The 72,089-nt window shown below is 42.7% G+C and overlaps 1 long non-coding RNA gene across 1 annotated transcript; it reads right to left on the bottom strand.

Moving 5' to 3' along the window:
- Positions 1–22,297: 22,297 nt before the first annotated feature.
- On the bottom strand, positions 22,298–64,814 carry LOC149869027 (uncharacterized). The gene is made up of 3 exons (XR_016441052.1): positions 64,701–64,814; positions 59,395–59,486; positions 22,298–22,379 (listed from the first exon to the last, which is right to left on the bottom strand). It is a non-coding gene; the product is annotated as an uncharacterized LOC149869027 (long non-coding RNA).
- Positions 64,815–72,089: the final 7,275 nt, after the last annotated feature.

Here is a 72,089-nt window from a genome sequence, read left to right as displayed (position 1 = left end):
CTTGGCATGCTAAGGTAGGAACAACAGTATGGCAGTTACTTATTATGGGTTCTTGCCTCTATTCACTCCTTCTCTTTTTATTTCTGCATTTTTGTTCTAGAGGTTTTTCCACTGTTTGTTTTCTGCAGGTTTCTTAAACTAATAAGAAAATCTTCCTCTCACATTAAGGCACGCCTGCATTGTAACCGTATAACTTGATGACACAGTAGTTAACCACATCTTTCAAGGTTTGTGTCAATCTCTAATTATCAAAGATTAAGCTATGATTTAGCAGGGGAGAAATGATCCCACATCTCCCACTACTGGACTCTTACACCTTTCTCTCAAGGCCACTGCTGAAGACCACATAAGATACAAGAGGAAATGGGCCCAGAGTCTGAGCCAATGTAGTATCCCCCTAGAAGAACAGCTTTGAAGAGAGGAAGGCTGGCAGCTTAGTAAATGATAATGAAAGAGCATTCCATGCACAGGCATGGAGCATCCCATAGCTAGATAAAAGGCAAACAGGAGATGGAAAAAGAAGTAGGTGGAGCAGAGGGGCATTGAAATTCATGTTCTTGACAGAGTGGAGTTGACAAAGTGGCACCAAGAGACAAGATCATGATAGACTGGATAGAGTGGAACTGTATATTTTTAGAAGCAAAACAAGAAGCCCAATTCAACTGTTGACTTGCAAAGGAAAGCTCAATAATAGAAAGAGGAAACCAACAAAGAAAGAGACTTGTTGCAACAAATATGGTGGTTATGTGCAATGCACAGTTAATTCTGTACGTTAGTCTGGTTTCGGCATTACTTTTTCCTGTGAATATTTTTGAGTCCTTTTGACCAGGGAAAATATGGGCAAGAAAAAGGGAATGGCTTAGAAAAGCCAGCTATTCTCTCTCAATTATCTTCTTCCATTGCCAAGGCCAGAACTCTGACTTGGACGGCCTACAAACTGACTTGACAAGTGAGGGCCCAAAGAGTTGAAGACGACTTCTGGGGAATAAAGCCTTTCAGAGTTTAATAGGATACTATCTCGTGAACGTATAGAGGAAGCAGGTTGTAAGAAGGCACAGAACATGCCCATCTGAAGAAGCAGTCTTCCTCAAACCATAAGATAATTGGCAATAGGTTGTTTGTTATTTTAAAAGCCTTGCTTCTTTATCTTAGTCCTTTAGTTCAACTGCTGAATCAATACTGTGACTTATGAAGACTCCTACTGATAGGAGTGGCTACAGAATCAGCTAAAGCATAAGTGCTTCAATGGGGAACAAATAAGCACCAGATATAATCAACCCTTCCCCCAGCAGACCTCAGAAGACAAACCCTCCAGGCCTAGGTGACACATTTTGAGCAAACCAGGGCCCAAGTGGAAAATCTCCTGCCTGCCAATCTACCATTTGGCTTTGGGAAAATATTGCAGATGGGAACTAGTCAAAGACTTCAGCCACCTGGAGCCACTAAGGCAGCAGTCAACACCAAGACTTCTTGACATTCGGAGAGTTTCTAATTGTTTTGCATGGATGACTTCTGGTCTGGCCCCCAATGGCTATTTGTTGTACCTCTTTTCCTCACTTCCCCAATCTTTACCTTAGTTTCCCTTTATATCCTGCTCCTCCTACCTTCCTCTTTTCTGTCCAGTCTCCAACACTTCCTCTCCCTTCACTTTGTTTCATTTAAGCTTATGCATCCTAAACACTACAAAAAAAAGTGAAACTAATATGAAATGTCATGCCTTTACAAAGCTTACTCTGACTGTGTTAAATCCCCTTCTCCAACCTGTGAGTGTATCTGTTTGGACTTCATGCTTTCTGGAGTAGAACCACCTACTCCTCTCTCTCTATCCAGCACCCCATTCTCAGTTGGCTGTTAGACACCAACATGAATAAGAAAAATGTGTCAATTATTGGTCATTATTTATGTTCACACATTTCCAAAGGCAAAAACAAGTATATTAGAGCAGCTGGGTGATGAGCAATAAGAACACACAAGAAATTTGATCTGCACACTGATTTAAGAGCGAGAACAGAGACGTTCTTTTACAAGCTTTTTCTGAACTATGGGCTCAAGAACTAAATTGGGTGAATCTGGAGTGCCAGAAATGAAACAGCAGTGCCCACAGTCCTGCAATTAGAGAATGGCTGGGTGGGAAAAACAAAAACAAAAATAGAGCTGTTCAGAAATGATCAAAACTCTGCTGCATCAGAAAATGCCTATGTATTTGTAAGCATTTCCATCTAAAATGTGTCATATTCACTTAACTTTTGATAGGCAGAAGGTTTGGCATCAGATGAAGCAGCTGACGAACAAGGTTGTTACCTACTAAGCCTCTGAGCCAGCTCATTTCCAAAAGGTATCAGGCTCCTTACCTTTTGCCGGACTTCAGACTAGCATGACTAATTACCTCTTAACTTTTAAACAATCCAAGGTAATGTCCAACATATTGCTATGTTTTAGCAATGTCCAACTACTGCCTGGACTGCTAGTAGTCTGCCCCAGGGCTGAGGACCTAGTGCTTGCAGTTCCAGTGTAAACCAACCTGGTGGGCTGCCACAGAATGAGAGGTCCAGAGTTTCTGGAGACTGGCTCCAGGGTAGCCAGGCATGTCAGAGGCTCCACGCCCTCTGCCATAAAACCACCAGCAACCCTCCCACCCCTCCCGGCCAAGCTCTAACTGAAACCACATACCCTTGGATCCCAGGCAGCTGCAACATGACAATAATTTCACTGTGCCACTACTGTAAAGCTCTGGGGAGCCCTATTTTGTTTTGGAAATATCTTATCAAGACTCCTAAAAACAAAGTTCTCAGAATATCTAGTTGCTTGCAAGTTAAGAAAAAAAAAATAGTTTGGACCCAATTCAGATCTAAATCAGATTTCAAATAAATGAAACCAGATTTCTTACTTTTTGATCAGCTCTGTCATCAAGGCTTACATAAAGACATGGAACAAACACAGTAAGGCTTAATTAACAAGAAGCAATGGCTTTTTTTTTCCAGAAGAGCCACATATTTGATTGAGATTCTTGGAATGATGATGCATTGTTTGTGTAATGGACTGGATCACTGGTGGTCCGGTAAAGTGATTCTGGTCCTCCTCTGGGAGCCTAAATTAGGGCAGAGTCCAAAACACAAAACAAATCTGGGTGCAGAAAACAAGTACTTAGGTATCATATCATAGGGGAAGTCAACGGGCAAGGTTTGAATCATGAGCCATGTTGAAGTTCAGGAGTCAGAGGCTGAATTACCAGATCTGAGGGAAAATCCAGAAGCTACAGTCCAGCAAAAGGGTGAACAGGATCAGTGAAACCTGAAGCACTCTCTCAGAAGCTTGTGAGAGCAAACATTCAGCAAGAACTGTTGGCTAACCTAGAATCTGATGCCTTACCTGGAGCAAAGTGGTGAAGCCGATTTCCCAGCAGCCAATTGGGAGGCTCAGACAGTGGCCAGCTGGAGTCCTTAGCTGGGTCAGGGCTGTCAGTCAAAGCCCCAGGCAGGTTGGCCCACTAAGCAATTAACTCAACCTGAACAGCTTTTAGAGCCCCTGGCAGTATATAGCTGAAGACATGGTTGCAGGTAGTATCCATCCATTTGCACTTTGTTAAAACACTGACAATATAATTGTCCCTGTGATTTATGTCTAGAAAGTGTTTTCTTATAGGGAGTCAGAACAACATGATAATAAGGAGAAAATAAACAAAATTTGAGGTTTTTACGACTTAGTTTGAAAAAAAGAAAAAAAAGAGAAAGAGTAAGCTGCTATGAATCTATTCTCATTTATGACGGCACTTTACAAAAAGCTTGGTTCTCAAGAGAACCGGTCTGTGTACAGAGACAAACACAAATAAAAGAAAACCATTAAATGGAATAACAACTAAGACCTGTAAAATGATTTCTGTTGAAAGTTATCATATACACCATTTCTGTATTTTCTCTCTTTGCTTATCTAAAGCCTAAGCTTGACTATTTTTGTCAGCACAGTGATTTCTTTAGATTGCTTTGCGCCATCAAACATTGTACATTATCTTCCCTCAACTCATTAGTCTTGTCTCCAAAAATACATAATAAAATTATAAGCCAAAAAATACCAACCTATTGATACCACAGCTTTCATTGTAACCATTCTATTTAGAAACAAGTTTATGGCATGGCAATAATTTTTATTGGACTAACTTAGAATCATAGGAAGTTAGGGACCTCAGGAGGTCACTAGTCCAACCCCCTGGTCAAAGCAAGACCATCCCCAATTAGTTCATCCCAGTCAAGGCTTTGTCTAACCAGGTATTCGAAACCTCCCATGATGGAGTTTCCACCACCTTTCTAGGTAACCTGTTCCAGTGCTTTACTACCTGCCTAGTGAGAAAGTATTTCATAATATCTGACCTAAACTTCCCCTGTGGGACCTTGAAACCATTGTTCCTTGTTCTGTCATCTGTCACCACTGAGAACAGTCCAGCTCCATCCTCTCTGGAACCGTCCTTCAGAGAGTTGAAGGCTGCTATTAAACTCCCTTTCAGTCTTCTCTTCTCCAGACTAATTAAGCACAGTTCCCTTAGCCTCTCCTCATAAGCCATGTACCCCAAACCCCTAACCATTTTCATTGCCCTCTCCAATTTTTCCACCTTTCTGTAGTGGGAGGCCCAAAACTGGATACAGTACTCCAGATGTGGCCTCACCAGTGTTGACTAGAGGGGAAGAATCACTTTCCTTGATCTGCTGGCAGCCGTTCTACTAATGCAGTCCAATATGCTGTTAAGCCTTCTTTACTACAAGGGCACACTGTTGGTTCATATTCAGTATATTGTTCACTGTAACCCCCCAGGTCCTTTTCTGCAGAGATGCTGCTTAGCCAGGTGCTCCCCATCCTGTACCAGTGCATAGGATTGCTTCGTCTTAGGTACAGTACTTGGCACTTCTCCTTATTGTACCTCATGAGATTTCTTTTCACACAATCCTCCAATTTGTTGTGGTCTTTCTGAATCCTAGCCCTACCCTCCAGTGTATCCATTACTATCCATTGGTGTCATCTGCAAACTTGCTGAGGGCGCACTCTGCCATCTTCCAGTCTGTTGATAAAGCTATTGAACAAAACTGGCTCCGGGACCAAACCCTGGGGCACTCCACTTGATACCAGCTCCAACTAGACAAAGAGCCATTGACTACTATTCTCTGAGCCTGATGATCCAGCCACTTTCCTATCCACCTTACAAACCATTCATCCAGCCTGCACTTCCTTACCTTCCTTATGAAAATGTTGTGGGAGACCATATCAACAGCTTTGCTGAAGTCAATGTTTATCACATCCACTGCAGCCCTTGTATCCACAAATCCAGTAATCTCATCATAGAAGACAATCAGGTTGGTCAGACACAACTTGCCCTTGGTGAATCCATGCTGACTGTTCCTAATCACATTCTTCTCCTCCAAGTGCTTAGAACAGGATTCCTGAGGACTTGCTCTATGATTTTTCCAGGGGCTGATTGAACTGCAGTTCCTTGGATCATCCTCCTTCCCTTTCTTAAAGATGAGCACTACATTTGCCTTTTTCCAGTCATCCTGGACTTCTCCCAAGTGCCACAAGTTTTCAAAGATAATGGCCAGTGGCTCTGCAATCGCATCGGCCAACTCCCTTATCACCCTCGCGTGTATCACTTTTGACCCCATGGACATGTATGTGTTCATCTTTTCTAAATAGTCCCATACCTGTTCTTTTGCCACTGTTGGCTGCTTACCTCCTCCCCAAACTGTGCTGCCAGGTACAGTGGTCTGGGAGCTGGTCTTGCCTGTGAAGACAGGTGAAAAAGGCATTGTGTACTTCAACCTTTTCCACATCTGTCACTAGGTTGCCTCCCCCATTCAGTAAGGGGCCCTCACTTGCCCTTCCTTTTCCTCTAATTCCTGACATACTTGTAGAAACCTTTCTTGTTACCTTTCACATTCCTTGCTAGCTGCAACTCCAGTTGTGCTTTGGCCTTCCTGATTTCATCCCTGCATGCCCAAGCAATACTCTTATACTCCTCCCTAGTTGTTTGTTCAAGCCTCCTCTTCTTGTAAGTTTCCTATTTGTGTTTGAGTTCACTGAAACTGCAAAGCCAACCTGGTCTTCTACCATACTTTCTAGTCTTCCTGTGCATTGGGATGGTTTGGTCCTGTGTCCTCCTGGGTTTCTTTAAAATACAACCAGCTCTCCTGGACTCCTTTCCCCTTCAGACTGGCCTCCCAAGAGATCCAGTCCAACAGTTCCCTGAGGGAGTCTCAGTCTGAATTTCTGAAGTCCAAGGCCCTTACTCTACTTTTCTCCTTCCTTCCTTTCCTCAGGATCATGAATGTCATTTTGTGGTTGCTACCACCCAAGTTGCCATCCTACATTCCCCATCAATTTTTCCCTGTCTGTAAGAAGCAGGTCAAGCAGGGCCCCTAGTTGGCCTTTCCAACACTTGTACCAGGAAGCTGTCCCTAACACTCTCCAAAAACTTTCTGGATTGCCTGTGCACTGCTCTACTGTCCTCCCAGCAGATAGCAGGGTGATTGAAATTTCCCATGCAAACAAGTGACTATGATTGGGAAACTTCCACTAACTGGTTGAAGAAAGCCTCATCTACCTCATCCTCCTAGTCTGGTGGTCTCTAACACACACCCACCACAACATCAACCTTATTGCTCTCCTCTCCAATGCTAAACCCACCGACTTTCAACAAACCTATCTACGCTCTCATAGTGAAGCTTTGAGCAATCATACAGCTCTTTTACATAAAGTGCTATCTATGCCTTTTCCTTTTCTCCCCTGCTTTTCCTTCCTGAACAATTTATACCCATGCATGATAGTACTCCAATTACGTGAACTATCCCACCAAGTCTCTGTCATATTTCCAGGACTATGTGAAGACTTCCAATTCTTCCTTCTCATTTCCTAGGCTCCACGCATCATGTACCAACACCTGAGGTAACTGGCCAATTACCATACTTTCGCCGGAAGAATGAGAAGGCCTCCCCTGCTGCCCTCTCCTGCTTGCAGTTCCTCCAGGTCACCCACTTCCCCAACTCAAGGCTTCAATCTCCATCCCCCAATGAACCTAGCTGAAAGCCCTTCTCACCAGGTTATCAAGTGTGTCTGCAAAGATACTTTTCCCTTGAACTTATTGTTTGAGGCTACAGCACAAAATGCCCTTCCTCAGCTCTGTTTAATCTTTATTTTGCTAACATTCAAAAACCAGCCAAACTAATTAGTATAGTTTGTATACTAAAGCATAAGAAGGCTTGTGGGGTGGTCCCTTGTATTTTTTGATACCTCAGATCATTGTTCCACCTCACAATCATTCCTAACCATTGCTGATTACCACAGCACTTCCAAAAAATTAGGTTTAGGCATTTTTTGTCATCTGTTATCCACAGCTGCTTTGGACATGTGTTTGGTAAGGCTTTTCCAAACCTGACTTTTTACAAATGTAAATTACATTGATAAATAATTTAACCCAGTAGGTGAGATGGATACCAAATTTAATTTTGCGATAAGCATGTTATTTATAGTAGGAGGAACTCCCACTTGTCAAATCCTGCTAATTCAGGTTGTATTCACACTTATAAAGGTAAATAGACTTTTGTTTGTTCTATCTGATTTGTTTGACTGAGTCCACTCATATCTCCAAAATACCTATAGGCCAAGAAGAAAAACAACACACTCACATACAGGAACACCACTCTAAAGTCTGACCTTCTCTGAAATTGCAGTGATGACACCAATATTCAGGTGTCACTAAACCTCAGCTGAAGTGGAGAAGAGACTGAAAATGCATGGAAGATTCATTTACTAAACCAAGGGTGACCAACCCATAAGTGTCAGGGTTCACAAATATGTCAGCTCTGGCAGGAGGAGCTGGGAGTGAAAACCAGGTGGTTGCAGGGATGAACCATGTGTTGGAAGCAATCAAGGACAACTCCCAGGTCCAGGGGATCTGAAGCTAAGCTGAAACTGAGCTGGAGGACTAACCAGAATCAAGGGGTCAGATAGCAAGCCAAGGTCAAGCTGAAGTCCAAACACCAAACCAGAAGGTTAACTGGAATCAGAGGTTAGGAAGCCAGAAGAGCTACAGGGACAGGAGCCACTCAAGGACTGGAGACCAGAAAGTTGTGCAGCAGGGCTCAAATGCCAGATGAGTTCCAAAAAGCAGCCCCATTAAAAATCAGAGGAAGGGGCTAGGATCAACTGGTCCTGATTAGCGCATTAAGTGCAGCTGGCCTAGTTACATAGGCTGCACGGCAGAAGCCTTACACACAACACATGTGCCACAAGGGGCACAGGCAACTTGTGTGTGTGCTATACGGCAGATAGGGAGGAGGCAGGCAGCAAAGTGTCAGGTAAAGAAGGAAATAAAAAGCAGAGCAGTAAATCAGGTAGGCAGCACATGGCAAGAAGTAGAAAACAGAGCAGAGGATTGGGTAGGGGAAGGGGATCAGAGCTACAGTACTTGGCAGCCTGTGAAAAACATCAGCCCCCAGTGTATTAGATACAGCTTATAGAAAATACATAGCTTCTTACAATCTGTACCTATGAAAGGAGAAGAAATATTATGAGCTGCTACCCTATGTGGCTGCACATGTTCTAAAAGGAAATGAGTTATTAACTTTGCTCATATAGGCCAAGTACAGACATTCAAAAAGCCCGTGGTGGGGACTGTCAGCACCTGCTGGGGGAGGAGAAGAGGAACAGAGTCCCCACACCCATCCCTGCAGTTTGTGGGTTGGGGTCTCAGAGTCTCAGGAGAAAGGGCCAGGCCAGTTCCATATGGCAGGAGGACTCCCTCCGCACCCCTCCTCCCAGGCTTTTGACAGCTATAGCCAGGAGCTACAACACAGGGCAGTTTGGCTGGTTTTTTGCTGCACTGGGAACTGGGCCTGGTGGGAACAGAGGGAAATGGAAACCATCTGCCATGCAGACCTAGCCCAGCCCCCACCAAGACTAGAGCCCACAAGCTTGCAGAGAAGGGTGGGGGGTGGCGAATGGCAAAGAGGCTCCATTCCCCCATCCCACCATAGGGCTACAGAGGGATGACAGAGCCTTTTCTATCTCCTCTCTCTGACAGCCCAGGGCTAGGGCTGGGCTAGTGCTTCCCCAGAGCAGACAAGCACAAGCCAAGGCTAGCAAGTCACCCAGCAAAAGGCCCCAGAATGGTAGCAGAAACCAACCTACGTTGAAGCACGATGAATATGGTACAGGCATGCAAAAAAGCACTCTAATATAATGGTACATCTGCCAAGGGTTAAATTAGAGCAGGATCCACCATTTTTTTAAGCTCTTTAAGTGCCATTAACATCTATTGTGTTATGGCTTTAAAGCACTTTCTGTGGGCTTAACACGCAGTAAGTGTAATGTCTGTACCTAGCCATAGAGATCAAGATTCATTCCATAACCATCTCTACATGGACTGAACTTTCCCCTGAGTAACTGACAGACATTATAGAGAAGCTTTAAATCCAGCAATTAATATTGAATATTATTCAATAATATTCCTTGTAGAGGAAAAGAAGAGCTAAACCATCACCAGTGAGTCAGAGGAACACCCTTTATTGAATAAATTATTTCTGCCAGGAGTTTCACAGCAATAAAAATGCTTCCATCTTGAAATACTTGACAATCTATACCAACAAGGAGCATATAAAAATTGTGTGGTTGACTGGTGGATAGCAAGGATATATTTAGCCGACAGTGTAATTAGGAATAGGTGACAACACACAAGCCCTGGGTGCTGACTAGGAGGAGTGCCAGAATGGAGCTGGGGAGTATCTGAGTGGCAGGGAGCCTGTGCTCAGTATGAGTTCAACCAGTGACTGGAGGTTGAAACTGAGGCTGAAGCTGTGCAGACCTAGAAGCAGATGTCCCCTTATCAGCCTCCCCTACTGCTTCCACAGCCCTTCCCCTGCTGTAAGAAGTTAGAGCAGCTGTGAGAAGTGGTGAGAGCCTCCAGTCCCATGGTGAACCTGTGCCCTAGCAGGTAAGACTGTGCCAACTACCTCCATGTAATATTCAGCAAACCCCGTGTCCATTGTGCCCAGGATGCAGAAATAGCTGGCTACACCTCTGTATTTACTCTCTTTGAAAATCAGAATTAGGAATTTTATGGACCTTTTGCATTCTGATAACTTATATAAATAAGTTGAAAAGTCATTTCACACATGCATAATATATTGAACTAGGCACCCTCTTCAAGTTCTTTTACTGCCTTGTTAGAAGCAGAATTTAGAGTGAGCAGAACTAGTTTAACAGAATTATACTGAACATTGTAAATTCAAATGCTTTCTTATGAAAATAGTTACATACATTCAACACAGTTTGTTGTGCTATTTATTGTACACCTGGGGACTGACTTTCATTATCTGGCTACCCTGGTTAGAAGCTTACAAAAACGAGCATAAATTACTACATAATATTTATGTGAAATATCCATTTTATTTGTGCCTCAGCTGGTAGGATCCAAGGAGTTTAAACACAAAAACAAATGGAATTAGCATATTCCAAAACAGATGATATTGACTGAAGCAATGCTGAATTGTAATCAGGTATATCCCACAGAAAAAGCTGGAACAAAAGCAAATCTCTTAGAATAAGACTACGGCCTTCCATTTTGCTAGAAGCTCAACATACAAAACGCAAGATTTAGATATCACCTATTGCTCCTCATCAGATCATTTCCATTGGGCTCAGAAACACAAGCACAGGCTCCTATCGCCCATGTTAAAAAAATGGTTATAAGTCCTCATGATCCTATCATCAATACCATTTACTCCATCTGCGATTTTGGACCACTCTCTGACCCCACAAGCAGCAACAGTAGCGTACAGTTCATCTAAAATCTCCAAAACCAGTTATTACAGTCTGTATAGTTCTGGCATCATGTAAGGGAGTTACAAACCCTTGTCCAACACCAAACTACCAAGCAGGTTGCTAGGACAGGTAACATCTTAGTATCCACTCTAGGATGGGTCAGAAAGCTGACAATCTTGCTTCTTTTTTTTTTTTTTGAACGAATGAACAAACGAACAAATGAATCTGGCAGTCACGCCCCCAGTCATGAGATTAACTAAAAAAACAGGAGATTTAAGCACAACACCATAACATACAACACAACACAAAATAATACAAACAAAATACAGAGTCTTCATTGCTTTCTGCATTTGAGCTTTTAGAAGTACAACACTTTTTATTTTCTTCACAACCTTGAGGGCTGGAAATATTGGTTTTGAAAACTAAGGTTCACAGATAATCACAGGAGTCCAGGCACTCGAGTCCTGATCTTAAACCCCTCATGGAACACAAGGCTTCTAACAAAGAAACAAACATTAGTAAATGCAGATAGTGAGAAACAAAAATTCTGAAATACTGAAATCTGATCCCATCTGTAATCAGGATGGAGAGGGGAAATTTTGGATATTTTGCGCAAAAAAAAAAAAATTGTGAAAAATATTTAAATTTGGCCTTCTTGGGTGTCAAAGTGGATATCACAGGCCCAAGAAGGTTCTATTTTACACACCAAATTAAAATTCTCCATAATTATAAATCAGGTCACAGGGATTTTTGCATTTACTCCATCCACCCTGAAGCTGGATTTCAATGTGAAAGTAATAAAGTCACCATTTTATGTAGAATATAGATTGCCCGTCATGGCAATCATCATGGTAAGTTTCTATAAGCACATCTTCCTGCTACGTGGGTTTTTCCACTGATTTCCAGCACACTTCTGTTGCCAACACAAGGCCCTAGTCCTCGTGTTCAAGTTTAGAACCAGCTAGGTATCAGTAATTATAGATCCATTCATGAGAAGCAGAAAGAAAGAAAACCACTTTACCTGTTCTCCACTGGTACAAGGCAGTTCACAAAATCCAGGATTAGATGCCCAGTGGAAGGATATTGAGCATTCTCTCTCAAGAATATCCAACTAGCACTGACACTGAATTTCTGAAGGGAAGACTGACACTCACCTCCTTGAGAAAACTTTCCCCAAAATGATTAGAATCCAGGAAGAAAGACAACTAAGGGTATGAACTAAAGAAAAATAGGGTGCGAACAGGAATTCATTTCAAGCGGTAGAAATTTCTTATTGCTAGAAATCTTTCCAGGAGATGGAACAGTACAGGAGTTCATCCTGCACCCACCCCCCATCCTTACCTTCACCAGACTGGAGTCATCCCAGTCTGGGGAAGGCATGGGGAACAGAGGCTGCTTCACTTCTCCAGGTCCCACAGGGCAATGGAGTAGCAGGGAAAGATTACCTATATCATTCCCAGACCAGGGACTCCCTGTCTAGGGAATGGGAGTGGAGCAACATGCTGCTGCTCCTCTGCTTTGCTTGCTGTCTCAGGGAGCATAGTAAAGGGAGCAGTAAAGCCCCCGACCCATTCCCTAGGTTAGTCAATCCCTTGTCTGGTGAAGAGGTGGGAAACAGCATCAGCTGCTCCCCTCGCTCCCAGATCAGTCCAGAAGGGGAGTAACAGCTGGGCAAAGCCCCCCTGCCCAGTCTGGGGAATGACTGGGAGCATTACCTTGCTACTCTACTCTTCTCCTGGACTGGACCAGGATGGGAGTGGAGCAGTAGGAAAAAGCTCCATTACCTGTTTCCCAAACCAGACAATCCCACGTTTGGATAGAAAGGGGAGCAGGGCAGCATACAGGCATTTCTTCTTGTGAGAAACCCTCTTCCAATTGTCACCTTGGAAGATCTTTCTCCTAAAAGGGGACAAGTTTCCTCCAAGAAAAAAAAATAACACTTGTATGCTCCTAGTTTCTACCAAGAGCAGCAGTTCTCCCAATAAAGACACAATACCTTTCCATGGCCCTATTTCCTAACCCTTCCTTTCCCCATTCCCACCTCCACCCCCATTAATACAGGGAGATATGAAACCTTGTCCTGCAGATTCAATTTATGTAGGAAGGACTTAATATTATCATACCAGCTTCTATGGAAAAGCTACAGGTAGTGCCCCAAACGCAGCCTAGCCTATATATTTTTGTATTGGTGTTTGTACATTGTTTATCACATGATAAATACAATTATATTTAGCAATAATTTCACAGACAGAGACGTTTCTTACAGCATATGAAATAGAATGGAAAATATGAGATGTTTAATTAATGTAATGGAGCAAAACATTAATCAGCACTGTTTGTATCAGGATTAACAAGGAATCATGTGATGTGTAGAAGTTGCTAACAAAGGCAATTCCACTTTCTAGTACAGCATGATGAGCTAAGGGAAAAAATGTGGTCTTGACTAAGATGAAAAAGAAAACAAATCTATTTAGAAAAGTGTAATATTAGTTCCATAAATAAATTGTCTAAACAATTTTTAGCTATTTATGTAATCATGGCAACTGTTAGTGCTCAATGTGCAAAAGTGCCCTCACACTAGTAGTTCGCACTGAAGTCAAGTTTTGCATAATTTGAAATTAATTGGGAGCACAGACATGCATTAAGGACTTGTGCCGCACCTGACAACTATGTGTGTAACTGTTTAAATCCAAAATTATCAAACATAAACATGTGCTAAGGTCCCATTGACGCGACTCCACATTCATTCTTTTGATAAGCATTAAAGTGCATTTGAAAACTATTTTCCAAATAAAGTTCTTATACCTCCAGATGTCTACTGCCTAGTAGGGATGGAATATTATCTTGGGATTCCCCACCCACTTCCCCCACCACTACAAATGTATTATGTTATTCAATGAAATTCACTCTGCAGAACAGAAAATTCCTGGAAGCTAGGACAACAACAAATTCCAAGGTAATAGTACTGAAAGTTGATTTGCACTTGCAGTAAAAGGCAGGAATCACCATCAGGCAAGTTAAATTCCAGAATAGACTATAAATCACTTCCTTTCTCAAATTGTTTAGATTATTTATGAACAGAAGTAATATCATGCCTTTCCAGATAGATTTGTTCTCTTTTTCATCTTAGTCAAGACCACAGGATATTCCTTAAAACCAACCAAACCAAGGGTATTGAGTCTGTTTCTAGCTCGTAATATATATAAAGCTTCATCCACTACAAAGAAAACTTGTCAAGTAGTCCCATGGAAATGCTTTTGTCCATCAGGAATGTTTACACCACTTACTGTGACAAAGGAGGGTCCTATTCAAAGATGCATTCAAAGTCAGCCATTTTATAAGCTTTCCCACCATCCCCACCAATTCCAGGTAAGATGGGGGGTTTTGTCCCCAGATTTCAACTCAAACTTACTCTCTTTTTCCCTTTTTAAAGGAAAAATGAGCTTGGATGACTTTTCTCTGAAATCATGGTTCATGCTCTCCCAAGAAAAAGCCCAAATTCACCAAATGTTTTCTGAATCTCAGCAATTTATGACTAGACAACATATGCCTAATCTCCAGCACAAGGGGAGTTTGAACACTAGCTCGGGGCTTGGGCATTCTGATATGATTGGGAAAGGCACCTTCAAAGTACCTTTGCATTTAAGAAGCTTAAGTCTTGAAGGCTGTCTACATTAGTAGTTATGTTCAAACTTCTAAGGTTATGTTACAGTCAATGCCACCCAGACATCTACATTGTAAACCGCTTATTTGACCTCTGGCTGCAGTCCAGTCTGGCCATGGAAGTTCTGCTGAACATCTGGTATGTATTTGACCATTTCCAAGTCACTTCCTAGCCCACCATTTTCTGCAAGGTGTTTTTAATTTACAAGGCTAAGCATGGCCCTAAACCTAGGAAGGCTGACAGCCACAATTCCACAATGCCCTGTTCCTAACTTCCAGTCCTTCTGAAAGTCTCCCTGTAACAGTGAGGCAAAAGCTCCTGTTACTTCAAGGGTGTAGGAGCAGGAGCAGCAGGGAGAGCCTCAGGAGGCTGCCCATTATGAGCTGCAAGGGAACAGGTACCTGGGAATTTACTTGCTACGAGTACTTACTGCTGAACCAGTTAGTGCTCTGCGTGGGAGGCGAGCTGTTATCACAACAGCAGCCAGGCAGCAATAAGACTCCCTGGAGCTGAGCTGGCTGTTCAACCTCTGGCTCCCAATGCTATAAACACCTGGTGCATGCAGCTTCCCCCCCAACCCCTGGTGCCAAATTTCCTTGGGGAGACCTGGGCCCTGAATGCTGGATCAGAAGCCCATACTCTATATACAGGGACACAGTGCTGATCCCCAGGGCTCGATCCCAGTTGACAGGGCCCAGTCCTGGCATATGGGGGCCAGCCAAGGCCATGTGGTGCCATATCTGAGCACACAGAGCTGAGCAGAGACAGCGTGGGGCCTGATCCTGATACACAGGGATCTATCTGGCCCGTGGACCAGCCCTGCACCACTTATTTGGTCCACGGGACCAGAAAGCTTGAGCACCACCGTCGGTCTATGCAAAGCTCTTCAGCCCTACCCTGTCAACAACCCCTAGACAAAATTCTCCTTCCACAAACATAAGCTTCAACATTAAAAAGATAGCACTTGCCTCTTCACGGTATGAGGTGGTTACTGTGTCATAACTATTTAGCTACTAATGGCCACCACAGAGCAAGTCTTTTAAACAGTCTTCAGTAAAGCCACGTCTGTGATAACAAAATTACAATCTGAAAAAGAGGGTTAAATAAAGAATTTTAGGATGCAGAAAAACTTGATCGAAGTACTATTTAATCTTGTTCTTGAATCCTTAACTCTGGATGCTCTCCACGTGCAGTAGGCAAGCTAGCAGTTTATAAAAAAGTGGTAACTAATCTGAATAATGATGAGTGAGTTTATGTCAATAACAGGCCATGCAAACTCATTTATAGCCTCATAAGTGAGACAATAATTGAACCTTCCTGAGAATGAACACTTCGTATTAAAAAATAAGATTAGATTTTCCCCTACTTGAAAAGCAACAACTCATATTTATGACCCATTCAATTTGATAAATAATTACATAGTCAAATGAAAATATCTACCCACTTTATTGGGCATAAAAGGCATTTAATTTTGTCCTGGATATAGGAGAAAATATAAACACTTTAAAAGGTGAACAATCTTTCATTCTGAATAAAGAAAAGTATCAAGTCATTATATGCACTGTAAAGCCGGCATGAAAGGTTTTTTATTTTTATAAAAGAAATCTAACAACCCCCTATACCGCCTTGACAATTTCTTTTTCCATTTCATAGTACCATACATACCAGGCATCATTGTTAATTCACCACATTTTTCACTATCAAACACTTTATTTGTACTTTTCCCCTTGGCAATCCCAGAACTTTACCATTTCAATGCACCCACTTTTAAAATGACCTACAGAAAAAGACAACAGAATACACAACATGATGGTATGCAGGCTACTTGGTCGAAATCCTCAGCTAAAGAGATTAATTGAGAAGTAGTATTGAATTGAATGGGTTTTGGCTGCTAGCCTGATTCTTTTATTACCAGTCACATACACCTGGCATAGGAGGAGGCTAACTCTTTAAAGCTGTTTTCAAAATTACAGCAACAGATAATAAATCTAAAAGAACACATCTGGGGGAGGGGGGCCAGGGGGAGAGGAAGAGTGAGAAATGCATGGGCCTTGATTTTCAAATCCATGCATGAAAGTTGTATAGACACCCAGAATTGTGTGCTGACACAGATTTTAATTTTTCCAACCACTTTAGTATTGTGGGCATGTACAAATCAAAAATAAATAAAGTGTATATCCAGACTTAAAAACCTGGGTCATAAGTAATATTATTAGCTAAACTTTTTTGCAGAAACTAGAATTGGTATCAGCTTTTTCCAGTTGACCATAACAAGCTAGTTCCTCAACAGCATTTAATACGAAAATGAAGAGCACAGCAAATCATATAGGTTTGTTTCAGAAAATAAGTTTAGAGAAGTTTAACACAAGAAAACTGCACCTCGTCTTGGCACTCTGGAGACAAGTCACCCAAGCCTAGCTCTTCCAGCCTGAAATATCAGTAGGAACCTCAGCAAAGATGTGTGCCAGGTTCTCCATTCATTTACAGCAACTGAGAAACACATTTGTATCTTTGTTCTACTTCTGCCTACATGTTGCCTTTCTATTACCCTTTTTGTGCTATGCAAGCATGGGAAATGCCTATGCTAGAATGTGATTTATGAAGATAAATTATAAAAACACATTGTCCTCATTGATTTTAGCAAACCAACAGTAATTTACATTATCTATAGGTCCAGTTCATCCCAGGAATTAAGTGAGGCTACTCAGAAGAAAAGTGAAAAACTGCAGGATGGCAGAATTGGGCTTTGGCTTGTCTTGAATGGTATGGGCCTGTTTCTCCAATATTTTGCATTATTATTAGAGTCATAAAGATGTGGATAGGTTACATTCAGATTAGGTGGGATTTTACATCTATTTTACAAAAGTATCAAAGGATGGGAAGTTGTAAGGCAATGAAGAATCAGATGCCATATCATAACCTCTACTGTGTAGTTCAATGCAATGACTTCCACAGGTTTACTTGGTGTTGAGACCAGGCCTGTTTTTGAATTTATATAATTAAAATAGCCCAAAAAACCTACACAGAATAAGCAACATTCCATAACCTTACAAATAATAGATATCCTTTTTCCCCCCCAACATCTATGAAGACTCTTCTGTACATGCCTTAAACCAAAGCTATAAATGTGTGGTTAGTAATGGAATTAAACTAAAACTGAACACAGAAAAAACACCATTTAATTTGCACATTCAGAAATATGAGACAAATAATGCAACAGTTAATTCCTACAGCAAGTTAACTTGATCATATTGCTCATTCACAGTACCTTCTATTCCTATTTTCCTGGTTGTGTATTGCACTTATTCCTATTTATGTTGTAAGATATAGATACGTTGTAAGTGGCTGTCCAACTGGTGGTCACTCTTGAAGCACAAATGGAATTAATTCATGGCCCTCAAGCTCCTAGTCCAGGCACTGCTTTCCCCATTTCTCTTCTGCTGCTGCAGCCAAGTCTCCAGATTCCCCCTCCAACTTCCAGTTTCTGCTTCTTGACTCAAACTCAGGGGCAAGGCAGCACGGCACATGAGGCCTAAGGACCCTATGGCTGGGAAGTCTCAGGAGGCACAAAAGTGACTGTGCAGCATGGCACAATGGGAAGATCCACACTAAACAGCAAGCATCTTAGTCACTCAAAAGTTGGACAAGCCCTGATATAAATGATACCGCATGTGGTACATTTTAAAGTTAGGGTGATTAGTATTATTTTGTCATTTTCTGGGATAAAAAGTTGCACAGCCTCAAGAGGCAAGCCTGAACTTCAGCTGACTAGTCTCATGAGGCAAGGTCCTATTCCACCTGTTAGCTGGCAAAGTGATTCTATTCTACCCTTGTCAAGTCCTGAAAATCCATTAGTGCATCTTCTTTTGTAACACATGCTCACCTTATCTTTACAACTGAGTCACAAAAAAGCAGCAAGGAGGACGAGGAGGACCCACTTACCCTCTGTATCAAGCATTTTTCAGAAAGGTGAGCAGACTAGAATAGAATTATGCTTGGGTGCTAGTAACTTCAGTCTGCTCCTCAAAAATAAAATGAGCAATTTGAAGCCCTCCAGCATCTCAGGATGGCCAATTCCCAGTCCCCCACCCCACAACAGGGCTAGAGCCCAGGTGCCCTGGCTCCTACCACGCCCCTACTTGCCAGACCTCTAGTGGCAAGCCAGAGCTATGAGGCATTAACCTTAACATGCAACTGCTCACAACAAAATCTAACTTTAACATTAACATTTCACAGATCTAGCATGGTATAAGGCGATGTGTAACTTTACCCTAAGTCCACCTAACAGGACGAAAAGAATCTAGTCCACGGTGAATGCTTCCGCCTCAAATGCCATTGAAAAAGATCATTAAAAAATAACTTAAGATGCACCAACGTCTAATTGCTTAGGCATTTAGGGCATTTTTACTCATGCTCCAGGGGTTAGGGGAGCACTTCAATTACAGCGATTTCAAGAGCCACTCTAATTAAAGCACTCAGTGTATCTCGTGTATCTGTGCCTCAATGCTTCATCCAAGGCTCAAATGAGCTTAAAAAAAGAGCCCCACCACCATTATGAAATGCAGGGATGCTGATACACAAGATGCAGAGGCTGGCTGGAATGCAGTAGTTACCACACTCTAGCAGACTCGATGACTTGAGTCTGCTCTGCCACGCTGCAATTACAGCGTGTCAGAGCAACCTCCTGGCTCATGTACAGGAAGCTTTAAGCACTTTTTTGTGGATTCCACAAGAAGGTAATGGATATGGCAAAAGGGAAGCGGGGAACCACATCATCCTGACTGCAAAGGAGTACTCTATCTATGTTAGGGTCTACATTTCAAACAAGTCTGAGAACAGCTGAAGTAAGCATTTAATATCTCTAACTAGGCACTGAAGATCACTCGTCACTGACAACAAGGTGGTCAGAATCTGAGAGAATTCTTTTTTTATTCAACTGCTGTTTCAACCCAAAGGTAAGTCTGAATAACTGCTTTCCATGGTCATTACATTTCATCATTCTTGACCTAGCCTTGGCCATGCTCTTCTACAATAAAACAGTAAAGGTCAGGCAGGCAAGAGCTTTTTAATACTGTGGAAAACTGGCTGAGCTGTGGGAGCTCTTTGACAGCAAGAACAGCAGGTGAACATATTACAGTCAGGCTGTGTATTGCAAGCAACTCGTATCACAGCGGGGATAAATTACTCTCCAGAGCAAACTTCATTGCCTATCATTAATACAATCACCAACTTGAAGCTTTGTTGTGCTTTTGAAGTCACGCTACAAAGACAAGGTTTTTACAGTTCAGCCAAGCAGAAAAAAGGGTATATTCTAGAACATTATAGAAGCCAGCTCGCTCTATATTAAAAAAAAAAAAATCATGAACATGGAGGAAAAAAATTGGATGCTTACTGTAAGTAACGCTATCAATACTCAATGTCAAAAATAGCTCACATTTCTCAAGATGCTGTTAATGTTTTCATATTATTATTGCTATTTCAGTAGTGGCTAGAAGCCCAAGTCAAACATTGAAGAGACAGTGCCTACCCCAGAGTTTATACAAGTAGCCCTTATCTCTAAGCCCAAGCTCAAGAAGCTGGTTTAACATTTGTTTCATTTTCTTCCCTAGAGAAAAACCAGAGGTTCAGGAAAATATGATGGCTATTGATCACATATGGAAAGGGCATTTTTCAAAAAGGTTTCGACAATTTCTCACGTTGAAACAAAAGTAAAAGGAAAGAGACCTTGCAGTCAAACAGAGGGGGTGGTGGGGGAAAAAGATAGACAGACATGCAATACAGTAGAGTGTTTTGGCATTTCAGCAGTTTGAACTAGGGAAAAAAAAATCACAAACTTGAAGTACCCCCACATGTCAGTGCCAAGGTGCCAACAATGCCACGTTATGTGAGCAATTTAAAATACCTCCCAGTGTAACAACTTTTTAAGCAGTTCAAAGGCTTGTCAGTCTACTGTATGCACCATGCATTCTTCCCAACAACAGCCTTGATGCTCCTGCTGGTAACAAAAAAAAGGGACTTCGGTGGTAAGGAAGGTGTTTGAGGTTGCGCTGGTTAGGGAGGGGTACTTCTCCACAAGGTTCCAGAAAACTGTTTTGAGTTTTCCTGCCCCACCTCACTGAAAGTAGTAATTGGGACACTGCTGGCAACTCACTTCCATTCACATTTTCCAGCTTATAAATTAAAAGGAATTTTGAAGTGAAAACCCTTAACAAACACTATATTAATGTGTACATGGCTCAGACACATTTGGTTATATACAGCTGGCCTGAGAAACAAGGCAAGGAAAAGCTTAGCCCTCTGCTACCCCTTAGGAATAACCTTACTATGCTAAGCTATTACCATCCTCACCCTGCCTCAGGCACAAAGAAATGTAGGGAGCAAATTAAAGATAACCAAGGTGTGACAGGGTGGTTGAAACACCCTGCCACAGGAACATGAAAAAGAATACAAGGAGAAGAAACTTACCCGAAACGCCAAAGAAACTGTGCCGAGCTGAAGTAGGAAAGATGCCGTGGCCTGACTAATTAAGGAAAACAGCTGGGGCTGCAGCAGTTCAAAGGCTGCCGAGGCAAGCCCAACTGCCCGAGTTCAAGCCTGGGACAGGGAGAGCAGCACAACAGAAGGAAAAAGCCACGCTGAAAAAGAAAAGGAAGAACAACGGAGTCAAGAAGGCAGCAAATCACACGCTGCTATGGGGGACACAGGTGGGAAGAGAGGGAATTTAAAGGGATGCCAAGGGAGTGTCTGAGGTTGGTTGAGAGAGAGAGAGAGGGCAAGACAAAGAGAGGACATCAAGAGATGACAGGGGAAGGAACCGACCCCAGGGTTTAGAGGAAAACCCCGGTCCCCGGACTTACCTGGAGAGAGCTGAAAGAGATCGCTCTGTCAGTGAGTTCGGTCCTGAGGGGTGGAGATAACCTCTCCAGGATCCTAGAAGAGGAAAGCGACATGGATGAGATTACACCCCAAGGAGGGGTAAGTCTGTCCCGACCCTGAAGGTATGGGCAGGGTTAGAATTAAGAGGTGGCTGTCTTGGGACCCATGCAGGGAAAAACGAGGCAAGCAGCCAACCTAGAAGGACCCCTCGACAAAGGAGTCCATAAGACTAGGACTGGATTAGGACTGGACCCAGCAGGCAAGGAACAACAAGCCCAGAACATCTGGTGTGGTTAGGGCAGGGTACGGGGATGGTGCAGCCCTGCTAAGATAAGCTGATCTCCTGAGCCTTTAACCGATCCTTTTGTCTTCCAAAAGTGTTTCCTACCTCTCTCTCTAACATCAGGGCATGGCAGATGATTTCTGAAGGACAGAACATTACAATTCCAGTAGAAAGACAGCTCAGCTCCAGGAGGCACATCACCGGCCGCTGACACAAGGCCTTAAGATTCACAGTCATGGTGACTATTCACTGTCCAGTAAATACACACACATTACAAGTTTGGCCTTGCCTTAATCCGCACCAGGATGGAGGGCATTAATTCCAAGAAGAGGATGAACAAGGATACAAACTTCTACCTCCCAATCCAATTCCTGAACCAAGAAATAAATGAATGAAAAAAGAACTGTAATGTGAGTATAATGTATGTAACAGCAAGTGGAACCACGGGACAGTCTTCAGAGCTGGGATGTCTGTTCATTTGGACTAAAATTCCCAGAAACACCCAGGGGCAAAGGAAGAATAAGAGGACAATTCACCAACTGTGAACTCTCTTGAGGCTGGAGTAAGTCAAAGAGACAGTGGCGTGCGCGCAGAAGGAATCTGGTCTTCCCTACACAAAGGAGTGTGCAGTGGAGCTAGAGATCTCACTGGCCCCGTCAGCCAGGACTGTGGACTGAAGGAACTGGACTCAGACTTGGGGACAGTTGCAAGCTGCCGTTTGAGTACTGTAGAGACTGAAGCCTTGTTTGGAGACACCTGTGAAGGTAGAGGAGGGGAGAATTAAGGTGTTGAGTGTATGCTAATGGGTTTTTTGGTTGTAGCTGTGTTAGTCTAAGGAGAAAGGTAGGCAAGGTTCTTTGAGTAGATGTGATATCTTTTTATTAGACTAACTGAGGAGTTGGAAAAAAGTTCTTAGCAAGCTTTTGGGTGCAGTCTCCCTTCTTCAGGCATAGGGAGTCTCTGGGACATGTTTAATGAAATAGGTAGGACTCCCTATGCCTGAAAAAAGGTGACTGCACCCAAAAGCTTGCTAAGAACTTTTTTCCAACTCCTCAGTTGGTCTAATAAAAAGATATCACATCTACTCAAAGAACCAAGTGTATGTAACCACAGTGTTGCTGTTTCTTTACCTTTTATCAGTTTCATAGATTTCATAGACATTAGGGCTGGAAGGGACCTCGGGAGATCATCGAGTCCAGCCCCCTGCCCAAAGGGCAGGAAGTCAGCTGGGGTCATAGGATCCCAGCAAGATAAGCAACCAATTTACTCTTGAAGGTGTTCAATGTAGGTGCTTGAACCACCTCCGCTGGCAAACTGTTCCAGCCCTTGGGGGCTCGGACAGTAAAGAAATTCTCCCTTATGTCCAGCCTAAAACGGTCTTGCAGGAGTTTGTGACTGTTCGACCTCGTCATCCCTTGGGGCGCTCTGGTGAACAAACGTTCCCCCAGATCCTGGTGATCACCCCTGATAAACTTATAGGAGGCTATCAGATCACCCCTGAGCCTGCGCTTTTCCAGGCTAAAGAGTCCCGTGGCTCTCAGCCTGTCATCATAAGATCTGTTTTCCTGACCTCTGATCATGCGCGTGGCTCTCCTCTGGACTCTCTCAAGCTTCTCCACATCCTTTTTGAATTGTGGAGACCAATACTGGACGCAGTACTCCAGCTGCGGCCTCACCAAGGCTGAGTACAAGGGGAGAATGACGTCCTGGGATTTGCTCGAGAAACATCTATGGATGCAAGCCAGCGTTTTGATCGCTTTATTAGCTGCAGCATCGCATTGGAGGCTCATGTTCATCTTGTGGCCAATGATGACCCCCAAGTCTCTTTCTTCTGTAGTGCTAACCAACGTAGCACTGCCGAGCCTATAAGGGTGCTGCAGGTTTTTCCTCCCAAGGTGGAGATCCTTGCATTTTTCGGTGTTAAACACCATCAGGTTCTCGTCTGCCCATTTGCTGAGCTTGTCCAGGTCAGCCTGGATCACCCGCCTATCTTCTGGCTTGGATGCTTTGCCCCAAAGTTTGGTGACATCGGCGAACTTGGCCAGTCCACTCCTGACTCCAATGTCCACATCGTTAATGAAGATGTTGAACAGGATGGGTCCCTGGACAGAGCCTTGAGGGACCCCACTGGTCACAGGGCACCACGATGAGTGACTGCCATCAATCACAACCCTCTGGGTCCAACCACAGAGCCAATTTCCCAGCCAGCGGATCGTGGTGGAGCCAAGGCCACAACTGGCCAATCTGGCCAAGAGGTGATCATGGGCTACCAGATCAAAAGCTTTTTTGAAGTCAAGATATATGACATCAATCTCTTCTCCCTTGTCCAGGTGATAGGTCACCTGGTCATAGAAGGAAATGAGATTGGTCAAACAAGATGTACCCACAACAAACCCGGGCTGGCTGTCCCTTAGAATGTTAGCCTGGGCCAGTCCATCAAGGATGGCCTCCTTAATAAACTTTTCTAAGATCTTCCCCAGGATAGAAGTCAGGCTAATGGGCCTGTAGTTAGCCGGATCCACTCCCTTTGACCCACTGACTTATGACCCTAACCCCTCTGATTTTCTATATAAAGTGGCAAGTCCCCCTTGCTGCTTGTGCCAGTTTCTGGGGCAGCAGGATTGGCACAGTACCTAGTAGAAAGGGCACAATTAACAACACTTCAGCTATTTCATTAAACCTGTATAAACAAAGTACTAAGAGATGTTTTAGAGTTGCCTTAAATTCTCTGGCACAACCCATTTATAATTATCTTAGTGCTCACTGAAGCCTAGAATCCTATTTTGTTCGCCAACTGTAAATTGTCTATGCAGTTCTGTAACCTGCATTTCAGCCAACTGAGTATTCTTTGGAAAGAGCTATTCTGCTGAGTCCAGTAATTTTAGAAGTTGCATTAGAGAGTCACATACTGTGTACTTGCTTCATGCTCCTGACCTTTAGGGAGGGAGAGGAAGGTTGTTTTGTTTTTGAAGTCTTTTACTTGCATCTCTTTAAGTCCATGTTAACAGCGAAAAAAAAAGGTATTTCCACACAGTGGCCACTTAATGACTTGTGCAAAGGAAGCTGGTGTTCCCAATAAATTTTCTTTTATAATCACAAAAATTGTCACCAACCTGGCAAAATTGGCATCTTTCTGTTATTCCCAGCACAGAAACTAAGAATGGAAGGATAAAGAAATAACTACTCTCTTTCTGGAGATGGTAAGAATAAATACATTGGTAGATCAGAATGAGAGAATGATGCACTGTCACTACTAGTGATGGTGAGATTGGCAAATAAATAGAAGACTTCACTTTTCAGAGCTGTCGCCCTTTCCGGTACAACTAAAGGCATACCAAATAGACACAAGTTGGCATTATAAATACCACTTAACAGTATTTGTAGGCACAGAAATAAAATACATATCTTTAAATGTGTTTTGGTTGTATAAGAAGCGGAGGTAGGTGAGCGACAAACTTTTCAGATCAGGTACTGAACTAGATAAATTTGTTTCAGGTCAAAAGAAATATGTTGATTTGAAGAGCGCAACCACGTTGTGAAAATAACATGTCATTTCAGACCAGGCAGTCCAGGCTTTCCTTAAAAACAAAAACAAAAAAATCCTCCATCCATTTTTAACCAAAACTATTCACAAATTAGGTTTCTTTTATTACCTAATACTGTTTTTTTTAATTAGGTTATTTGTTCAAAATGATCTCCCAGCTTTGGTAATAAGTTAAATGAAATGGAGTTTGAAGTACATGTTTCAAGGTGGATCATTCATTTTTTACATTGTGTTTTTGAGCAGATATTAAGAAAATATAGATGAAATCCATTATAACTAATAAAGCTTTTCAGCATAACAAGCATTCATATACTGCAGATAGAAAACCTAGCATCCTATAGATACAGTCTCTATCCCACACCAGTTAAAAGACAGAGACAGGTAGCATTCTAACACACCATTAACGATTAGGTGGCAGGAAGAAGTCAATTAAGCCTAATCTAAACCGAGACCAAACAGATTTATCTATTGTTGTCAAAATAGATCAGTACCTTAATTTTCAGTTGAAACCAGCTGTAATAAGTTCAATGATGGGTCAGAAAAAGACAGAGCCATATTGTACATGCTATTATTTGATTTGGCAATGCAATGGTTGCAGATAGAAGGGTTTCCAAAGGAAGCCACCTTTACCAACTGGGGAAAATTCTTTTCCTTACATCCTTATTAGTTTAGGAATAACTGGAATTAGACTTTTAGGCCCAGAAAGTCAGTAAGTGCAGAATCGTTCTTAAAATAAGGAGCACAAGCTACCCACAGTTGTCCTCCAGTCTTTGGGTGAAGATGCACATTCCTTCAGGGTAAGATACTCCAGATTTCCAGTGTAAGGAGGAGTAAAATGGCTCTCCCAGGCAAAGCATTTACAGCTGCTGAATGGGTAATGATTTACATTGAACAGACAGCAACCCTGTAGATGAAATGAACTAAGAGAGCAGGCAGTACCAAATAACTTTACCCCTTGAAAAATGCATAGCAACTTTATTCTGAATTTGAGTAATTTACTGTATAATGGGACTAGGTGTCACATTTCTCCTTCATTGTTACTGCAAAAGAAATATATTTTGTATCCACAGCCTTTAAGACTTGGCTGGTGTGGTTTATAGTTATAGTTTCACAGTTTCTCGGGTCAGAAGGGACCTGAGCAGATCATCGAGTCTGACCCGCTGCCATGGCAGAAAAGAGTACTGGGGTCAAACGACCCCAGCAATGTGTAAGAAGATTTGCTTCTTGTTATCTCACTCACCCCAGCTAGGGCTTGAACCTAGATGTCCCACATAGTGGGCAGGAACTCTGCCATACAGCCACTACTGGCTTAGTCAGGGATGAGCCTGCCTTGAGCAGGGGGCTGGACTAGTTGACTTTGCAAGGTCTCTTCCAGCCCTATTTTCCTATGATTCCTAAAAATTGGAAAGCCCAAGGCTGCACACTTTAAAGTATGAAGAAATGCAAGCTAATGTAACTGGTTTGGTGGGTTGAAGCAGGACTGCCATCAAGGATGTTCTGGATCCTTTTCAAGTTCTCTTTCTTTCTATTAATGAGAGAAAGAGTGTTAGAGAGTGGCAGTTATACATGGGCTTCACCTCTCTTGCTCTGCAGAGATGCCAGATGGCAGAATGCAGATGCCCCTCTGTCCCCATAACACTTAATTGGTTCCACCATGTAGAATAACTTAGGCGATGGGCCAGCAAAGCACTTAAATGCACGCATAACTTTAAGCAATACACAGAGCTACTGAACTTCAGCTTTAAGCTTGCAACTAGTCCTGTTAAGCATATGCACATCTGCAGATCAGAGCACAAGTCACTCACTGACATGCTAAAAATCGTAATAAAAACCGAGAAAATCAAACCTGCATTACTGAACATATTAATGGTACATGTTACAAAGCAACAGAGTCAAATTTAAATTCATCACTGTCAAAATAAATGCATTTATATTCCCAAACCCCAAAATAAATTACCTCTGTAATGAAGGCCTATTTAGTAGAATTATTGAAATATTCAAAAATAATGAGAGACAGGAAAGAGGGACCAACCCTCCCCTCTTTGAGATCTGTGATATTTCATTTCATGGAAAATCTCTGCTGAATAATTCAACACAGGATTCATCCTCTCTGTGATAATTTACTATGTGCATGCCATATATATGTCATCCTTACCCCACTTATAAATATGCACACTTTTAGATACTGCACTAGGAATTAAAGAGCATTAACAGGGTACTTGAAAGCACTATATCACACACACAGAATAAGTTATTACTTTATAGTTAATTGATTGAAAGCAAGTTTGTAGAGCACGTTTACTATTGCATTTCCCTCCCCTCCATTTATTATAGTAGTCTTGCCCCTGTCAGAGGACTCAAAAGAGAGCCTTCCAATGCTGGAAGAAAGTATGTCAGTGATTTTTTCCTCAAAGAGCCCTAAAACTTTATTTTTTTTTGCTGTTCAGGCAACTATTCCCAAATTTCATTGCCTTGAAGATTGAAATAAACCCACAAAAATAAAATGAGATAGATTCTGACAAGAGACGATCAATTACCTTCTAATACCTGCAATTTCTCTTTTCTCAGATTTTTCATAGCTCACTACTGACAAGGGAGCATAGCCCTCACCTGGTGTAAATTGTAATATCTCCACTGACCTCAGTGGATTTCAGGGCTATGACCATTCATACCAACTCAGGAGCTGCCCCTGAAAATGCTGGCTTAATACTAATTTGGGCTGTATTCATACATCACAAAGAAATCAGTAAAAATTAATGCACAGTGATTATTTCTTGCAACTAGCACATGGCATTGCTAGGCTCAGAAATCAGCGCTGTGCACCAAGTTAGATTCTGCCTTCAATTGTTCCTTTGCAAACCAGTCATAAACAGCATGGCACACATTTAACTGAGGGGAAAAGTTTTTCTCGAAGTGACTTGACCAATAGAGTTTAATGAACATTTCAGGCTAAGATTACATTATCACCTCTCACTGATCAGTTTTATGAAACCCCAAGACAGAAGAGGTACATACTAAATAACAGTATAATGCATATGCCACAGCTGCTTAAGGGTGGAACTTCAGCTAGTTTTAGCTCCAGCTACTCATCGTTATGGAGAGTTTGATTTCCTTGAAGGGGGCAGTAACCTACAAGTAGACAATGAAGCTAACCCAACCCAGAAAAAGGCCAGCAACAAAAAAAATTGCTTTCAGGGTAAGAATCAAGGCCAAGAATTAGCCCAAGGCAACATTCTGCAGCCAAGTTCTAAGCCTTGAAAGAAGAGGTGTTATTAGTGGAAGTTGCTGACAGTCTTAACTACAGCTTTACAAATGGCATTTTGTCATTATCTCCCACCTTTCAAGGAAGGCCTACTGCAGTGGTGCACAAACTTTTATCGTTCTCCCTCTGGATCTATCCAAATCCCCATTTCTAAAACAGCTCTACCCAAGTACCTGTGGCACCACTATGGTAGAAAGTGTGTTAAGGGTTTCGGTAGGCAATAGTGAAGAATAATTCTTTAGTCCCTATATTGAATAGTTTACATTTATTCCAGCTGCATGTCATGTCAAGGAAATAACTGTTTAAATAAATGTTTTGATATTTTGGAAACCACTGAGGGGTTTTTCTATCCTATATTTAAAGTAACAACATACTTAACACTGAAAGATTTTTCTTCTCAAAAATTTTACTTCCAACTGTGAGAATTTGCAGAAAGGGTAATTTCACTGGCACACTTTGTACAGTATGCAATGGGCATTCTCTCCATTTTCTTTTCATTCCTGTTTTAAAATTTAGATTAGCAAGCACTGACAAGGAACATAATGCCTCCCACTCCACCTCCTCCTTCCTCATTCCCTACTATTCAAGTCATTAAATAAGCTTAGTCAAACAGATCCGTTTTCTACTGGCAGTGAAAATTTACCATAGTTCAACTCACAAATGTAACGTTTTATTCACAGTTCAACAAATGCTCACCAGAGTTGATCAACAAACTTCTGAAGGAAGTTTTCTGCTGGAAAAAGGCAATTTAAATCTTGAGGGAAGCTATCAATCACACCAAAATGTTCACAGGAAATCACCCCAACATTGCATTTAAACAATCATTTTGACTTGTGCTGCACATTATGCCTTATAACTTGGAGTCAAAGCAAAAACTTTTCATATTGTCAAAAAACATTTTGTTTTAAGAATATTTTATTTCACAAAAGATCCCAAATTTCAACCTGTGTCCCAAATCGGGGATGAAATAAAGCTTTGGAACTTTAGAAGTTACAGATGGATGGACGCTGTGAGTTTCAACCAACTCTAACATTTCATAGTGGTAGCGAGCACCAAATGGCAGTGAGAATTCTACCATTTACTTTTCTCAAGTTGAATAATACAATCTGATGTATAGTTTATGATCTTTGATCCAAAGCCAACTGAAGTCAACTGATAAAATGCCATGGAGTGAAGCAGTAAGGTGCCCATGAGCAAGCATCATTATTCCTGTGTTATATCAGTTTGCCTAAACATGCATAGAAGGATTTGCCAGCTTCTCCAGTACCTTTGTCAGGAATAGCAGATTCTGAAGTACATCTGTGGCTGACCAAAAGGAGAGAGCACTGACACATATAGTGAAAAAGCAGAGCTATACCTAACAGGATTTATGGCCTGTGCCAGCAGGAAGTAGCAGTGGAAGAAGATCTCCATCAGCACAAACAGCAGCTACAGGGTAATACAATAACCACCACAGATTCCTTTGCTGAGCAATGATGTGAAGCACTTAATTCAGTGGCGAAATGCACTTTCAGAGGCAGGCAAAGCTGACACCTCAGCCCACAGCAGTGGCATTTCAACTGGGGTAAGCGAGGCTGACAAGGGAAGTCCTGTCCCCACTCCTTAGGGCCAGGTCCCTGAATACCCCCTGCCTCCATTCTAGTACCCCACCTTACTTGGCCCCTAGGGCTCATGTTTGGGTCATCTACCCTGAGTTATGCTTATGAATGCCTGCACTGCTCTGCAAGTTTATCAAGCCAGTGTTATAGGTTTATAAAAATCACAAGACCATTTTATTAAAGGTCAATACTTAAAATAGGGAAGCCCTCCAAGCATAATACTTGGTTTCAGTACAAATGAAGGATGCCAAGCTTCACAGAATTAGGGAAACATTTGTTGTACCTGATCTTGGATGCATTAACAAGGTTACAGTGAGATCTGTTCATGTTAGTCAAAGCAATTCCCCTGCCCCCGCCTTCCAATGACCAAGCTAGCTGAAAAAAAATTATAATATGGCTTCATGTCGATTCAGATAAAAACAAAAGTTACTTAAAAGGGTTCAGTAAAACTAGAATTTCTTTTTAAAAAGAAACTAAACTAAAAAAGAAACTACAGATATGCCATCTTTGTAAACTTTTAGCATTTGTCTAGAATGAACAGGAAAGAGACATTATTTAAAGACCTCCCAGCTTGCAGTCGACTGACAGGATGTGCTACCTGGGGGCAAAATGATTTGAGGCTTTCCACCCAGCAGTGCTTCCTGCTAGTACATTGTCACTTTTCAGGGCATCACTACACTAGTATTTACACAGTTGGTGACCCAGGTGTCAGAAAAGAAACCATCAACAGCCTCGTGACTAGAACCTAACATCATTGGGACACATTTCGTTCACTAGGACACCTTGAAGGATGGCAGTGAGAGCTATGTTGCATATGCTTTTAAATGTTATAAATGTTAATAAATATAAGTGCACCAGTGCCCACTTCTTGACCATTTTCTGTGAAGATACAGAGAATACCAGCTACTCTGCTACCCTGGAGTCTCTTGGCAAAGCTTTAAGTCATTTGCTTGAACTCAGAAAACATCAGGTTATTTCTTAAGACATTCAGCTCTTTCATTGCTGAACACCTTACAGAGCAGCACTGGTTTGCTGCATGCTTTTCTCAAGTCGGGAGATAGGAATTATGAGTATGGAAGAGCCTCGAACTCATACGAGGACCATACTCTTGCTTCCCAATATTAATAATTAGGGTAATACGATTACAGCAAGAGAAATAGGGCAGTTCTAGTAAGTAAGAGCAACTCTAGCTGCAAAAAAAGATTAAGAACCACTGGCTCTTACAAATGTATTCTCTTTATTCATAAACACATTTGCTGTCTTCATGCAACTATTTGTGGATATCCAACACAGACTACCTAGTCTCCCTTTCTTCTCCCCTCTCTCCTCGCCACCACTCTTGGCTACCCCAAAACTGAAAGCGTTCTTCCCTTGTTTATCAATGTGCTGCTGTGATTTGTATAGAAACTCTGCAGGTTTTAGAAGCTGCAAATGTGTGACAGCTCTTTTGATGCATCCACTGACATGAGCTAGTTCCACACTGAGTTTGGACACCTACTGTGGAGAATTTCTGTCTCAACAAAAAAGTATTACTTTTTAATCAGGCTGGGAAGTCATGTCATTTTAGACAACTCTGAAAAGTACCATAGTCACTATTGGAAGGGTCCATAAGACAGTGACTGCAAAATGTAAGTCGATCTAATGCAGTAAAAGAGCTCTAGCTTGGAGAAGGAGATACAGGATATAGGGAGAGCATGCTCTTTCAGTGGGAGGGGAAAGTAGTGCAGTAGAAGAGGCAGAACTCACTGAAGAGAGTTGGAAGAGAGGCACGGAAGGACAGGACAGAAAAACCAAAGCAAAATGAGGGGGCAAAAGCTACTGAGATGAACAGAAGACGATGATCTATAAGAAAGCACACATCCTGATGTGCTCCCAGATTTGTATAAGCTGTTCAGTTCAACTACTGTGGAGCAACTGGGAAAGGGAAACTTGGGTGGTACTTGAGAAGAATAAACTCAGGATGGAATTGATGAGTCGAGGACATACTAGTAAATAGCTGTAAAGAAGAAATTGGAGTAGGATTGAGTAACTCTGTAAGGTCAATGCATCCTTTCTCTATGGCCTTTTCCATCACCATGAAGGATCATGACAGGAGGGTGCAGAGTTACTGCTATTCATAGTTATAGTGGCCCAAATAAAATGCAAGAGCTAACTGAGAAAGAAAAGAAAGATAACGCTGCCCAGCTAGCTCAGAGCAAAGCTATACTTGAGGCAAAGGTCCAAGGACAGAGCAGCTCATGATGCATCTGTACAGTGTAGCAGGAGGTTTGTGCTTTAGAAATTCCTTTTCCTGAGTAATCTAAACCAAAAGACATCTTTTCTGTACTTCTCATTGTAACCTCTAAAACACAACTAAAGTAATAAGTCATAGCATAGTTATGTTTACATATTTTAAGAGAAAGTTATAAGATTTCAGCTAGTAGGGTTATCCAACATCTCGTGAGTGGGAAAAGCTATCTTGCATAAAAGAAAGAAACGATGCAGACATTATGGTTTCTGGAACCAGAACAGAACTTTTGAGGTTAAAGTTCTGCTTAGCCTTAATTGGAGCCCTAGGCAATGATAACTTTTAATTTAATTGCCTGATTAACCAGGACAAGAACTACCTTCAAGCAAAAATCTTTATTGCTTAAACAACCTGTCACTCAGTAACAACTACTGTTTGTTAATCAACACAAAAATCAAAGCTTCCCTTGATTAAACAAGTGAATGTTTCAGAACTGGAAAACACAGCAGAAAAAAAAGGCAGTCCTTCCTAAAAATACTGATTCACAACCTGTTGGCATATAAGGATAATGTAGGGGGACACATTTCAGTGTTGAGAACAAGCTTCCAAATCTGCAGAAAGATTCTGCTCAGGCAATAGCATCTGACAGAGAAGGTCAGACAGTTCATGCAATAATCAGACTTCTGAGATGGAAATAACCATAAAATATATGGATGGTAACAAAAACTGTATAATAAGGGACTCTGTAAAGTCATAATCAATCCTTCTAACATCAGAGAGTCATAATCCATCAATCTGGCTTCAAAATGATGGATTATGATTTATTTTGAGGACATTCAGATGTGTCAGTTATATAGGTGTTCTGGGAATTGTAGTTTAAAAGACCTCTCAGTTTAAATATTGATTTAGAGTGACTTTCACTCCCACTTTCAGCTAAATACATGTGAATACCTCCTATTAATGTGACCTTAATCAGAAAGATTGTAGACTGTTCACAATGCAGCCTTCTTAGATGCTCTACAATTTATTTTTATTGTTAATGATAGTTACAAAAAAATGTATAAAATTTATTCCTCTCTCCACAACTCCTAGTGTAGACACTTTGTACAGTTAGCATCTCAGAGAGAACTCACAGGATGCATTCAGATGAGCATACACGTGCCTCTTGAGGCATCTCAAAGCAGAAGCAGTTTGAGATGTCACATGAGGCACACTGTGAATGGAAAAAATGTTCCCTGCACTGCATATTTGCAGCATGGACCCTAAATTTGATACCTGCAAATCAAGGAATTTAAAAAGGTGGAGAAAAAGTGGGACAAGGCACAGTCCTGCAGCGTGCCCTGAGGCAAGTGTATGTTGGGTCCTCCAGAGACACTTTGGCTTCCAGCCAGAACATCTCTAATGGTGCCTCCTCCCACAAACCCCACCTTTATGCCCCACAGCCCTTCCCCAAATCTCACACCCTGCATGCCCAGTTGGCCACATGGGATGGGATAGGATGGGATCTTCTGCTAGCAGAAGATGCAGCTACAGGGGCAACTGCCACACTGCAGCCCTGTCCCGTGCCGACACCAGTGATAGGACATGTGGCCCCAGCCTGAGGGAAGACTTCTGGTCCCTGGAGCCACTTGGGGGGTGTGATGGGCTGTGGAGAGGGGTGGAGGTGGCAGCAGGAGTGTGTGAAGGAGAGATGGGGGTTGGGGGTGCAGGAGTGCTCCAGGTAGGAGAGACCACCAGAGCCAGGATTACAGCCCCTCTAGTCCCCTAGAGCAGCCTGTGTAGGGGAATGCCAGCCTGGGAGAAAAGGGCCCAGCTCAGTCCCCAATCCCCAGTTGAGGACTTCCCAGGAACAGAGTGGGGCAGGAAGCAGAACAGCAAGGGCTGTCACTGCTCAGAGCCACAAAGCAGCAGGTGGGACAGATGCAGCTGGACTTATATCCCAGTGCTGGGACACAGCTGTGGCTGGGAGGGAGCTAATGGGGGCAGGCAGGAGCTGTGGATCAGCTAAAGGCCAGCTGTGCAGCCACAGCCCACTGGCAGCTGTCCCCGAGGTGCAAGAGGCTCTGCTGCAGTGTCCACACCACAGCCTAGGAGGCCATGCAGTCCCTGTCTAGGTCTAAGGTAACTCAATAGCCACACCAGGAATAGAGGACAGTTGCATTTAGTGCAAGTGTCCCCAACACCATGAACACCATGGGCCTCCCAAGGTTAGAAGGACATGGTGAGCTCCTGCAGGTGGCGGCGGCAGCAGCATCAGCAGCAAAAGCATGGTGACAGTGAGTGGGGAGCCCCCGCAGGCAGCCGCAGCGGTGTCAGCGGCAGGCCGAGCGGGGAGCTCTCGCAGGCAGCTGCGGTGGTGTTGGTGGTAAGGGGTGGGGAGGAGGGGTGCCAAGCAGTGAAAAAGAGGACATAAAGGCGTCCGGTTTCATATCAATAGAGGACCAGAAAACCTGAGTTTCCTCTATAAAACGAGGTGAATGGCAACCCTATCTAGGTGTGGCAGGCACGCAGCCATGGGGCCACAGGTTCAAGAGTGGGGATGCTGTCTCAGGTGGCAGCAGTCCCCACTGCCAGCCTGCTGCAGTGGGTAGAGGGTGCAGGGGCCACTCCAGGTTAGGGCTGCTGCAGCAGCCCAGCTGTCACGAGGGACTAGTGTACCCTGAAACCAAGTGGCTGGGCCTCAGAAGCTCCTGAGGGCAAGTAGCCCTGAGCTGCTCACCAAGGCAGCTTTCTATTCTACTTCTAGCACAATTTGCCCCACACCAAAGTGCATGTTCAGGCACATGTGCTGAAGCAAAAGTCTCTGGCACAAATTTGTGCCACTCCTATCAGAGCTGCTGCAAGTGCACATGCCTGCATGTGTGGACATGTAGCAAGTGCACATGCCTGCATGTGTGGACATGCCCATTGGGTCTAACAGTTCAAGGGACTTCCCACTCACAATTAAAATGAAAGATATTTAAGATCTCATAGGGTGATGATATCAAAGAACAAAAAGGAAAACTGTCTCACTCATCCACAACGTAAAGCCAATCCAGAATAGAAGCTGAAGATTCTGCACCAATTTCATCCAGTTGTAGACATTCTGAATGTCACCCTGAAGAGGCTTTATGTTGCCATTCCTTGTGCATGATTGAATGCAGCGTGTGTTTTAAAATTCTCACACTAGCATCCTGCTCAACCTGCACCAGTTCTTGTGTTCTTTTATGGCCCCATGCATGTACATGCACAATTAGATATAATGCACAATCCACACAATTGCACCTCCTACCATGGTAGGAAGCACAAGCATGTGGATCACGCATTAGATCCCATTGTGCCCTACCACCCGTGCAGGGGGAGACCGGGATCACAATTCTGGGTTCCCCCTGTACCAGTTCTCATGGCTTGAAGCCCTGCAACTGATGGGCCTCACGGCAGATGCGGCGTTCCCTGTGCTGCCCATGCTGTGAGCCCCACAGCTGACAGTGGCCATGGAGAGAACACCACCACCACTAGAGCTCCACCTATTCTTTCAAATTAAAGAAGCATCTGCTTCCAGCTGCTTTTTTAAAAGCAATTAATTTTAACTATATTTTCCCTTAAAGACTGCAACCCTGTAACAGATATTAAGTATACTTTTAATTATACTAATAGAAAAAGTATGCTTTGAAATTTAGGGAAATAGTGAACCGTCATGTGTTGCTGTGTAACGTACTTCCCGGACAACTTGAAAGACTTCTTGCTTATACATGAGACTACCACAGTCCTTTAAGGTCAGGAGAATAGAAAGCAAAGCAGGTTTTGTTGTAGTTGTTGGGTTTGGGTTTTTTTTAATCAAAATTGCAGGAAAAAAATCTGACATCTTGTGAGACAGAAAGAAAGGCAGGGTGGTACTTTGAGAGGCTCACTCATTCAAATCTCATGAAGTAGACTGTTGCCTATGAAAGCATATGCCTTTCTGAACAAGTTAGTCTGTAAAGAGCCAGCCTGCCCACTTTGTGCCTGACTTTAATTCTCAGAAGTGGTCAAAGAGAGGTAGCTAGCTGAGTGATTCTAAATCCAAGCATCACTGCTGTCACATGCCTGAACCAGTATCTTTCCACATCCACAGGAGTAAATGTATGGGCAAAAGTACTTTACAAGAAAATAATCAGTAGAGCTTGTTAAGCCTATTGCTTCAACTAACAAGGAACAAAATGCAGCCTCTTGTCCTGATTTCTTCAGGGTACTAATTTTGTATTTAAGGTTGTAAACTAGCTCACTCAAGTGACTTACCAATTATACAAGAGCATCTCCTGAGGTTTCAGATAATCAAGCCAGATGCAGAAGGAAAACCTGTGTGCCTAAAGAGGTACCAAAGTCTCAGAATACATTCCCAACAAACTAACCACTTTGGCACTTAAGTGTCCTGCTACACATCCAAATTAAAGCTGGAAAGAAACCAGCTATAAAGTTGTTACACATTTTTAAGCACTAACTTTATAGCTGGATAGGCATTTTATGTGGTCATTACTTTGTACTTCTAAATGTATTGCATGATTAACCGGTTAATTGTGTGATAGTTACTTTGCACTTGTGGTCAGCTTTACTGGGCACATGTAGCCAGTCTACATTTATTGCACAATTAACAAATTAATTGTATAGTATATGTAATATGCAGCAGGAGCCTACAAGGCAGCTAGTGCCCAACAAAAGTTACTTAACTACTTAAAGTTCTGCTTTCTTACATTCCCAGAGCCATCCTGACTAAATGAGATAGTGCTCCTTATATACCACCCACACACAAGGCAGATTGCAATTCACAAGTCTGGAAAGGCAGGACTTTGCATTGTCATATCATAGCTAAGTGGACTCATATTGCAATACCCTTTTATTCCAATTGCATCTCTTTTGTTTAGAGTAACTTACCTATGACGGTAAAAAGTTTCCCTTTTTGTTGAGTCACTCCACTAGCATACAAAAACTTACTGTATTTATCCAAATCCAAGATGACTCTGAAGTCAAGACAGCCGCCCAATAACTAGATTCTGTGCATGGAAAAATTATAAATTTGTTATAGATTTCCACATGTAGATTTTAACTGTGGGAGGGTCATCTTAAATTCATCCCCCCACATACACTGCAGGGGGGGAGGAAGGCAGAGGCGGGGAGGGAGGTGTAGGGAGCAGGCAGTGACAAGCACCCCAACCATTGTCTGTTGCCTCCCGACACCTTATCCCCTGCCACCTGTCACCCACCCACTTGCCCCCCCCCACTGCCTGCCCCAGCACCTGCCCCCTTTCATAGTGCCTGCCCCCACTCTACTATCCACCTGCTACTTGTCCCTCCCAGGCCTATGTCCCCTGACACTTCCTCTCCCCAGTGCCTGCCTGCATCCAGGCTACCTCAGCATCCTGCCCCCTGTTGGCACTGCTTACTCCCTGGTCCCAGCTCCAGCAGAGCACTGGCCCCACTCCAGCCTAGGGCACAGAGCATCTGGTTGTTCTAGACTGGTCATGCAGCAGCTGTTTCAGTGGCAGCCACTCTGGCCAGGCCCCAGAGCCAGAGGTCAGGCTGGAGCTCCTGCCATCATTACTGAGTCAAGCTGGGGCTGAAGCAACTACATCATGGAATCATAAAAGTAAGGTCAGAAAGGACTTTGTAGATCTTCAAGTCTGACCCCCTGCCTGGGCAGGAGAAAAAATGGGCTCAAATAATCCCAGCTAGGTAGGCATCAAGCCTCCTCTTAAAGACCCTCAGGGTAGGAGCCAGCACCACTTCCCTTGGAAGTTGGTTCCAGATCCTAGCCGCCCTAACTGTGAAGTAGTTCTTACGGATGTCTAATCTAAACGTACTCTCCAACAACTTACGGCCACTATTCCTTGGTATGCCAGGGGGCGCTAGGGGAAACAAGGTCTCTCCCAAACCCTTCTGGTCCCCCCTAGTAAGTTTATAGACTGTCACCAGGTCCCCCCTCAGCCTTCTCTTGTGAAGGCTGAACAGGTTCAGGTCCTGCAGTCTCTCATTGTAGGGTCTGCCCCGTTGTACCCGGATCATTCGGGTGGCCCTCCTCTGGACACTCTCAATGTTGTCCACATCCCTCCTGAAGTGGGGCACACAGAACTGGACACAGTACTCCAGCTGTGGCCTGACCAGTGTTGCATAGAGGGGGAGGATCACCTCCTTGTCCCTGCTAGAGATGCACCTGTGGATGCACGACAAGGTCCAGTTAGCCCTGCCAACCGTGACCTCGCATTGTCGGCTCATGTTCATCTTGGCATCAATGACTCCAAGATCCCTTTCTGCCTCCGTGCTCTCAAGAAGTGCGTTTCCCATCTTATAAGCGTGCTGCTGGTTTCTACTGCCCAAGTGCAGCACCCTGCACTTGTCAGTATTGAAGCGCATCCTGTTTTTGCTAGCCCACCCCTGCAACCTATCCAAGTCTTGCTGCAGTCTTTCCCTCCCTACTAGCGTGCTCACCTCACCCCAAATTTTGGTATCATCAGCAAATTTAAACAGGTTGCTTTTCACCCCATCGTCCAAATCGCTGATAAAGAGATTGAACAGCGCGGGCCCAAGAACCGAGCCCTGAGGGACTCCGCTGCCCACTTCTCCCCAGGTCGAATATGACCCATTCACCACCACGCTCTGAGTGCGACCCTTCAGCCAATCTGCAATCCATCTGACTGTGTAGGCATCAATGCCACATTCGCCCAATTTTTTAATGAGGATGGGGTGGGAGATGGTGTCAAAGGCCTTGATGAAGTCCAGAAAGACTACATCCACGGCAACACCTGCATCCAATGCTTTTGTGACCTGATCATAAAAGGCAATCTGGTTGGTCTGACATGACCTGCCCCTAATGAAACCGTGCTGGTTGCCCTTAAGCATCATCTCTGAGGCCGGCCCATCACAGATGTGCTCCATGATGATCTTCTCAAAGAGTTTCCCTAGGACTGAGGTAAGACTGACGGGCCTATAGTTGCCCGGGTCCTCCCTCCTCCCTTTTTTAAAAATGGGGATCACGTTGGCTATTGTCCAATCATCTGGCACCTTGCCTGAGCACCACGAGTGCTTGTAAAGCTGTGCCAAGGGGTGGACTGGGGCCAGAGCCCTGCCAGAACTGGAACATAAGCAGGTTGGGTGGGAGGGCGGGGGAAGGGGGAGACAGGCAGAGAAGCAAAGGTGGCAGAGGGGTGGACAGGAGCTGCAGCATACACCTGAAGTCCAGCTGCCTTGTACTCTAATCCAATATAAGGGGCTTTATCTTCCTGTTAAATGGGAGGGAAAACCCCACAAGCTTCATCTTAGATCCAGGTAACTGTTGTATTCTCTCCAAACTGTGACTACATACAACTCCAAGCTGGCCAGACACACTCCATTATGTCAAATAATTATATTCCAAAATAAATTTGTATTTGCATGAATAAAGATCTCCTACAACAGGCCTTTGAGATATAAATGCTGACAAAGCTTAACTTATTTATTTCTTTAAAATAATTAAAGCAAAAGGAGACAGATCAAGTTACATATTCTTTGCACTATTTACAGCTATGCATTTCTTCAAGCTCTTGCTGCCACATTAAACAGAACTTCATACCCTACTGAGGCTAGAATGAAAGAAGTATTCTACATCCTTCCTATAAAGTAAGAGGAGTATTCTCTCCTATAAAGAAGGTTGGTAGGAGTATTCTCTCCTATTTACATCCTATAAAGTGAGGAGTTTTCTACATCCTTCAGAAAGAACCACAACAGATGGGAACATTTTTAAAACCTTCAGATGCCATCAGCACACAAGAAAATGCAAAATTACACATAAATTACACATAAATGTATACCATGGATTCAAGTGCAGTATCCAATTGTTGTTATAAATTACTCTTACGTGCATAAGGCGGCACATTTGAAGAAAATGATCTCTTTCTAATGCCTGATTAATACCATCTGCATTCTTCAGAGTTCAGCATACTGTATTCAATGAGTCCCTAAAGCTTTAAAATCAAATGCATCATCTGATGGAAAGTGGTCTGGTCACTGAATGGCTGTAATTATTGCAATTTCCTTTCTCTTATTCTAAGCAAGAGCTACAGAGCTTACAGTCATTCCATGACAAGAGCATTCTCTCCCTAAAACAATAAAGCAGATTCTAAGGGCAATTCTTTATTAGAAGTTTGTTGTATTCATGTGAATCATCCTTTTTTTTTTGGAAGCAAGAACCAAATACATATTTCCCCACTTTGCTATAGGAATATTTCATCCTGCAGCATTGCTTAATCCAGCTAGTCAAATTAGTCACTACAAATATTCATTTTCCAGGCTTGCGTCTCCTATTAACCAACTTACTATCAGGTGGTTGGGTTTTGCTTGGAAATGGTGACTGTCACAAATGTGAATCATTTAACCCCACTCATCACATAATAGAGCGAGTCTTGGCCATAAAGAACTTGGATCTGTGGCAGATTAGTTTTGTATGACAACTTAAATGGAAACATCTAATAAAAGTAGCGGCACCTTCCCCGTTCACAATTTGTTCAATAATCGAGCCTGACTTTAAAATTGTTCCCTGAAAACACTTGCCTTGATAATTTTCAGTGTATGAGTTTCTCCTTTCCACTGCATGCCACTCATAGCACGTTACTGCACACAAGTCATCATATCCCTTCTGAATAATCACAACTTGAAACTAAAGAATTGTGAATAATAAACAATCTATGTATAGCAAGAGCATAAGCCACAAACTAACTCGTATTAAAACCTTTATAAGCTTCTGGCATACATAAACATGCCCATATAGATTTAATGAATTCTCATAAGCAACGTCACTTGCTAAATGTACAGAACAGCCTGTTTTACTAGCTTATTCTTCAATGACCTTCAACACTCAATTGGCATGCGGTTATTACTTGAGCAGATGTTGGCTTCATACATTTTTTTAATTGAGAATTACGCAAGTGCAGTCAAACCCAGAACTCCTTGAATATCCCTCATAGATTTAAAAGCTTCATTACACTTAAAAAAAAAAAAATCTGTTGCCTCAGAATACATAAAAATATTTGTGTTGCACTTTTATTCATGCTAGCAGCCTTCTGACTGTCAGTAGATAGCAGGAATTCCACTTCAGCAGTTGTGTACCAGTCATACAAGATAGTGCACCAGTCATCATCCCCAAAGTTAGACAATGAAAGATGAATTCTCAAGAGTATCAATCTTTTTACAGTAGTTTTCCACTTGGATATAACTGGGTTTGAAAATGGCCAATAGCAAGAAACACCCTTGCTGGCCACTTTTATAAAGGTCCATAAATCTCTTATAAAAACAATGACGATACCACCAAAGTTTTGTGACTTGGTAGTTGCTGGTATTGGCATAACACATGCAGACTACAAAATATTAAAGGAGTTTAAGATAGTGTTTGGGTGATATTATAGTCATGATAGTTCCCCTATTCAAAATTCCACTGCAGGAATGAGAGAGGCAAAGATTTCTGTAAGTCATATCTTTTACTGGACCAACGGCATGTTAGACAAGCTTTCAGATACAAGACATTCTTCTTGAGAGCTTAAAAGTAATATTCAAGGGTAAATTTCTGCACAGTGTAAGCATAGCCCAGACTTGTAAACTGGCTCAGTCTTTACCCTGTTCTAACAAAAAACACACTTTTGGTCAACATTAAATTCATCCATTTGGGAGGGTCCCTTATTGGGTGGGAGTTCCCTCCTTCTTGCCCTGAGGTGGAGGCCTCTTAGTTTTTCAGGAAAGAGAGTGATTTTGGGGGGTTTGGGCTAAGCCCTTTTTGGAGGCAGACAAACAACCCTTTAATGTCCTCTAATGTCAGTCCCTTAGAGAGTCACAAGCTTCTACCCAATCTTCATATGGAGCATAATAAAAATAAATTTAAAAAATAAATTCGGTAGGTATCCAAGAAGCATCCCAATTTCAGACTCACTTTCTGTGTTACTGGAGGGGGAGCACAGCACCTAGAACCCCATCTTCCTATTGGAAGAAGATGAATCTGAAGAAGTTGAGGAAGAATTATCCTGAGAATTCTCAAGTCACCCATAGCTCTGGAGCAGAGGCCAAGTCCTTTCACATTGTTGTAATACATAGCTGAAACCCCACACAGACAACAATTCAAGCTTCACCATCTGCTTTTCCTAAGCTCTAGGGACACCTACACACATGGCAAGTCTGCTCCGACATGCTGGAAATCCAGTGAGTCAGAGCAGACTCGACTAATCAAGTCTGCTGGAGCACGTAGCTCACGCACCCAGTGCAGGTGTGTAAGTGGTGCAGCACACATCAGCACTGAGAAAATGGCAGGCAGTACGCTTTGAACTAAAATACATTTGATGGGGTTTAGTTCAAAGCACTCCATTGCCATTTTCTCAGCACTGACACATACTGTGCCAGTTATATACCTGCACCCAATGCAGAAGCAGACATTTTTCATTAGCCTGGAATCACTAATTTAACAAGTGCCCAGCGCTGCATCAGAAGCACATGTAAAAATGCCCTATAGCTTGGGGTTAACAAGCATCAATGAGCGACCAGGGATCAATTATAATTTCTAGAGCCTTATTTCACATTAATTTTAGGTAGCTCCTGGAGTTCTTAACTCCTGGACTGTCTACACGTTAACACCTAAAACTAGTTTTAAGCATGCTTCAGGCACTTTAAAGTTAAATCACTCCAGGACAGGTCTATCTTTGATCCATGTTACCCAGCTTGTGTTCACTAATGGCCACTCCCCACAGAGAGCCACCAAAATTGTAGTCCTCCTGCATCCCAGAATACAGTTCCCCCCTCCCTCCCCACCACCCACCCTTGTTGTGCGGACAGACTTTCCACTCCGTGCACTCTGCTACCCAGGGACCACTTCTGGCACCAATCCAACTTCCACTTCCACCCCCAGGGTGCAACCCTGTGCAAAACAGCCTGTGGAGCCTATGCCAGCTAGCCAGGTTAAAGAGCACAGACAGGTCTGGGAGTGGAGTCTTGGGGTGGGGGGGAAGGGGGCAGGGGTTGGAGGTGAGGGAATTAGTTATTTGGCTCAGCCAGCAGCACTTACAGCGTCCTGCAACTAGGAAGCTAGCAGAGCAGCCGCAACATTTTAGTCCACTGCTACTGCAGCTGCCTGTTTTCCCTGGAAAAATACCATACTTACCAGTATTTTCAAGGAAAAATCTTTTTGATTCATTCAAAAACAAAGTGCATCTTATTTAAAGGCATGAGAAGATACAATACTGGATTCCAGGAGGAGTACAAGACATACCAAAATTGCAAGAGTTGGCAGCATAGTCAATGGCATGATAGAAGTGACTAATCTTTCCACAGTTTTAATTAAAACAGCAAAGGATCAGTGTCTGTGTGGTTTCACCTCCCTCTGAGAACTTTGCCCTTTGATGGATTTGTTGTTGGGGGGGGTTTGGTGAAACGGAATACCCTTGATGGATCTATAAAATTTCTTGTCTTGCGTAGGTAAGTCAAGTACTCTAATGCAGTGGAAGATGAAGTGAAGAAGGAAATTATTATAGGTTAATATGATGTCATTTAAAACTTGAATACATAGCAAATTTCAAAGGGTGGATAGTAGAAGAGATTTAAAAACTATACATATAGCTTCAATTCTGTTCCTGATCAAGGACCTACTCTTATTTGAGTTCTCTTTATCTTAGCTACTAAAAAAACCCATAAGAGGGTGAATTAATTGTGTATATTACAGTCAAAGCCCAGGCCACATCCCAATTTTGCACTGGTGCTGCAAGTAATGTAGTCTGCATGGTTCAGCTATACAGGAATGTGAAACTACATAGTGGAAAGCTCCATATGGCAGTCCAGGACCAATATAGGAGCCAGGCTGGGCGGGAAAATAAATAAATAAATAAATAAATAAATAAATCAGTATATAGACAAAGAGCCCATGAGGAAAACTAGGATTACCTGGATGAGAAAACTGGGACTAGTTTAGGGAGAACAGGGCTCTATCAAAAAAAAAATTTCATGTGCACAAAGGAAAGTAAATTAAAATTATGCAGATGACTAATTCTGGCATTTCCTAACTATTGATTGCTTGGTGTGGTAGTCTGTGTTATTTCAGATATGGCTTTTTGTGCATAATTATAGATTTAACACTATAATAACCGAAGAAAGAACATGTGCTGAAGTAGTCATGTAAATTACCAATGAATGGGAAAAGCAGCCCCTGAGAAAGAATGTAAGTATGCATGCAACTCTATTTGGACAGTTCAAAAAATAAGGCTGGGGAGACAAAGGAGTGGTAGGAAACCACAGGGGTTTCTTCTGGCTGTCTAGGGAGAAATAGAACTGGTTTGTTTCCAGAACCAACGCTAACACCACTCAACTTCCTTTCAAGGTCTGCATCTCAGGTTTGATGTTCAGAAAATGCATTTTTACTTGAAAGACAGAGACAGAGAGACAAAATTATCATTTTCACAGTAACTTGATCATCATCCATTAAGTGGAAATAAATTTTAGTTACCACTTAAAAGACCTTGTAATAGGTTCAACCACATAATACCATGGGAAGTGATACAGTACAGGAAGAAAGTGACATTGCAGCTGTGCCCACTGTATAGGGAACACGCCGTGTTTCCCATGTAAGGAACAAGCTTAAGTAATAGACTGAACCATCACATAAGGGCAATGCTGGAGGAAGCAAACAAGCATGAAAAGATAAATAAATAAATAAATAAAAATAAAAATCAAACAATATAAAAAGGCTGAAATTTTCCAAAGTAAATAATATTCTTCACTTTACTTTTATTATTATCTTGATATTGTATGAATCCTTTACGTAATTATTTTTATACTTGTGTTGTGTGTCAGCAATGGAAGCTTTTCTATATGACACGGCTTCTTTCTCCCCCCCCCAAGGTATTTAAGGATTTTTTTTTCAAGTCAACCTCACAACCAGGCACCCTAGTTTAATGTAAGGATCACCATCCAACATGTAATCAATCAATGTAAGGATCACCATCTTCATTCGTGTGCAGAAAAAAATGTTTATCTTAGAGAGACAAGCTTCTAATTAATGACAGTTTGTAAAGTCTAAGTGATAAAATATAATATTTGAATAATGTTCACCTTTTAAAGTTTATAGTGTGATAGTTCAAGCTACCAACCACCCTTACTTTCAACCTGAAGTTTTTGTTTTCTGCTGGTTCCTTGCTCTCCACACAAAACAGGTGTTTTCATCAGCCACAGAAAAACTATCCTCAGCACTCTTTGCTTCTCTGATGACCTTTCCATCTATTGCATTCTTTTTAGCTTCATACTAACTTCATACTCATTTATGACCAGCTCAACATTTCCCCACTGCTGGCTCACTTTTGTATCCATATCAGTCTAGCTTCCAGTGAAAGTACTTTTCCCTACCTTTCCAATGATATTTGCCTGACCAAATCTCAGGGTTCTCCCCACAACTTCTAACTTCACCATCTTCTCTTTGGGTTTTCTGCAGTCTTCAGCAACACAGATCACACTCTCCTCGCTGATATTTTTCCTAGGATTCTGTGCATTTTTATAGTACTTTCCAGATCAGGAGCTCTGATCCCTCTTTTCAATCTTATTTTGTCCCTCTCCCATCCCCTTTACTGTAGGTGTCTTACTGCAGTCTCTCCCTCCTCTTTGTTTTCATTTTGCTGTTTTGTCAAAACCAAACACAGCTAAGAGGCACTCATTTTTCCTCTACTACCCTATTTATCATTACAAATGAATATTTTCCTTCTTATCCAGCCCTAGAGGTCATCTTTAATGCTTCCCTGCTTTTTCTTCCTTTCCTTTATTTAAAAAGATTTAAATCTGTTGCTTCTTTCAGCATAAGAGGTCTCCAAATTTCCTCTCTGTTCAGGTGGCTAAGATATTTCCCCCTATCTTAATTATTCTCTGCACTCACTACTGTCCACCCAGTATTCTGGCCATCCATTGTGTATTCTGACATCCTCTGGTCTGTCCATATTAGATTATTTTGGAAGTGGTGTTTTTCTTCCCCGATACCATGACCCATTTTCATTTCTATCCTTCAATCTTGTCCCTACAGTGAATTGGATGCAAAATTTTGGTCCTTGTTTTCAAATGCCTCTGTTATTCAGCTCTTCCTAAATATCTGACACTCTCAGTACTCATGTATCCCAACACACACTCTCTGCCTCAAACCCCCACCAGTGGCACAAGCATTAACACTCCTTTCATCCACTTCCCTTATGTTTCTGCACTGCTTTTGCTGTTGCTCGCCACACCTAGGATACTCACATGAAAGGCACTAGCAAAGCTGTCATCCTGGCAGCATCCAAGTCTCTCCTAAAAACTCTGCCTCAAAGCCAGAAGTAAGTAAATTTAAAATTAAACTAACACCAGAAATATTTACATTGCTCTCCAAGAACTGGTAGGATCTTACTTGTATTATTGCTATTCTTGCCTTTCTTCTCTACCTGACAAGTCTCTCTCTCTCATGCTGTCATATCTGAACTCTGGATTGCAGTTCTAAAGCAGGAGCCTTCTCTATATTTTGTTGGAGACATCACTTTTTTGTGCATAAAACAAATTCCTGCCTCAAGAAGATTGATACCAACAGTATTTACAAGCTATCGGCCTCCTCCAGACTCAGACCCCCTTCAGAAGGTTCTGCTGCCAGTGTGACTTTTTTAAAACTAAAAGCTTCCAATGTGAATAAAACTGCCTGGTCACAGAAGAAGCATATAGTCATTACATATATTTCATATAATTTTAATAGATAGTTGTGTGATGGGAAAAAATTGGGACTGAGGTTTGGTAGTGGAATTCCTGCCTTCCATCATTAAAGTTGCTCAACTACAGCTCAAGTCCCATAGTGACCAAAAGTTGTAAGTGAAGCAAACTAGTGGCTTTATGCTATTTTGCCTAACTCACTGCATGCATCATAACTAGCGTCATTAAATGGAGAAGTGGTATGGGGACTGAGATATCATATTTACTGGAATTCTACACAAAAGTTTTTCCCCCCCCCATTCAACCTGAGGAAAGAGAAACCTTATCTTGAATTCAAATATGTTCAGGCTGTGGCTCCAACCCTAGCTGCAGGGGAAACTATGTGGTAAGGGGGCAGGGGTGGAAGCCATGCAGTTGCAGGGGAGGCACTGCAGGCTCAGGCCCAGGGCTGGAGCCACAATGTGCTCTATGCCACAGGCCAGAACTACAGCTGTTGCATGGGGTAAGGGAGGGGGAAAAGTGTGGGGAGAGGGGGAAATGGCACCCAGCAGGGGGGAAGGGAAGGAGCATGGCTTGAGGGATACAGGTCTAGGGGTTGAGACAAGTGGCAGGGGGTAAGCTACTTGCCCCCTGCCATTGCTTTCCTTGTTGCTTCTTGCCCCCCTACTGCTGCATTCCCTGCCACAAGCGAGAGGGAGAAGAGGAAGAATTTAAGATGACCCTCCAGTAATTAGATTGTATACATGGAAAATAACACTTTAATCATTTTCCATGTATAGAATAGAATTATTAGGTGTTACCATATTTGCCTGTCACTTTGGGGAGCAGTCATTTATTAGAGTTATGTTTCTGGGGTCTCTGTAATTCTATCACTGTACTGCCTGTGTCACTTGTGTTTCTATAAGGAGCGCTCTCTCTCTCTCCCTTCTGCAAGCCTCACCCCCAATGTTGCTACCCTGCGGGGCTTAATTTCAACAGGGCTGCGTTCTTCCAATCAGTCAAACACACACACAGTAACAGAGCACATCTGAGCAGGCAGGGTCAATCAGCACTTCCAAGCAGACACCCTCATGTGCCATGGACTCAGCACCCCACCACCCACAATCACTTGCCACAGTTGTCCTGGTAGTAACCCCCTTGATGAGCAGATCCCACAGGATTTTGGGGCATTACAGGGACTTTGCCTTAGGTAAGAGGAGCGGTGCTGCAGAGTAAATGGGAAGTCAAGAAAATGAAAGAGTAAAAGAGATTCGGACAGAGAGTATGGCAAGCAGCTTAACCATAAAAGTTATTTTATTGCCAGGTATATAAAACTTATAAAGTTACTAGTAGTAACACCCATACAAGGAGAGACAAACGAAACAAAACAGTTACTATATTACACAGTTTCATTTGGGGAAATCTAGGATCTAGCTCAAGTTTGATCAACAAGAGTTGAGAGAGAGAGAGAAAGAGAAATGGAGTCTCACCACTCAGCGAAGCTTGTTCCCAGCTGTTTGTTGGAGCTTATAGACAAGCTGCTCAGCTTAGATTCATAGATTGTAGAGTCAGAAGGGACCACAAAGGATCATTGTGTTCAACCCCCTACTCCTGGCAGGAAAGAGGACTGAGGTCAGATGACCCCAGCCAGGTGTCTATCAAGCCTCCTCTTGAAGACCTCCAAGTTAGGTGATAGTACCACCTCTCTTGGAAGCCCATTGCAGATTCTGGCCACCCTTACTGTAAAAAATTTCTTCCTAATGTCTAACCTGAATCAACTCTCTACTAATTTGCACCCATTATTCCTAGTTACTCCTAGGAGTGCTCTGGTAAATAGCGCATCTCCAATTCCTTGTTGTCCTCCCTTGATAAACTTATAGATGGCTACAAGGTCTCCCCTCAGACATCCCTTATGAAGGCTGAAGAGATCCAGATCCCTCAACCTCCACTTGTAGAGTCTTTCATGGAGGCCACTAATCATGCGGGTGGCCCTCCTCCAAGCCCTTTCCAGATTCTCTTTGTCCCTCTTGAAGTGAGGCACAAAAAACTGGACACAGTACTCCAACAGCGGCCTGACCAATGCCACATAGAGGGATAGCATCACCTCCCTAGATCTGTTGGTTATGCATCTGATAAATGCAAGACAAGGTGCGATTGGCTTTGTTGATGGCATCGTTACATTGCCGGCTCATGTTCAGCCTGAAGTCAACTATGACTCCAAGATCCCTCTCAGCCACTGAGCTGCTGAGGAGCTCATCCCCCAACCTATAGGTGTGCTGGGGATTCCTCCTTCCTAGGTGGAGTATTGCATTTATTTTTGTTGAACTGCATCCTATTTCGTTCTGCCCACTGATCAAACCTGTTCGGTCCAAGGACTGAACCCTGTGGGACCCCATTGCCCACCTCCTTCCAGGACAAGAATGACCTGTCCACCACCACTCTCTGGGTGCAGTCCCTAAGCCATTTGGACCACTCTTAGGGTCCAGAGTGCTTGAGACAGGCAGAGCCCCCAGCACGATCAGTGAAGACATTCCAGGCAGAAAAAGGAGAAGGTGAAAGCCTCGTGGAAATGGTGCAGCTTTTGGATCCAAGCAACAGGACAGAAACTTGAGCTTGGGTAGGAGTTCTTGTTAGGAAACAACAGTTGTTCAAGGGAGAACACTGGATTTGTTTATGGGTAAATGATGGCTCAAGGGAGTATACCAGAGCTGTTTAATTTATGCTGGACAAAAGGAACTGATCTTTTCTGGCTATAGGCGCTGTTACTCTGAGGGAGCTTACAATTCAGTCAGGCAAATTCAGTATTTTAGGTACCAATAAAGAATTCATCACTAGAATTGGTCTGATAAATGCTGGGCTGGGTGTATGCAGGCATGTGTTGATTAACATCTGGAGCAGTGATCCCCCAACATGCAGTGCTCCCCTGATTCTCTGGTCCCAGAGTTCAGTGTGGTCCATGCCTTGGATTCATTGTTCTCCACTCTGAATGGTAATGGAGGTGCCTCCCTGTCCCATCTTTGATTAGGGGAGTTGCCTTAATCCTGTCACCCTTGTCCAGAGGGGTTTAGTTGTGTCCCTTCACTGCATCTTCACTGCTTTTTGTAAGTACTTCTTCTGATCAGTTCTGGTTTAGGTAGAGATGGAGGCTTTCATGAGTCAGACAGGCTGCGTACCAGGGTTCCCCAGGAACACAGAACTGACAGGTAACATGGGGTCATCTTAAATTTTAAGTTGTATTGAATTTAAGTATTTTTTTCATATCTAGCAGTAGCACCCCTTGGTTAGAGTTGTCAGTAAAGCCAGCTTCCATTATGGTTGTAGAAATGCTTTCGAAGATACAAATTTCTGCCTAAGAACATTAGAATAATTTAAACTGTAAACCATAACTGCATCGCCTATATTTAATAAGCATAAACCCAAAATATAAGAGACTATACTGGAAAAGTTTTACTATATTTCAGTGAAAAATAGAAAATTCTTAGCAGTTGAAATTAATTCCTCTACCTTATACATTAGCATTCATTTGATAAAGTCATTAGCATATGGTTCATACTGATGAATTAGTGAATTGTAAATGGAGTACCTGTACCAGGTTTCTTCCCTGCTTTAAATTTCAGAGATATTATTCACGAGCTATAATGAAAGTTCATATTTACACACCTGTATGATTCATCTTTCTGTCATATCCAGAGTATAATAAAGAGAACCTTAGCCTCTATGTTAAAGTAAGCACTTGCAGTACATTTGATTTATTAATTCAACCTCTTCATACTGCCCAAAATTAACTCAATCCAGATTGCAAGCAACATATTTTGTCTATGGTATTTATTTCTATCATTTGTTTGTCTTTACAAATGGCTAGAATCCATTCTATAATATCATCGTTTCTTTAGCCTGCCTGCTGCTGCATAAATTGGGCTATTCTGCAATGACCTCTGCAATTTATATTATGCCTAAAAGATTTTTCCTTCTCTGTATTTCTTTAACCCACTGGATTAATAGGAAGCTACAGCTATATTCACTAATGACATTAGGAATTGCCCCACAATGTCATGAAATATTCAGTGCCGTACTTAAGGGGAAGAGATCAAACCAGATTTATTGGAAGCTTTATGTGTGGTCAGACCATTTGTCTGACACTGATGAAGCGAAGAAAGAAATGAAGCAAGACACAGGAAAAGGTTCTGGCATTTCCTAGCAGCAAACCTGCCAAATGTTGAGCAGATGAAAAAATGAAGAACCTCTGATCTCCTCCCTCAACTCCACTGGTGTTGGGAGGGAGAATGTCAGAGGGTGCCTCCCAAGAGAAGGAGGGTGGCAAGAAGTGGGGAGAGAGAGAAGAAAGGAAAGAACAGCAACAGAAACATGACAAAAACTGAAACATCTCCAACTCTTTCCCTCACCTGTCCATTACATACTTGGTGTCCCTCTCTACTGTTGTACTTCCTGCCTATTCTGTACCTACTTCTCTTCTACCATTTTCCTATCTTCTGCCTCAACTCTCCCATTGGCAATTTTCACTTTTTTGTTTGGTGTTTTACATTTCTCTTATGAGCATCAGGCCCTTCAGGACTAATTCCTAGCATAGAAGATGAGCCTCCGTAAGAAGATGAAACAAATCACACCATGACTATTCCAAAACTCCACTAGTTGCATGTATGACAGCTCAAGGATAAAATTCACTACCATCCTGGGAGATCTGCTGGCAGTTACAAGTTCAGTCGTTCATTGCGATGCAGGTCAGGAAGAACTTGAACAAACTCTTAGGGTATGTCTATATTGTTCTGTTCTTGAGATTGTTTTTAGCAGCAATGCCTCGCCCACCCACAACTGCTTTGCATGCTCTAAGCTTGGAATAGTGAGGATGCACCAAGAGCACTGTCACCACTGCTCTGGAGCTCTTGAACATAGGCCCCCATATGCCTTATCCCCATGAACAGGGGCATGTGGTTGCCATGGAGAAAAAAGTAGAGGCACAAATTCATGCCACTGCTTTTCGCCTCAGTGCATGCCCCTGAAAGTGAGGTTAACATAGGGAAAAAAGCTCTGGGTAGGGTAGGGAAGGCTGGCCCCAGCAGCCTTACCTGGGATCCTCTCAGGGCTCCAGCAACAGCCATCCAGGCACACAGAGCATGGCTGGAAGCCAGAGCATGGCTCTGGCTGGCCAGGCTCCAGTTTCAGGCAGCGCATGTTGCTGCCACATGCACCATGCCACTTTTTTTGTCCACGTGTTGTTTTTTTTATACTGGGATGTCCTGGTATCTAAATTTGGCCCCACGCTACAAATATGCAGGGCAGAGAACCAAATCACATGTGTGGGGTGTGTTTTGTGGCATTTCAAGAACCTCTGAGGCACTGCAAAACACACATGTGGATGCAGCCATAGTGTCCTCACCATTAGGTTTATCAATTTGTAGCATGGCTTGAGTGGATAGGGCTTAGTTTTTGCCAGCAGTCTCAGGAACAGAACAGAGCCAGTTTTGCTATACTCTAAGGATCTTTATTTGAAGGAAGTGATTCATTGTGGACAATTGATCCTAACCACAATCCTAAGCATTACTCCACCTCCAACCTTGAATAAATGTGGTTGTTAACATAGCCGGGTCCAAATCCTAACAGTCCAGACTGAAAGCCTGATATATAAAATTGAAAGCCTTGCCCTTATCAAAGTCCGTGAAAGTTTTGCTAATGGCCAAACTGAAACTGAAATTTCATGCCAGATGTCAAATTTACATTCTGTTTTTTTATTAAAGAATATCATTTGGATGATCTATTTTCAACCCCAAAGGGTTGGAAAAAAGAGAGTATTGTCAAGAGAAGGGGGAAAACACCTAAGTTTAATATTCACCATCAGCAACAGACTGCTACTCAAAGTGTTTGGAATTCCTGAAAAATGAGGTAATTTTCTAAACTCCCATGCCCTGTATTCAGGATAAATTAGGAGTTACATTTTCCTCGCTTTGTAGAGAAAAATTGTAATTTAGTTAGACTTAATCAGTCTTCCCTTTCTTTTGCTATTCTTTTCATGTCTGCACTCTCTGACTAATTAAGATACCCAAGAAGAGGTAAGCCAGGTTTAAAATATATATAAAATGTCAACAATTGATCCTTTTATAACTATCTTAGGATTTTGCATAGACTCATAGCTGCAATTTCTAAGTTCTAAAAGGCAAACACTAAAAGAAAAAGAAACCAGTAAAATACCAACTATACCAATTCCCACGTTAGAGGGTATTTCTTCCTTAGAACAGAGTAAAGGCAGCATTTCAAACCTTTAAGTTGGAGTTTCCTGGCAATAAAAAGTCTAACCAAAAGATTTCCAGACAAGCTAAATACCACAGTTCTAGATGATGCCAATAGGGGCCATGCTGCTTGGTACCTCTGATAAATCAGGACCAGGAAAGATTGACTTCCATTTCTGTTACATTTGGAGAACATATTGAAAAGGCCCAAGTGCAGAATACAAGGAGTAAAGAGAATACTAAAATGAGAAAATACTATACAGAAGTATTCAGTGGAATGCTAATTACAGGTTAGGAACACAGGACAGGAAATTATTTCCTAGGCCCTAGAGGCCAGTCCCCTACATTCACAGGCAACCATTTGTCCAAAATGGTGCATATAAACATATTCAAGGAAGGGGTGGAATACTTTCTGGGTCCAATACATGACTAGCAAAGTCTTGAAGCCCATCTCTTGTTGAAGTTCCATATCCTGCGAGATATGTTGGATGCCTGAAGTACCCATTAGACCTGTGTTACAGAACACTTGGTGTCCACAAAACACTAACCTGGTTCATAAAGCACTGGTTCAGAAAAGTATGTGATTTTCTAGGCCTGCATTTGAACTATTGCAAGCCATTTAAAAACAGTTTAATAAGTTTCTCTCTGTTTTAATTTAAACTTCATTTAAGCCAAGATAGGTGTTACATGTGACCACAATTTAAGATATGTTCTCTATGTGTCCCCTATTCATCCTAGCTGCCTCTGTAACCTGTTCCAGGCCTTTTTTTTTAAGTAAAACATGCAGTATTCTGAGTAGAATTTTACCAGTGTTTTGTAAACAGATGCCTCCCTATCCCGACTAGGAATATCCTGACTAATTCCCCTAAGAATTGCATTAGTCTTTTTCACTAATGCATCATGCTGGTGTTTCGCTATTGACACTGCCTCTCAATTTCATGTCATCTCTACATTTACATTATTCTTTCATTCGGTATCATAGAACCATAGAACCGGAAGGAACCTGTAAGATCATCAAGTCTGGGTCCTCTGCCATGAGCAGGAAGTTATTGGGCTCAGACAAGCTCGATAAGGTTCCTGTCCAGCCTCATCTTGAACACCTCCAAGGACGGTGACTACACCACATCAGCTGGGAGTGTGTTCCAGATTCTAGTGACCCTTATAAGAAAAAAGTTTTTTTTCTGTGTCTGAATTTACCTTCTATTAGGTTTATGCCTGTTGGTCCTCGTACTCCCTTGATGTGCCTTTCTGAAGAATTGCTCCCCTAGCTCTTGATGCTCATTCCTGATGTACTTGTAGGCGGCTATTAAGTCACTTCTCAGCCATATCTTACTCAGACTGAACAGGCCCAGTTCCCAGAGTCTCTCCTCATAGGGACTGCCCTCAACCATACAGGTGGCCCTTCTTTGCACCTTCTCGAGCTCATCCACATCCTTCTTGAAGTGAGGTGCCCAGATCTGGATGCAGTACTCCAGCTGAGGCCTCATCAATGCTAAATAGAGAGGGAAGAGATCCTCCCTAGATCTATTGGCCACACATCAGCTGATGCACACCAAAATTTTATTTGCCCTTTTGGCAACCTCATCGCACTGTTGGCTCATATTCATCTTCCAGTCAATCATGACCCCCAGGTCTTGTTCAGATGCTGCATCAGCCAGTAGATCACTACCCATCATGTAGTTATGGTGAGGGTTCTGCCTACCAGATGAAGGACCTTGCACTTCTCCTTGTTAAACCTGATCTGATTTTGTTCCGCCCAGGAATCCAGCCTGTCAAGGTCATCCTGAATCTTTTCCCTATCCTCTGGTGTGTCCACATTTCCCCGCAGTTTGGTATCATCCATGAACTTAATCACTGAGCTTTCCACCCCCTCATCCAAGTCATTAATAAATATAGTAAAGAGTACAGGTCCAAGCACCAATCCTTGGGGGACACCACTGGAGACAGGCCTCCAGGATGAGGCCATCCCATCAATTACAACTCCGTGAGAGTGGCCTCTAAGCCAGTTGTCCACCCACCTCACCGTAGACTGGTTCAGCCCAGTACCCTCCAGTTTGATTGCAAGAATCTAATGGAAAACAGAATCAAAGGCTTTACTGAAGTCTAAATAAATGACATCAACCTCATGTCCCTCATCCAGATGGCTAGTTGGCTGGTTGTAGAAGGACACAAGGTTAGTCAGGCATGACTTACCCTCAACAAAGCCATGCTGGTTGCTTCATAACACCCCTTCAGTTACCAGCTTGTGATTTATGGCCTCCTTAACACATTTTTCAAAGATTTTATTCAGGACTGAAGTCAGGCTGACTGACCCATAATTTGCTAGGTCATCCCTTTCCCTTTCTTGAAGATGAGCACCACACGGGCCCTCCTTCACACCTTAGTTCCACGATTCTTCAAACAGCTTGGCCAGCAGTGCTGCTATAATCTTAGTCAGTTGTTTCAGGACTCTCAGGTGCAGGTTGTCTGGCCCAGCTGACCTGAAAGCATCCAGGTGTTGTAGGAGATCCTTCACCTGTTCAGCACTTATGTAATCCACTGTCTTCCCCACATTCCCTGGGCCTCTGGTTAGGTGAACAGCTCCTGTTTGATGTCAGGAATACCAATGTGAAGTATATATTTAGGAGTTCTGCCTTTTCATGGGTGTCAACTGTAGACTGCCCCTGAGCATTCTGTAGGGGTCTCACAGTGGATCCTGATTTTTTCTTGCTCCCCATGTACCTATAGAAGGCGCTTTTTTTGTCCTTTATGCCAGTTGCTAGCTTTATTTCCATGCCTTCCTTAGCTTTCCATGTCTTGTATCGGCAGGCCCTGCAATACAGGTAATCTCTGGTAGCTGATCCATTTTATATGCTTCTTTCTTTTTCAATAGCTCCCTAATATCCCTGTTGAGCCAAGCAAGTCTCTTGGCTCCTTTCCTGCTTTTTGTCCATGTGGGATGGCCTGTTTTTGAGCTGTGAGAATTGCCACCTTAAGGGAGCACCGTTGTTCCTGGACTCCCAAATCTTCCAGTTACTGCTCACAGAGGGTCTCTCCAACTAGCCTCTTGAACCTGCCCAAATCTGCCTACCTGAAATCTAGGACTTCTGCTCTGCTGATTGATTTCCCAGTCTTACAGTGCATGGTAAACCTTATCAGGTTGTGATCGCCATCTCCCAAAGTACCACCAATTCTCAGGTCACCCATTGTGTCCTCCCCCTTGGTCAGTACCAAATCCAGAGTGGCCTTACCCCTAATGTCAGAAATAGATCATATATTGTTGCCAAGAAGATGGCTGACCTGCTGGAGGTGGCCGAGTTGTCCTCCTACCAGATGTCAGGATAGTTGAAGTCACCCATGACAATCATGTCTTTAGTGTGAGCTGCCTCAGAGGAATCAGCTCTCTAGACAATGCCTGATCACACTCCTCCTTTTGGGAGGGAGGCCTGTAGTAGACTCCCACCATCAGGTCTCCCCCTCCTGGTCCCCCTTGTATCCTGACCCAGAGGGTCTCAAGGGACTCTTCCCTGCTGTCAAACGTGACCTGCAAGAGAGGTACTGCTCTTTCACATAGAGGGCCACACCTCCTCCCTGATCCTATCCTTCCTGTAAAGCCTATAGCCTTCAATATCCACTGCCCAATCGTGTGCGTCATTGTACCAGGTCTCCATCAATCCAATCAGATCAAATTCCTCATCAACCAGGAGTGCCTGTTCCTCCTGTTTGTTTCCCATTCCTCTGGCATTCCCATAAAGACACCTGAGTTCCGCCCTGGTTGCCTCAGGTTTTTTGGCATGTCACCTGCATCTCAAGGTATCAGTACTTATCTGGACGTCTACTGCTTGAACACCCTCCCGAATGTCATTAGAGTTAGAGAATTCAAGCACAGCAGTGGAACCTTCTCCCCAGCCCCTGGACGTGCCAAGTTTAAAGCCCTCCTCAACAAATCAGTGACTCTCATAATAAAAAGATCTTCTTCCCTCTGCCTGCGAGATGAATACTGTCCATTGCATATAGACCGCTATAGTTAAACCACATATCAAGGTAGAGGTATCTAAAGCCCACAGTGACACCATCTCCAAAGCCTTCGGTTCACCTTGTAATATATTGCAGTGACTATAATTGCTTTAATTGCTTATTTTGTTATTGATTATAATTGCTTTGACTGTTTATTTTCTCTTTTTATATGAAGAAAAGATTTAATCATTAAGATAAAAAGTAAATCATAACAAGATTAACTTTATAATTTAATCAGTCATTATTAGTGCTCGGAATTAACCATTTTACAGCTTAGCATAAATGTATTTGACATATTGATCTCATGACTTTAGAACTTAAATAAGGAAAATGCTTGTATAAGAGGCTGTGGTATGTCTTGTGTGTGTGGATATGCCTGGTTTATGTGGAAAGTGTGTGTGGATATGCCTGGTTTATGTGGAAAGAGGTAACAAAAGAATGAATGATGGACATATGTGCCAGTGACAGAGGAAGACGAGCCTCTTGCACCAAGTGGAAATAGCCTTCTGTGGTTTAACAGTTAAGGGCTGCAGCAGATATCTAGTCAGCAGTGAAGGATTACCAAACACTAAATCATGCTCCATCCTGATGGCTGAAGACTGCAAGCTACAGCCCCTGAAGATTGCAGACCACAAAGCCAGAAGGTCATGACCTACCAGTCCCAGCCTGCCAACAGGACAAGAAGGATGGCCTTTGTCTGACTCAGCAGAATCCATAGGCTGGTATGGACAGCTATTACTATAAAGAATGAACACAAAGACAAGGCTTTGGGTCTTTTCCACCTGCAAGGAGTTTTCAGCGTGTCCAACAAGACCTGACTCTAACTCTCTTGGTCAACCTGGCCGGCCACTAGACTGACCTTGAGAAACTTTGAAACTTCATAACACAACCTTTACAGGACTGTCTAACTTCTGTCTATATGTACTTGTCTCTTTTGAATGAATGGATGAGCAAATGAATGAATGAGTATGCATGGGAATGAGTGAAGCAAATAAAAAGAATAAAGAACAGGAAGGTTATGTTGTATGTTTTATGTTCCAATAAATGTGGTGGTGTGCCTTATCCTGATAAGATCCCAGCTTGTTTTCGATTCACACTGTATGCCCTGTGCGCACAACAACCTCCTCAATGCACTCCTCCCCTCCAATGGCTAAGGCCTCCAACTGGGAGAAGGCCACTTGTGCTCCTAGGTCCTTGAGCTTCACCCCCATGGTTTTGTAGTCTCTCATGATCCTCCCAGGGATACTTCTGATCATGTCATTGGTGCCCATATGAACAAGCAGCATGAGGCAGTGGTCAGTAGGGCGGACCAGGTTAGCGATCCTTGCTGTTACATCTCTGATCCTGGCTCCTGGAAGGCAGCAGACCTCTCAAGCAAAGGGGCCTAGACAACAAATGGCTCCTTCTGTGTCCTGCAGCAGGGAGTCTCTTACATTGTTTCCTTGCTGGGGTCAGCTATATCTGTACAGGATCATTGACCGTCAATGGCGTGAGGCCTTCATAGCTATTGTGCAGGGTTATTCGTGGGACAACTGATGCAAGTCGTGGCTTTAGTCCTGATGTCACCAATATCCACCCGCTATTGGTTGGGGCATTTTGTTCAGCTCCACACTCCTGCTCAGTCTCTATGGCCTCCCTCTCCAGGTGCAGGGCCTGGCAGTAGGCATCAATCTCTGCCTCATGTTCCCTGATGGTCCGTAGCCTGTCCACCTTCTCCTGTAGCTCCCTTACCCAGCCCTTTAAATCCTCCAGTAGTGAGCACATTCCACAAGTGGAAGCATTCATGCCTTTGATCCCATCCTCCAGCAGACATGCCAGTCAGCCATCACAGCCTGGAGTCAAAGGCTTTATCTGCATGGAGGCTAGGACCATAGGTTCTGTCTGGGTGGAGGCCTCCAAGGTACCTGGGGAGTTAGGGCTAGTCTGTCATCCCCTTTACCTGATGTCCAGCACTGGAGAACTATCCTCGGTGTGGGGGACTTTGGCTGTCTGGGGGCACAGGAGACACTGAGTGTGCCATGGCATGCATGGAACAACCGGGGGGCAACTCAGGAGAGTGCCCACTGATAGCTTTTTTGCATGCCCTTCCATGCTAACTCCTCCCCAGAGCCTAGAGCATGCCTGTTTGCACACATTGTTTGTACAGCTCCCTGGGGGCTGGTCTAATTAGGAGCCAAGGTGTGGGGGAAAGACCCTCCTTGGCTCTGCTAAGCTGACCCCTCTAGCTAGTGCCCATCCATTGTGGGACCCACTTACCTCCCGAATCTGTGCTGGGGGTCAAGTCTTCGCCAGAGGTCTTCACTCTTAAGGGTGCTACAGGCTTGCATCTGTGCATCTCTCACCAAAAGCTGGTCCCAACAAAAGAAAAAACAATTTTCATTGGCACCTTTAAAACTTTTTAAATCTCACAGCTGATAGCAAGTATCACGGTGCACAAGATTACCATATGCCATTTGCAGGGAATGGCTACCAGCCCCTGCCCTGTCCTGGTAGAGAAGGGGGCCAGTAAGTACCCCTCCCCTTCCCAGAACTCCTGCGCTAACTCACACGCTGGGCACAGAGCACACCTGTTTGCATGCTCTGTTTGCGCAGCTCCCTGGGGGCTGAGCTAAGTAGGATCGGGGGAAGCGGGGGCTCGACTCAGCTCCGCTCAGCGCCCTCTCTAGCTAGTGCCCACCAACTACAGGCTGCACTTACCTCCAGGCTCCACACTGGTGGTCAAGTTGGGGTCTGCCAGGGGTCTTTGCTCTTAGGGGCAAGATGGGCTTGCACCTGTGCATCTCCCACCAAGGGCTGGTCCCAACAGTACAGTACTAAAGTCAAACTAATGGGCCTGTTGTTACCTGGGTCGCTTTTTTCTTTTCTTTTTGAAGAGGCACTGTATTTACTATTCTCCAGTCATGGGATACAATCCCAAATTGACAGATTCGTTGAAGATCCATATGCAAGAGCTCATAGGTCAAGCACCAATTATTTCAAAATTCTAGATCATCTAGTCCCCAATTTTCTTACAGTAAGCCATCTAAATTTGCTTTCCCTCAAACAATGTAATTTCCTGTACCATATCATCATTCCTAGTAAGTACCTTGTTATCATCCTCAGTCTGTGTGTGCCCTTATTAAAGGTGGAGGCAAGGATACTCCATGCCTGGAGTATCCTTAAACCTCCAGCCCATCCATTGGCCACATGTCCTCCCCCACAAATATTTATGTGACTGAAGCATCTTTCACTGCATCCTTCTGATTTAGTCTGTAGAGTTCATCTCACTTTATTTCTGTACTGACTTCTAAGATGTAGCTCTCCTTACTTAGCAAACCATTTTTCCCCATTACATTGTGTGTTTATTCTTAATATCCTGTTTAAAGTATGTGTTCATCTAAATAAGTCTTCTTTACTTTTATTTCTTCTTGTCCAGGCTTCAGATAGTATTCATTACTTAAAACAAAATAATTCCATAAATCTACTGCCTTTAATTCTTTGAGATTCTGAGCCCCTAATTTTTCTTAGTTTCTCAGAGTTTACCTTTCTGAAGTCCAACAGCCTAAGCACAGACTTATGCCAGTCTGTACTGCAATTTAAACTGAATGGAATCAGCTCATGATCAGTTGGTTAAAGACCATTTTCCAGAACCAGCTCCCTCATGAGATCGTCAATCCTTACTAAAAAATCAAATCTAAAATAGCATTGCCTCTTGAAACTCACTTCAAGACTATTTGAAAATCTTTTTATTAGTTTTCTAGGAATGCTTATTCAAGTAAGTTAACTGGAACGTCAATGGAAAATACAAGCCCCATGAATAATAAATGCTTCCTGCAAAAAGTCTGCACCCAAAATATTCGTCAGCTATCTTGAACACACCTGCTTTTGTCCAACTATTTATAAGTTTTTCTCATTTAATAACAGCTCAAAAGCAATAGCATGCGTCTTGGCTAACCAGGCACACAATGCAAATAATGAGTTGCAAAAAATTAATCACATAGCTGAACTCATTTATTTTTACATAAGCCACAGGCAGAAATATTTTGGCTTAATGTATTTGGCAAAAAAATGATGAACAAAAAATTACAGAAGTAAAAAGTTAATTTGCAAATTCAGGACTGGGGAGGAATATACTCAACAGTTAAAACTGTTTCTCTGCAAGGCGCTGATCCCAATTTTTATCCATTCTTTGAGGCAAAGGGTATCCCAACGTCAGTAAAAGTTTTCAAAGACCACAGCATTTTGAATACTATCTGTTTAGGGATATAACCGTAGAAGTCTATTACAGACCTCCCAACCAAGAAGAACTGGATCTGGAATTCAATATCGAACTGGCTGAGGCTACATGCTTCCGATGCATGATTGTCAAGGGGGACAACTTCCCTGACATCCTCTGGGAAAAGCACATGGCCAAATCTGACCAGTCACGTAGCATTCACCTCTGTTGATTACCTCTACCTAACATACGAGGTCTACGGGCCAACTAGAGGAGAGGCACTGCTGGATCTGGTTCTGGCCAAAGGGGGTGATCTGGTGAGCAATTTGAGGATTGAGGGGAAGCTTGGTGACAGTGACCATGAACTGATCACTTTCTCTGTCCAATGCAGGGTGGGCAAATCCCTCAGTAAAAAGGAAATCCTCAACTTTGGGAAGGCAGACTTCCACAAACTCAGGAGACTGGTCAGTCAGGCAGTAGTAGACCATGGACCCTTGGGAAGGGGAGTCCACAAGGAATGGTTATTCCTTAAGAACTCAGTTCTAGAAGCGCAAGGGAAGTCCATCCCATCCCAGCAAGAAATGCAGTCAGTGGGCAGGAAAGCCCCCTTGGCTAAACAGGGAACTGCTGGACCTCCTGAAACTACACCAAGACTACTCAAAACCTGCCCAGACCTGTAGAAAGCAGTTCAGAAAAGCCAAGGCAGAAACTGAACTCAGATTAGCTGTCGGAATCAAGGACCAGAAAAAGTCCTTCTACAAAAAGTCCCGATATGTGGGTAGTCGGAAAAAGAACAAAGGCAACATTGGACCCCTGCAAGATAAAATGAGGCAGCTGATGTCTGACGCCCAAGAGAAGGCCAATCTCCTAAATGAACAGTTTGCATCAGTTTTCCACCTGCCCAAGGAGGTCACACTGTCAGACAGAATGCAAAAGCTTCCAGGGAGCAAGAGATGGGCCCCCAATTGATGCTGATCAGGTGAGGGAACACCTTGAAAAGCTAGACGTCCATAAGTCCACAGGCCCAGACAGAATGCACCCGAGAGTCTGCCAGCTACTTCAAGACATTACAGCACACCCTATGGCAAAGATATTTGAGAACTCATGGTGCTTGGGTGAAGTGCCGGAAGACTGGAAAAGAGCCAACATGGTTCCAATCTTCAAAAAAGGAAAGAAGAAAGATCCAGGGAACTACAGGCCAATCAGCCTGATGACCATCCCTGGAAAGATCCTGGAGAAAATCATCAAGGGATCCACCAGCAATGTGCTAACAAAAAGGTAACCTTCTGAACACCAGCCAACATGGCTGTGTCACTGGAAGGTCTTGCCAGACCAACCTCATCACCTTCTATGACCAGGTGACGCACTGCCTCGATAAGGGAGACAAAATTGATGTTCTATACCTGGATGTCAAGAAAGCCTTTGATTTAGTCTCCCATGATGTCCTCATGGTTAAGCTGGGAAACTGTAGCCTTGTACCTCTCGCAGTCCAATGGCTGGGGAATTGGCTCTGAGGTCGGACACAAGGAGTACTAGTTGATGGGAGTGAATCGACGTGGCACAAGGTGAACAACTGAGTCCCTTAGGACTCAGTTTTTGGGCCAGCACTCTTCAACATATTCATTATCTGAATTTGGGTGTCAGATGCGGACTCAAAGTTTGAGGACCACACTAAACTATGGGGGAAGGTGACCACACTAGAAGACGGGCTGGAGATACAGACCAACCTGGACACCCTTGCAAGGTCAAAACCTGATGGCATTTAATGTTGAGAAGTGCAGGGTGCTCCACCTTGGGAGGAACAACCAGCATCATATATATAGGCTTGGCAGCTTGCTAGCACCGTGACTGAAAGAGACTTGGGGGTCTTCATAGTTTCATAGTTCCTAGGGTCGGAAGGGACCTGAGTAGATCATCTAGTCTGACCCCTGCCATGGCAGGGGTCGAGTACTGGGCAGGGGGTCAGACTAGATGATCTACTCAGGTCCCTTCCACAAGATGAACATGAGCCACCAATGAGATGCTATGGCTGGCAAAGCTAACCAAACATTGGCATGCATCCATCAATACATCTCTAGCAAAATCAAGGACTTCATCCTCCTACTTTACTCAGCCTTGGTGAAGCTGCAGCTGGAGTACTGAGTCCAGTTTTGGGACCCCAGTTCAGGAGGGACATGGATAAGCTCGAGAGAGCCCAGAGATCAACCTGTATGATCAAAGATCAAGAGAGCAAGCCTTATGAGGAGAGGCTGAGGGACATAGGATTCTTCAGCCTGGAGAAGAGAAGGCTCAGGGGAGGCTTGGTGGCACATAAGAGGAGTGAATCTGGGAATACAGTTGTTTACCAGGGCTCCTCAAGGAATAACAAGGTCCATAAGCCACAAACTTCTAGAAAGTCTATTTAGATTGAACATAGGGAAAAACTTCTTCACAGTCTGAGCCTGGAGGTGGTGCAAGCACCTACTCTGGGCTCATTCAAAAGGCATTCAGACGTTTATCTTGCTAGGATCATTTGATCCTCCAGACTTCTTGTCTATGGCAGGTGGGCTGGATTTGATCTTACGAGGTCCCTTCCAGCCCCTAATGTCTATGAAATCTCTCCCCCATATTTGGCCCATCTCTCATACCTGCTGTAACATAAGTCCACTTGAAATTGGGCTCTAAACATACATATCACATGATAAGAGGGGAAGCATTTTTAAATATTTAAAAAGTCACCTTTTTTTTAAGTCAAGATTTTATACTGCTCTTCAGTTTCCAGTGTGCGAGAGTGACTGCCAAAGGGAGACCCAAGCTTAAGGGCCAGAGCTCCATCTAACTACTTATCTCACCTTACTGCTACCAGGATTTTTTCTCTCTGCATTGGAATGAAACTTTTGCAGTACATGTGGTGAAGAGGAGCAGAGATGCAGTAGGCACAGGACACAATACACTTAATAGAAATTCTGACTTCCAGGAGCAGAGTGAGACTGCCACTTATTTTGGTACCTTGACAGAAAGCAAACAAAAAAACCCCACAGATGACCTTGTGTGAATTCCAGTTCCAGGCCATGTGACTATTCCTTCTTTGGGAAGGAAATACAGGATAAGCAATCAAAGTCCATTCACTCTGGACAAGGCTTTGCACATTCTCATCTGTGTGCGTGTCATTTTGTCCAACACACTGAAACAAGAAACCAAAATGAAACGGATGAGATCACTTTATATCCTACCTGTCTAGAATGCCAAATGAACAACAGGCCTGGTAAAAAGATAATGTACAATCATGGAACTGGAAATAGGAAAGCAGGATAAAATGAAAGAGCATCCTGTTTGAAATCTGCAGTAGTGTGTGTGGCAGATGTGTCAAGTAAATGATATCCCATACCTTTAAATCCTCTTTGGGGTGCCTTGTTTCCAGTTCCATTTTTCAGAGTCCTTGGAAAAGATTTAAGCTACAAATTTAAAGGAGGCAGCAAGTTACAGCTCCAGTCGCCATACATTTTCTGGCTGTGAAAAAAAATACTATTTTAAGCCTGGCTAAATATGTGTGTATTACATCCTTGTAGTTCACTATCATCTCTTAATACTATTAAAGAAAAAGGATCTGAATCTACTTACATTTACTGTTATATCTGAAAAAGGGGAAACAACTGAATTTTTTGAATGATATAGAGAGCACTGCAGAGCCGGCTTAAACATGCTATTTCATATTGGCTTATTTCATATCAGCGTTAGCAGCCATGCATGTGGGGCAGTCTTGTAAGGCCGCAGCAGGTGATAGGACATAAGCAGTTGTTCCATCCTCTACTCCAAAGTATAGGTTGTAGCCCAAGATTAATTGGTTAATCCAGATTGTTAAAAGGCAAGTTAAAATTATCAGTCTAAGACAACGAGATAAAACATGTAATGGTAATGAGGTAGAACTATGTATGTAAAATTTTAATCCTCCTCCTACTGAAACGGTATTTTGTTCAGTTTCACTGTTTGAAAATTCAGTGCATACTTCCTTAAAAAATAAAATTCTTGTCTGAAAAGAGTTCAGTGAATTGGCAAGGATGTGCATAATGAACTGAGCCTGCTTAGACAGAACTACGGTAGATTGACGATCCAATTACAAAGTACTCTGAAATGAAATTCTAAATTGTTTCAATGAACTGCAAAACACAATTCTAAATTTAAGGCCTGAAGTGCAGCTGGGTTTCATCTTTTGCAGGCATCTCAATATAGTTTTGCGTCCATAAATCAGGTGGGCATAATTACTGCTGCTGTGTTAGAGACTATGACTAATGGTGGAGGAAGAAAAATTAGACTCACAGTGAACTTCTTACCCTAGAGTTAACATTTTGCTTGGGAGTGTACACCTGTGACATTATCTTAAATGGAAGGCACCTGCATATCTGAAGGTAGAATACGTATGCAACTCTCATGAAATCATTCTGGGAAAACTTAAAAAGATTCAGCATTAAGAACTATCAACTCAACTGGGTATATTCAGTATGGTTTTGGAGGCAGAACAAGCAGGGTGATATCGGCACTATACAGACCTTTCTATTTCCATAACTGAGAATGAAGAAAAACTGAAGTGTGTCCCTTACTGAAGTGGGATGGCAACAGCAATACAAACATTTTATATGCAGTTGAACAGCAGCTCTATGTCATTTATGGCTGTTTGAGAATGCAATCAAAGTAACAAGCTGTGAGGATGCCGAAATCTAAACAGGTGCAAACCAACATCTATTGTGGACTGCTTGTAAAATAGTGGATTGCCAGTTCAGCCTCAACAGATTCTTGCATGTTGCAGGACATTTTCCAATATATATCTTAGTAACAAACAGCAATGTATGCAACACAAGTCCTATACACAACACAAACCTGTTTCCATATAATTATAAAAACTTCTAATTCACATACAAACAGAATATTATATACCAGCACATTTAGTAATACCAAACAGACAATACATTCCTTTTCTTTTCAAAGACCATTTTTATACTTAACATTATCTCAAACCAATATAAACCTTAAAGAATATGACAATTTACTTTCAGACTACCTCCCCATCTCCCTTTTTAACTCTTTAATACACATCACACCAACAATGTATGCCTAATAATAAGTTTCCTCTACAAAAGAAAATAAGAAAGGGAATAAAAAAAAGTAGTCAGGCAATGCTTTGGTTCAGTTGAGATAAGTGAACAATAAATCACCATTACTAGCCAATAGATCCATCATAATCAATGGATCATCATAAATCGATTTATTCCTTTCATTGTTCTTTTCTACTTTTTTCAAACACTGAGATTTTTTTAATGTCTTAAAAAAATGAAGGCTGGCCTCTAACAAAAAATCATGCATGAAGTTGTTTTGTTTGGAAATAATTAAAATACTACATGGTGAACTGCTCTCTCTCAAAACTAAATTTATTTGTAGTATTGCAACCTGGGCTGAAAAATAATTATTTGAAAAAAAAAAAAAAAGCTTTACTTAATGGTCATTAATCATTTGTCCTGTTCCTTATTTGTTGTACTAAGCCTAGCTATTTTGTCAAATTCTCAGCATCTTGTATGACCTTGCATCAAGAACACAACAAAATTGATATATGAACTACTTCTAATGACCAATACGCAACAAATAGAGAGAGTGTTATCCACTGATATTCAAGTTATTCTGGCTTGTAGTACACCTATTTCCATCTAAAATAGCTCTTGCATCTTCAAACTTTTCATAGCTCGGTCTCACAGAATATACCTCTGGGAGATGAAACAATTTCAATTAAATCCAAGGTCTAACTTTCCCACCTCCATTTTCCTTGGTGTGTTTACAAGCCTTATAAGTGTCCTGCTTTTATTATAATCACCACTGTTAACCAAACTTGCAGTCTGTGCAAAAGATCACTGCTTCCCCTCTGCAGACATTTGAGAGGGGATACAACACAAGAGAGATTCCCAAAGGGGGTTGACCAAGTTTGAAAATGAAAAGAAAACAAGTGATGCACTGACATTCAATATAAAATATCTTTTCTTATCACATATAGCTCACCACAAATACCCTTGCTGCCACAATTTCCATTTTGATTTATAATGGAGGTGGAAAAAAGGAAATTAGCTGACCAAATTTAACACTTCACAATAAGTTACAACTCCCTAGTAATGTAGCCTAGACCCTCTTGTGATTTTTCATTCGGATTCCGACCAATTTGAGGAAAAAATAAATTTTATCTGTGCAAAGTTTAAAAGGCTGTCTTATTTGATATTACTACGAAAGCTTATTAAGCTACTTCAAATTGTTTTATTCCCATTCTATTAAATAAGACAGCTTCAGTAACCCCACAAATAACTAGCTTTAATAGAAACACAAGACACAGGGAAATAATATATATGTAGTACCCAACTAATCAATTCAACAAAAAGCTACATCTACAGAAGTCAATATTTTATTGTGTTTATTTACCTATGGTAGGGGGACAGGGAGGGGGAAAAAAAAAATCAGATCTTTCACCTTTGAATTAAGGCATTTGCAGATGATTGAAATGCAAAACTAGAGTGATGGAGAAAGGTGAAAATTATTTTTTAGTGATAAAAGCTGATTCTAGTTATCCAATTATCATTCAGTTGTTTCTCATTGACCCCAGATAACTTCCTAGCCAGATTGGGTACAGGTCTTTTCACTAACATTCTCTATTCAATTCATCTTTCCCTTGCTGGTTTCTTCCTCTGCCTTGCACTCATAGGTCGCGTCCACACAAGAGCGCACGTGCCTCTTGCCCCTTTGAAGCAGGGCAACAGGCACATGCAGGAACAAAGGAAGTGTTCTCTGCGCAAGTCTGCAGCGCGGAGAGAAAATTACAGCCCTGGATATCCAAGTGCATGTCTGAGCTCAAATTTGCATTGCTTCTATTTGAGCTGCTGGAAGCCCACGTGCTTGCATGTGTGAATGTGCCCATATTCACCCTCCCCAAAAGACAGTAGCCTCCAAGTCCTCTCATTTGGCAGGTGTTTGCAAATTCTGAGTAGTCTGTGCAGCCTTCTCTCTCGTCCCCTCCATAAGTCAATCTCCATCTAACTTCCACCATCATCTCCAACTGCATCTTTTTCCACAACGCAAGCTCTATAAAAGGTGACACTTCATGCATATAGCTTTTGTGAGGCAGGTACTGATTCAAAGAAAATGTACATATATCAGACCATCCATTTCTACTTGACTTGGTCTCTTCTTTCCATCACTTCCACTTCTGCCTCACTAATCTTCCTCTGTTTTGAAGACGGGCATACTCTACAAACTCCGATTTGCCTGTTTTTCATTTCTATGGTTTGCTGGCCCCTCTAGCCACAGGTTGCTTGGCTTTTGAATCTTTTACCTAGGTCAACCCTGCTTCTTCATTCAGCAGTGCTAAACCTTTCAGCCCTGTGGGATGGATGAGTGGTACAGGACCAGTCTGTGGGCCAGATCCCTCGTTGGGTCAGCACGCTGCGCCAAGCCCAGCCCCATGTACCCAATCTAGCATGTATAACACTACCCGATACACTAAGCTGCGTTACAGGTCTGAAAATGTGACAGCAAGCAAGTGGCAATTAGTGCTGCCACAGCTCCCCCACTGACAAATATTCAGACCTGTGGGGAGCCCGGCAGGCTGGAAGTCACAGCTTCGCAGCCCAGATATGGCCCATGGATCTAAGATTATGCACCCCTGGGTTAGACAGCTGTGAATTTAGGTCCCTCTCTTACCCCTTGACTCCAAAGGGTGTCCCATTCACATTGAACGTTAAGCACAGAATTAACAGAAAAGGTTATGGTGAGGTGTTACAATGTCACACTGACATTTGTTGTTAACATTTGGAGGCACAGATCTTCATCTGATGCAAATCATACATGCAAACTCAAGACCACAAGACATGAATGAATTTATTCATACAGTGAAACAATAAATACCAAGATTAACATTCTGATGTTGTCTTCTTTGAAAAGGACAACTTTCCTATTCCTACAGTCATTTTTAAAAAGGCCCTTTTGTTAAATCTTTTTTTTCATAATCAGTGATCCCTTTTCAATGCAATTTAAGCTGATTATATTAAATGAACACTATTATACATGTAATAAAAATAAACATAACTACTGTTTTTATGCTTGCCTACAAGGTAAATTACCCTTTTAAAGACATTATCAGTTCTTTCTGTCAGATGATAGTTAAATACACACATTAAGTTTTTGGTTTCTCCTTTTTACTTAGATGACTGTCTTTGAGGCATATAAAAATAAAAATGCTTCCTTCAACTCTTGGATTTGTTTTCATTTGTAGTTCCAGTCAAAAGGAAATGCAGCGTTATTCAAAAAGCCAATCTGCTCTAATCCTAAATTTTGTCTCTAATAATGAGCACTACTTTACATTTTATAGGAAGGTCCAAAAATACCCGCGATGGACCATTATGAATAATGTGATTTAAAAAACAGTGTTTGGACTAAACATATTCACAGAAAGTTGTTTTTGCTGCTCATATTTTAATTAAAGGCTTGAAACTGGTGACTTGGTTGGCTTTGTTTGTATGTATGTATATAATATTCCTCTGGTATGGAAGATGACAACACAGGAAGAGAAACACTGGCTTCTGTGAAAAGACAGCCTGCATAGCAGGACCACCTGGTTTTAAAGTGACACCAGCTGCAAATGTCAAGCTCACTGCCAGGAAAGCAGGCTGGTCTTTGCATATAAAGCCCAGGACCTTCATTTGGGCTTTAGCTGCTTAATGCTTCATGACCTGCAGAATCTGCACCTTCTCCCTCCTTGCCTGCCTGCCTCCTGCCTGGTTCTCTCCACCCTATTTATGTGTTCTGGATTACCAGGCCCCTGACTTTTGGTACAGCCTGAACTACAGGTATCACTTACCAACCGCAACTTTAACTCAAGCCCCCAGCATGTTACATTGATAATGCAATTCATGTGTTAATTACACAATAAACACATTAAATCACATCATTAGGAGAAAAGACTTAGTAAAAAAAAAATGTTGACTCCAATGGGAACCAGCAGTCCTCCCCACCATGCAACCTGCCTGAGGGAAAGGGGCTGCCAGCACAAAGATGAACAGGAAAGATACTGCCACCCCCACCCCCTGCTGCCGATTGGATGAGAGGGCTGCCCATCATGCAGCCCTGCCCCTCCTCCAATCAGCAGCAAGAGGCAGGGCTATACAACAGACCACCCTCTCCACCAATCAGAAGTGGGAGACATGGCTACTCGGGCCCCTCGTCCAGTCAGAGGACTGAGGGTCTCAGCAATTAGTCCTTGAAAATGGCAGCCAGCACCGTTATCTGCTCATGAAAATCAGCCAGCTGCCTTCCTGAATTGGGTTGATCCCTACCCATAATTGACTGTGTACCAGTGGATTGTCAGCATCAGGACAGCTCCAGTTCCAGTGCAAAAAAATCAGTTGCTGCGGGGGGGAAAAAAAAAAAAAAAAGAGGAAAGGTTTCTCGGCAGGGGAAGGAAACCTCAGAGATGAATCTTTGTAAGTGGGGAAACCCTGACTTTCCCTGCTTACCAAGATGCATCCCTGAAGACGCCAGGAGGTCCATCTAGGTAAGTAAGAAAGGTGAGGCAGATGCTTACCAAGTTTGAGGATTTCCTAAGGTGTTAAAGACCAGATCCCTCAAGCCCCCAGAGCCCCTACCAGGGGCAGCTGGAGTACACCCACACAGGCAGCTTGCACTCCCACTGTAAATAAATAGGTAGCCACTGCAATAAAACAGCATACGTTGCGACTAAATTTGAGAATTCATGGTGTGACAAAGGATATAGAGGTCTATTTGCTTTGCGCCATCATAAATTGTTGTAACAGTATAGAAGGAATAAAAAGGTGACGTCTGCTTCTACCCACAGTATGACAGTGTACATCCAGCCCCCTCAGTATAGCTTCATTTCATTTCCAAGTACATGCAGAGTGGGACTAGGTGAGTCATGTCTGCTCTAAAGCAGCACCTCCCACAGAATGCCTGGGGAAAGGTGCAAATATACATTAGTTGTTGCAGAAGTTAATGGCTTGAGATTAACTTTTCCTCCAAATTGACCATGGACAAGTAGACTTTTTTCCCCAGGAATTTTTTAAAAAGGGGGGAGGGGGCTGGGCACAAATGAAAGGGAAAATAGTTTCTTCTCAGGTATCTCTCTAGATTCCACATTGATGGTTAGAAAGTGGTATTTAGAGGTTTGCTTTTGAGAACTGGCTTTTAGTTAAAGTAGATATGCATTAGAAGAATGGTCCATGGGGAATTGCAAGGGTCAATTGATTTCTAAAAGCCTGCTTGTGACAAAGTTTCCTTCCAGGCACACTGTGTCTGAGACAGGCAAGCAGCAAGCAGACATACAGGCTGGGAAATTGAAGATATGTGCCATACCACTTCATAGCATGAACAGTGTACCCAGACTGAGATAAGAGGCTCTGCAAGTCAAGATGCTAAACTGCAGAGCCCAAGGGATTTCCAGTTTTGGTAGATGGACCAAATCCAGGGAAACTGGTAAATAACTGAATTAGGATGCATGCATGTGATGGGTTTGTGAAACAAAGGAATATGCTAACAGGACAGAATATGGACAGTATGATGACCATAGAGAAACCAATCAGTCAATGCCCAGAAATGAAAAGTCATCAGATGAGGAAAAGGATACAAAAGGAGGGATTTCAGAGCAGCAAAGGGTCTCTGAGAGGGGAACCCAAGGCAAGCACGGACAGGGGGCACACCACCAGCCTGTCTCATCCACCCTACTGGAAGGGTGGGCCTC

Source organism: Crocodylus siamensis, chromosome 3 (assembly GCF_052110815.1).
Source record: "Crocodylus siamensis isolate JL-2025a chromosome 3, ASM5211081v1, whole genome shotgun sequence".
Taxonomy (NCBI): Eukaryota; Metazoa; Chordata; order Crocodylia; family Crocodylidae; genus Crocodylus; species Crocodylus siamensis.
Note: the sequence above shows the minus strand (reverse complement) of the source record. Positions and strands in the feature narration are given on the sequence as shown.